The sequence below is a fragment of the Brachionichthys hirsutus genome, chromosome 10, assembly GCF_040956055.1.
Source record: "Brachionichthys hirsutus isolate HB-005 chromosome 10, CSIRO-AGI_Bhir_v1, whole genome shotgun sequence".
Taxonomy (NCBI): domain Eukaryota; kingdom Metazoa; phylum Chordata; class Actinopteri; order Lophiiformes; family Brachionichthyidae; genus Brachionichthys; species Brachionichthys hirsutus.
In genome coordinates, this window is record NC_090906.1 from 1,459,767 (window position 1) to 1,524,691 (window position 64,925).

Below are 64,925 nucleotides of genomic sequence, written 5' to 3' on the forward strand. Positions count from 1 at the left end.
TCATCCATCCATCCACCCATACATACCAGTCATTTAGGTGTTAAATCACTCAGTGAATGTGGTTGTGATTCCACCTATGTTGGGATGTTTGTTTGTTTTGAGGGACTGAACATCGGGCAGAAACCCCCCCGGAGAAATGTAGCGTTGGCAGAACTTGCGTACATTAAGTGTGACTCATTCATTGTGAAATCAGGTTTCAGTGTATTGATTTGCTCTAATTGTCAGGGGCGGGTGGGGGTGGGGCGTTTTAGGGTAGGTAGGTAGCAGGATTGTTCAGATCAGCGACAGTTTGTGGCATATCTAACATCTGAAATCGTCCCATTCCATTCTGCCTCATAAAGCAGACAGACATGATGATGTGTGCTGACCTAGATCTCCATCTAGTAAAGCAGAAATGCCATCAAAGAAAACCATTAATTCTCTATTCATCTCAAAGACATTGTTTTATTCGCCCTTGAGCTACAGGAACGGTTTATTGAGCTTGAGAGGACTGACTCGCCAACAGGCCTCTGAGCCAGGTAGCGGTGAACCCGGGCATTAATGAGCAGGAAGTGGCTTTCTCTGGACATCATTTTGGGCTCAGCTGATAAGAACATGTGACCCGGGACCCAGCAGCTGGAACCAGAGGTGGTGATTAGAGGTTCTGATTTTAGAAAAGAGGAAGTTTGAATACACATAAGATAACTAGAAAAGCAGTCAGAGAGCACAGACCTCCACCAAGCAGCTCATTCCCCACCTAATTAGATTTACACCGTCCACATGGTGATCTGGATCAGCACCAAAATATTCTAGATTGTTCTTGGTGTCTTTATACACCAACCATGAGAAGTAAAAGTGAATCGGAGTTGATGTGTATTTGCAAATGATTTTTGAATCAGTAAATAGGTTTAAATGTTAAAATGTAATATTTTTCCTTTTTCTCTCCGGGTTCTCTGGCTTCCTCCCACCAGAAACATGCAAATTAGGTGAGTTGGTGAAACTAAATTGTCCATAGGTGTGAGTGAATGTTTGTTTGTCTCTGTGTTGCCCTGCGATGGACTGCTATCGCAGGGCTATGCAGTGAGACTGTGTTGTTGGTTCTCTGTAAGTCGCTATTTACCATAGCTATATGAACTAAATTACTATGGTATAGCTGACGTACAGTATATTATGTAGTGTTTTTGGAAACAACTGTACATGTTTCTTGTGGTCAGTGATCATAAATCAGATGAAAAAGAGGCACTCAGTGAGGCACGAAGTGTTCCTGCCTCATGGTAGGAGGCGCTGTGATCCCAGGGATTCTATTTGTGATTTGTTGCTAGCTGTAAACAAGTTACCAATGATTTTGTTCAGAAAGAGCTCTGGAGTTTGTTTGTGTAAAGAATGCTGATATGGGTAACCCTTTAACTGCTGCCAATCAAATGCTGAATAAGCTATTCTGTAGGATTCGTGAATCTGATGGTGATGATGTCACCAGTAATGAACCTCACTGGTGTGTTCATTTTGATCTGATGAATGTTTGATTGTTTACTCCTCTGTATCCTGATCACCTGAAGCTTCTTCCAGCCTTAATATCAGTCTTAACGCTCAAGCGTGTTTTCCAGAAGTTGCTTCATTCTCCAAAAATACACCCTGACAACATTCGAAAGTTCGAAACTATTCAAACATGAATTATTATAATTTTTTTAAATGCTTCTGAAAATATTGTGTTTATCCTGATGGCTCTACAAAACCCGCATAAACAAACAGACAGGAAGCTGTACTTAGCACCTTTACCTTTATAAAACGTACAAGAGGTTTAGTTTATTTTTGGTCTCATATTTTATGGTTCTTGTAGAAACATTAAAAAGACATTTCAAACCCAGAATCCTTTGAGTTTTTCCACCGCTTCTTGTCTGAGATTTAATGAGCTAATATCATGACTGAATATCACCTGCAGGTGGCACCTCTGAAATATTCCTTATTATAGTGGCATCAGGTGAGTCATTGCATCAGGTACAGTGCATGTCCGTAATACAGGGCACACGCAGCCGGGGGGGCGGGGGGAGGGGGGAATGTTTTATTAATAGGTGACCTGTTGTGTGAACTTCCAAAGTAACCTCCTGTTTCAAAGGTGAATGCTGCTTGAGCTGCTCATGGATGGAAAGCAGAACGTTTTCACGGCGCCAGGAACAAAACATTTAGATTATATTTTCTATTTTCCCGTGACCCCCCGCCCCTCCCATCTAAAACACCATCAGCAGGTGAATATAGCCAATCAATAATCAGGAATATTATCAAAGAGAGCAGCTGCCGCCAGGATTCAAAGATAACATTTATTTATCTGTATTAAATATTTATGTCAAAAGCCAAAAGCGGGGGGGGGGGTAGATCAGCTGGTTGTCCAGGAGACCAATACACTGCAAAACTAGAAAATAAAGTAAAAGTGAATCGGAGTTGGTGTGCATTTCTAAATGATTTTTGAATCCTTAAATTGGGTTTTCAACGTTAAAATTTAAGATTTTTGCGTTCAGGTTTCTGAACTCCTCTTTAGAAAGCTAAAAGCAGCAGCCATGCTACTCAGTTATGATGTTCGATTCCGTCCACTGGAAGGGTTTCTTTGAAAAAGTGGTGCGGCTGTTGATAAATCGTTGCCTCTGATTGGTTGTTCCTGCTCGGGGCACACATATGATCAATCATGCAATGGCATGAGGGTTGAAGATGGCTCTCTTTATTCGCTGTCCTGCCATCAACACAGATCCATCCACCTGTTTTATCCGGTGTCTTCTCTGATCCTGGGTCAGATTCCGGCGCGTCTCTGCTGTGAAGTTTGTCGTATGTTATGTATTACTAAAAGCTCTTGTAGAGCGTTTTAATCAGTTTGTTCATCTTCTTCGGCTATTCGGCTAGTTGCTGGAGCCTATCCCAGTTTGCTATGGGCAGAGGCGGGGTGCACCCAGTACCTTCTTGCTGTGAGTTGACACAGCGCTAACCACTCTGCCACCGTGTCAGTTTAATTAAGCACAAATAATTGAGTTTTTGGAAAGAAATATTAACTATTTGTCTGATTCTCAGCCTGCAGGAAGGAAGGGTTGATGAACCTTTGCACTGCAGTGTTTGACCAGCAATATTTATGTTGAGTGCAGATTAATATTTGATGCTACTGCACACAGCGGGGAAGGTACCAAAGTACAGCTACTCAAGAACTATCCTTTACATTTCTAATGTACTGGTATTTTTAGCAGTAATGTTGTGTGATTAATGTTCCAAACTATCAGTTTTATTTTGAAATCCTTCAACGTTCTCCCTCTTATTTCCATTTAGTGACATTTGAAGGGGATTATTTGAAATTGTAATTAATGTGTTTACATTTTTCTTAAGCTAATTTAAATGAATGAATGCATAATTTCCCATATTGAAAATGACATAATAATTGATTTGGCATTATATCATGAATTAATCAATCATTATGTACAGCTGGAAATAATATAAATATCACGACTGTCATCTCTTCTATTCCTTATGTGGGTCGGATCGGCTGACAGGCAGGTCTGTAAATGGCAGTGACAGGTGAGACAGGTGGAGGATGGAGAGGTGGTGCAGGAGCCACAGAGTAAGCCTGCTTTAACACATCACACACACTCTACATGCAGATTTAAACATAATGAGGGAAGCGGTTGTTTAGATAATTTTATGCATAAATGTATTCCACGTGGGACTTGAAGGTAACAGAAGCAGCTTCAAGCGGCCGCCGGAGGTTTGAGATTCATGTCAAACACGGATCGGGCTCAAGGAACCCGGTCGCTTAATGAAAGGATGAAACGCGGTGAGATCGTTCCTGTAAATGCTGAATAAACAGGCAAACAACAGTTTCATTGCTTTTATTTTGTTATCATGACATTCTCAGAGTGTCTTCATGATGTGTTTTAAGCAGGTCCTTCCAGGCTAAATCAGAAGCTAATTGCTAACTACTGTGTTAGCAAGCTCCTCGTTCCCTAATACTCATCTTTATTTCATGCATTTATTTTGTACCTGCTTCCTCTCAGATGACTTTGTGCGAGTATGAAAGAAATTAAAGAATGCTAGTTTAATTAGATTAAAAGAGACCTTTCATTTGGTCCTTATGCTCCGCTGAGCGCCTTAATCCATTTCATTGATTTTATTTGGTGGCCTGTTCTTTTATTTTATTATCTTTATAATGAAGGAAAACTTTTAAATTAAACTATTAATGATGGCAGTAAATGAAGATATAGCAGGGGTGTCAAACTCATTTTCTCCGAGGGCCAGATCAGCATTATGGTTACCCTCGAAGGGCCAGTAACACAGTGTAAATGTAACTAAATGTAATGTAATGTAAAATAAATGTAGCAACTCATTAACATGCTTATTACTTATCACAACTAATTAAGTTAAAAACAGATAAATTCATTAGGCAAGGACGTGGATGAAAGAGGATGATCATTTTCCTCTCTCCCTTTGTTTTGTCTCAGTAAATTGGCTGCCGAGAAAATGAATGGAAAGGCATAATCAGCGTCGCCATTATTCATTGTGTGGGCAAACTATGTAGGAGGCCGGCCATCTTGTGATTACAGATTGTGGAGGCCGTTAGCACCAAGTCGTGTTTCTGTGAAGGACGACAGGTGTGTCATAATATAACTGTTTAGTTTATCCTCCAAATGAAATTCCTGCATCATGTCTGCCGTCTTTGACGCTGGTCTTTATTTTGAAAGGGTGCACCGCCAATGAGAACGTCTGGGGAAGTGGTCTAGCAGCCCGAGAGCATGATCCGACGAGAATCTCTCCTCATGGCTAATGGTCCCAAAATGGAGAGGTTGTCTTCGTTGACATTGAACTGAAAACAAACGTGACATCGATCTCGATCTCTGTGCATCTGACATTATGAGATTAATAAATGATTGGGTGATTAATAACCCAATCAGTTATTCATCAGCACAACAACAACAAGCATTACCAACAGAATAAAATCTGGAGTTAATTACTGTCAAAAATATGTGCATGGCAACGACCAAATCCTGCCACAAGCTCCGTCAGCTAAAATGATGTAATAATGTATGCAATAGCCCCAAGCAGCCTGGAAACGTAGAGAATAATAACACAGCCGCCAGTTTCCCACCCAATCAGGAGCCAGGGATGCAGCAGGTAATGTGTTCTATGATACTTTTGATTGGCCGAGCGTCAGTTCGAGGCTGATGGTAGCAAGAACCCTTGAGCAAACTGAACTTCACACATTAATTACCTGTGATGGTAAATTGTGTCTTTCAATATTCAGGAGAGGGAGGTTGGTGCTGGAGCTGTGTCCAAACGGAGTGGACCCAGCAGAACACCGAGAGAGAGAGAGGGAGAGAGAGAGAGAGCAAACACAGAGAGAGGGAGAGAGAGAGAGAGAGAGAGAGAGAGCAAACACAGAGAGAGATAGAGAGCAGACAAACAGAGAGGGAGAGGGAGGGAGAGAGAGAGAGAGAGAAAGAGAGAGAGAAAGAGGGAGAGGGAGGGAGAGAGAGAGAGAGAAAGAGGGAGAGGGAGAGAGAGCAGACAGACAGAGAGAGAGAGAGAGAGAGAGAGAGAGAGAGCGCACCTCAACGCGCTGCCGGTGGGTGGTGAGTCTGAGCCCCGGCTCCGGTGGATCTGTGCCCCCGCCGGTGTGAATGGGATTCCGCCGGTCGCTCCGCGTCTCCTGTCGGTGCTGCTGCTGGAGGAAACATGCTCCTCATGCTCCCCTCGTTCCTCCTCCTCCCGCTGCTCCTGCTGCCGCTCGGGCTCTGCAACGGCACAAGTTTCCCAAGTAACATCAACATAGGTGAGTGAACGGCGGGGGGAGCGCACCGGGGGCGCACCGGGGGGCGCACCGGGACCCGACCGGAGGACCATGCTGGATCTCCTTCATGCTGCATCTGAAAGCAGCAGCTGCGAGGCTGGAGCCCGGATTCTGCTCAGGACAGAAGGATCTCCAGGATCCTCTCAAAAACTGACATGAAAATGTTTTGATCTTTTGTCATCAAATACTTTCATTCCCTCATATTTTGGGCTACAGCGCTCCAATAGTACTCCTCTAAATTTGTGTTGTGACGTTTATATCGTTTTTATGAAGCCCTGCGATAATTCCCTCGATGGCTTGTAGGACATTCCTGCTTATTTTATTACCTCAACACAGAGTAGTAGAAAATAACATTATACTAGTCGATTAGAGCAACGTTGCTTCTCACCTCGATCGATTTCCAAACACAGGAGCCTAATATTACCGGATTCAGAACCATGGATGGAGACACACAGGAACCACGTCCACGGACGGGCAAATACTCAGGCATAGAGTATTTATAAGTACCACTACATAGTTCTTAAGTGGTGCCATTTAGTAAAAGACCAAAGCTGCTGTTTTTTTCTTCTTGATTATTTGTCTATCAACTAAAACTTTGCAATAAATTCAGTCTAGCATTAAAATACTCAAGTAGAGTACCGGTACAGGTATCTTGACACAGTAACATGAACATTTGCTATTCTAGGAATCAGCAACATGGACAGCGGTTGAGGTTCGTCTTATATCAGCTGTCAGACAACTATAGTGCAGCATGGACTATTCAAGTACTCAAGTACAGTACCTGAGTACATGCTCTTAGATTTATTCCACCACTGCTCAGACAGGGAACACTGTATCCTTCGTGTTATATAAATCACACGAACACATTCCCTTATAAGTCACGCCATTTTCACCATCGAGCGTGAAACATTTAACGAAGCGACTGATCGATTGTGTTTCCTGCCGTCGGTATCAATAATTTGCTCAGCGGGTGAATCCGCTCGCCGCTCTTTCATTCCCACCTGAGAGGCTCAGGCGGCTGCAGAGTGTGTGACTCTTTGGAGACCGTAACGCGATTCATCGGCCCACGGGTCCAGACTCGGGCTGCAGTTTCCTCTCGTTTGGTTTGGAGCTGATGTGGCATTAAATTCAACTGACCTGCATTACCGGGGCTGAAGCACTCCCGCAGTCTGCCCGCGTTTAGAGCCAGTTCCATTGGCTTTCTCTGCATGTATCTGTTGAATCAGAGCCCTTCTGTTGGAGCAGATGGACTGCCTCCAGTCTGCGTAGCTCTAATCAATAAATCACACACTCGTCCTATAATATTCACTTAAGCTTCTCTACATTGTGGCGTTAGCTGCGTTCACTGACAACTAAAATATGGGTGAGGAAGCGTGTTTCGTTTCTAACATGAATGTAAACACAGTCGTGTAATTGTGATGATGGTCTTAAACGCTGGGATACCAGGACTTGCTACTTGGAATATAAGGTCAGATGGAGTTAAAGGGGAATGTTTAGGATTGTTTATTAATTTCATGAGTATTTTAGGAGGTTGTGGTGTTGGGGTTAGGGTGGGATTAGATAAACGCTACCCCCCCACCTACAGCTTTCTATGAAACGTGTTAGGCGAATGAGTAAATCCCATTGTAATGGATAAAGGAGAGGATACAAATAGAAGTTTAGATTTGCAAGATTTTACATTTTGATTTTACAAACCTTAATTTTCTAATATTCAAAAACACGAGGGTTTGGTTTTTGGTGAGGATTAAAATTAGATTTTGTTTTCTCTTAGCTTGAATGTGTTTATTTTATTTCTCAGGTTTTAGTGAAAGTGTTATTGGTGGAGCCTCTGAGTGTTTTTTAATGTCATGTTATTGGCTGTGAGTTCAGAATCAAGATCTGCAGTAATGAGTCAAAGAGATAATGTTAGAAAGATGAGACAGTCTAGTCCCACTTCGTCAAGTGGAAGACAAGAAGTTCATTCAGTCCATGTTTAAGTGTTCAGATAATTTCCCTGTGACCCTAAAAACCATTATGTTGAGAGCATTTTAGCACCATAAAAATAGACCGAGAGCAAAGCTTCGAACAGCAATTACCTTAAACCAGACTTCCATTAGTGATAAGGTAGAGCAGCTGTGTTTTTTAGTAACGCATGTCCTCTGGTCCAAACCTAATATTTGGTCCATCTACAAATGTAGGGACTGCTACCATTTCAAAAACAACAACAACAACTACAACAACAACAACAACATTTAGACTAGCTCAAACTTCAACTGTTAGCAACCTAAACAAGCTAACAGCTAATGAACCGCACCCCCCAGCAAGCTAGGTAACACCTAGCTGAAGACCAACATGTTGAAGTCTTCACTGGTTACCTGGTAATTGTTAACTAGCCTCATCCAAGAAGTAATTCGATTCATAGGCTGCAAACTGAAGTGCCTGTAAATGAAGCAAATCTGATATAACATATTGATTAGTGAGCTTTAAATCAACCAGAAGAGCGAGTTCACTATCTTTGGACAACCTAGGGAACGTGTTTCCGCGATTTACAGTGATTACACCGAAGTTATGTTAGATTTGATTTGTTTTAAACTTATTTAAATACCTTTTTTTTAAATAAAAAAGGTATTTTAAAACAGCGGATGAATGCCCACTCAGTCCTCAGGATGTTTAATTCTCACAATGATGTCTTGTACTGCTTGTAAAGATTTAGACCCCAGCTTCATATTTAAGCAGAAAATAAACTCCTTCTGCATAACAATCGGACCTTTTCCATTTGAGTCAACGTGTGCTGCTTCTTTCTGTGTGCTTCGGGACCCACTCTGTGTCGTTCTATTTGTTAACCAGGAGGCCTTTTCCCCACCGGCTCCCATGAGTATGAGGTGTTTCGTTTTGCTCTGGCGCAGCACCAGGACGTCCCCAAACTGGTGCCGCAGGTGGACATGGTGGACACGGGGAGCAGCTTCGCCATGACTTATGCCTGTAAGTTCATCATCTATCTTTCTTTATATGTGACTTCATCAGTTCTTTTAAACGACAGAAACATTGTCTGATGATGATGATGATGATGATGATTCAATCAGCATTCAGCATTCATTCAGCAGACTTTGGGATCTAAGAAAAGAAAAACAAAAAAATAGATGAAGGCAGGCCTTAAAAGAGCAGACGGCAGCATTAAATGGACGTAGACTAATGGGAGCTCGGCACTAAATGGACTCCGGCTCCGGGGACCGGTCATCACAGTGCAGAAGGTTTGGAGAACAATGTGCTGACCGTATGCTCTTCTGCCCAAAACGCTGAATTTACCAGCAAAATTTAAAAGTGCACAGGGTTGATGGTTCAATTGTCCACCTCCTCCTTTGTCATGTCAAACTTCTGTAAGGCGGTGAACCGAGGTCGCTCCGCAGCCTGTCCAGATGCGAGCCGGTGCGTTCCTAATTGCCAGTCCTGAGCCAGTTTAAACGGGGAGGGTTGCATAAGGAAGAGCATCTGGCACAAAAAATGGCTATGACAGATTAAATATGCCGACTGATTTCATTGCCGGGTCAGACAGGGCTCCATTTGCCGGCGAGATGGACACAGATGATCTGCCGTAACGACCTCTAACGGGGAGCAGCCGAAAGAGGAAGACCAAATAATATCTCTCAGTGCAACAGGAGCAGCTGCCTCAGTGTGATGTGAGGGATCTGGTGGGGGGGGGGGGGGGGGCTAGCAGACTCTGTGGGGGTGCACCCTCTTCATCAGGGCTAAAGGCAACTTTTTTAGAAATAATGAGACCCCCCCCCCCTGCATATGAAACACTGCCTCTGAAATATATTTACTGCTGCATTTCTTCCTAGTTAGCAGGCCATTTAATTTAAATGTAAGTACATTCCTGTGGAAAATGAGCTAAAGCATGTTATTCATTACTGAGATTCTATAAGCAGTTAGTAATTATTTATGAGCTGAAACTCAGCTACAGTCCAGAGAACACATTTAGTAGAATTCTACACGTAATTAAATGGATTCAATAATAACATGTCAGATATATATATATATATATATTATAATGTGTCAAATCTGCTATTTCAAATACTAACAGATTTGACATGTCTGCCAATTCCTTGCTAATGATTGAAGCCATTAGATTTTTTTTTTCTGTTCTTCTCAGTTTGGTTATACATGATTTATAATCATTGTATTTTGTTATGCAGTTGTGTTTTGAGCCGCGCCGCTTCTCATGATGCATTCTAGTCGTTCCGTTGATCATACTTTGCATTGTCTGAAAGCACAATGTGATCGAATGTATGTGGTGCGGTAAAAAGTACAGCAATCCCTCTGAGATGTGGAAGAGTAGAAGTTACTGGTGGTAAGTAACGGCCGCGGCTACCAAAAGAAGACGCTCGATGATCCTTTTAACAGAAATGTGTCCTCATTCTGCTGCAGGTTATTTTTCTAACGCAGACGTGAACTGAGTAAGAATGATAGAGCTGCTGCACCTGAACTGATCCTGCCTGCCTTCTGGATACTACTGACAAAGCTCTCTCTCTTTCTCTCTCTCTCTCTCTCTCTCTCGCGTGTTTATTTTCTGTGTTTTGATTCACAATAACATCTAGTTATGATTTTGTAAATCATTTCTAAAATTGATGTCATACTCTATAAAATACACTTTGGGGTTTCCATTGGTTTGGCAGACGGTAATAATGGTGATTATGATTCAATGCAATTCAGTTTTATTTATATAGCGCCAGATCACAACAGAAAGTTGTCTCAAGATTAGCAGGGAAAGACCTGCAGGGGAAGGACAGAACACAACTTGACCCACAAGAGCAAGCACTTTGGCAACGGAGGCAAGGAAAAACTTCCCTTTAACAGGCAGAAACCTTGGAAGAGAGAGCGAGAGAGAGAGAGAGAGAATGACAGGTCGGAGGAGAGTCAAAAAGAAGGAGATGGATAGGGAAGTGATAGAGTGATGATGTCATGATTGTTATAAAATCACCAGATGATGATTATTTGAGCTGAAAGCAAATGTTTTGCATAACTGCTGGAATCAATGGTGGGTTAAAACCACCACGATGAAACAGAATCATCAGAATTTAATTGCTATTTCCCGTTTGATGTCAGGATGGCTCACGGTTAATCACACCATGCGATACAAGCGGAGCTTGGAAGTCGACCTTCGTAGCGTTTGATGAGCCTCTGTCTTGATCGCGAGGCAAGCAGGAGAACCTGAATAATTAATGTATATCCTGTTTACATCCATCTCAACCGGCTTGATTCTCAATGCCCACGTTCTGTCCGTGAGTCTTTACGCTGGCACCAAGAGGGCAAAACAGAATCCAACCGTTTCATTGACAACTAGAAAAGCACAGACCTCCGCCAAGCAGCTCATTCCCCTCCGAACTGGATCTACACCGTCCACATGGTGATCTGGATCAGCACCAAAAGGTTCTAGATTGTTCTTGGTATCTTTATACACCAACCATGAAAAGTGAAAGTGAATCAGAGTTGCTGTGTATTTTTTCCTGATTTAAATTTAATATTTCTTCCTGACCTCATTCTGGAGCAGATCCAGAAGACAGTTTTCATGAGAGTTCATGTCGGACCTCTTTATGACTGTGATTTTTGGTGAGTGAATTTTACAAGTTATGAAAAAGCCTCCATTATAAATAAATAGGAAAATCTGGATTTTTTTTTTCTTTCTATCCAGACAGGTATCCGGATCGCTCTCAAAATGTATTGGGGTCTAAGTTTTTCCAGCAGTTTTTCCGTAATCCTGCTAACAGACAGACGGACACTGTCAATAACAGAACCTCCTTGGGTGAGGTACCAAATCCATTGACATGCTCCCATGTGGAATTGACTCAGCTATAAAATGACGCTTGTTAGAAATCTCTAATATTAAACGCACAGTAGGCCGATACGCAACTGTACCCCATTTTTAGAAAGATCTTGATTCTTCTCGAATATCCGCAATCCGGATCCGAACCGGATAATAACGATTAAAGATAATGACGTTCCCCCCGCTCTGGGCTTGTGAGGCCTTTTAGGACACCATGACATGAAAGTTTTTCCACTTTTTTGGATTATTGTCTTGGTTTTTATCAATTACGGGTGCAGTTTGAGTAAAGAGGAAGTTATTTCTTTTATCTGTGTCACATGGGTTTTATCTCTTCCTCACCGTCAGGACACTCTGCTCCACTTCCCCAATGACCAAAAGTCAGCATGAGCGTGAATTATAACTATTACCCCCCCACACAGCTACCAAAGTAAAAATCTAAACCAAATATCTTCCAAATATTCCCCAGACCCACCAATCACAACCGTGCACCAACCTCTTTCTTCCCCTCTTCTTCTCCCTCTTTCTCTCTCTATTGCCCTGTCTTTCATTCTTTGCCTCTCACTATGATACTCTCTTCTTCTCTCTCGCTGTGTGGTGTTTTTTGCCCGGGTCTGTTCTTGTGTGAAATATAAAACAGACGGAGCTCTGCCTCCTGAGACACAGTGGCTACAGTCGTAGCATGGCAGCATCTGAGCTGGGAAAACCAATATTTCAGCGCCTTGGTCCTCAAAGCTGCTGCATCAGACACGTCAGAGTCTATACGAGTGGCTCAGACCGAGCTCAGAGTCACTTTAATCAGGAATCAGTCCCAATAACGGTGAGACGAGGTCCAGGACACGCCGGGCAGAAACACAACCCTGTGGATTTGTGTAGTGAGTGTATTTCTGGGAACACATTTTCTGCTTTCTTGCAGACTTATAAGCAACGATTATCTGGTGGTAAATACTGGAAGTGTGGAGCCTTGGCCTGGAGTCAGGGTGTGCGTGGTTTGGGACAACACAGCCGTTAGCTTATAGGTAAAGAGTCCTGGTGTAAAAGCTGTTTCTAAATCAAGCAGTCAGAGCTGACATATGTAATGCTTTCTTGTGTACTGCCCGAGGGGGGGCTTGCCCGAGTGGGGACGGCAGGAGGGCGGGAGGGCAGCCAATGACCACAAGGAAGTTTCGAACTCGCAAAATTGTTTTAATGAAGTGTGAAGCAGCTTCAACATCATCGTCGTCCATCTTCTTCAGGGAAAAACACATCCAGGAGGTGTTTAACACTCGGGTCGCTATGACACCGAAAAATGGGTTGAGTCGGGTACCGATTGATGCCGCGGCTGCATACATCCAATAATACAGGCAGCACTCGGTCCACTCGTACAGCCAGACAAGCAACGGCAGCAGTCAGTGCCATCTCCATCGTACAGAATGACACACACACATCCTGCAGAGCCAGCGTCCTGTGTCATCATCATCATCATCATCATCAGACAGACAGTCGGTCGGTCGGGGACTATCCTGTAACGTGTCAGAATTATCATTTCCTCTTTTTTCGTCCACCTTTATTATGTCATCACATTTATTCACGAGGACTTTCTCTTTATAAAACAGACGTTGTTTGTTCAGGTGCTTTAAACGGGGGACTTGATGTCATTTGTTTATTTGAGTTTTAGGGTTGTTGTTGTTGTTTGGCAGATTGTGTTACCATTATTCTGTGAAGAGCTTTGCAAACAAACACAGAATTTGTGACCGGGAATGATTTTGGTATCGGAAAGAGTTTGGCAGCCTGCAGGTGAAGCTAACTACTAGCTACCGCTAGCTGTTTTGTGCTAAGCTAAGCTATCTGACTTCTGGCCCCAGCATCGTGGCATCGGTCGTCTCGCGTAACTCTCGACAAAAATGCAGATAATTGACCAAACTGCCTACCGAGTCCTTTAATGAGCTCCCGAGGAGAAGGTTGTTCTTTGTCCATGTCGCTTTGGGTTAGGGTTAGGGGACAGGCAGGGGAGACGTCTGGATGCTAACGAACGTGTTCCTGCAACAATAAAGACATCTTGTTTTGAAGGAACCCGAATGGAGTCGGGCTCTTCAGCGCTGCGACGTGATGCTGCATTCATGCCAGCAAATCAGAATGAATTGAATGGAGGCGGACTGAATAGAAGAGAAGAGAATTGAATCAGGAGAGACGGGGAGGTAGAGCGAGGCTAATGGAGCATGTAAGAAGGATCTGAATGGTTCTCTAACCTGAGCGGCCTCCCGTCAGCACAGACTCGGCCACCGCTGATGGCTTCATGAAGTCAGACCCGTCCCAGTCTGATTCGGTTTTGGGCTGAGCGGAGATGGATGAAATGAAGGAGAACTCCTCAGAGGACAGGACGTTAACGTTTTTTGGGTTTTTTTATTGGTTCAGACCATTTTGTGAACTTTGTTTTCACCTGAATGAGTAGAATCGGCTCGGACAGGACGAAGGCGCTCATTATTTGGTTCTATTATCCTGCTCTGTGGATAACAGACAAGGTTTCAGAAACCACTCCTTCTCCTCCTCCTCCTCCTCGGCATCTCCATCCCTTTATTTACTTACCTTAAACTGGAAGCAGTGAGCGCCAGTTGCGTGAGAACGAGCTAACATTTTTAACTCACTGCCCTTGTCGGGGTTCAGATGAAGATGGGAGGAGGAGAATGGAGGGGAAATGAAATGGCGTTCTGCTGCCAGGACTTCCCTTATCAGGCTCCTGCACATTGCCATGACGGAATTGGACAAGGCCGCCCCACTCCCCGTACTTTGTGTATTTATTGTTTGTTGTGTACAAAAATAAAGAGCCAATAACGCATTGTGTTGAGACATTTAGGGAGAACGCTCCAGTGGAGGGGGGGGGGGGGGGGGGGGGGGGGGCGAGGGCGGAGGGAAGCAGAACTGATTTGGCTTGCTGGTGACACTTTGCCCTTGAGGACTCACTTGTAGTTGCATGCTCTGTTGAATGCCACGACGTGGAGAGGATACATAAAAAAGGACGGTGCCTGGGAACACGTTTAGCTCCGACAAAACACGTTCTGGCAAATGATGACAAAAATCCGATGTTCAGATCGGAGGGCCGGTAGCAGAGGAAAGGGGGTGGGGGGGGGGGGTGGGGATTATCTTTAATTAACCGTCCTAAACACGATGTCGGACACAGATCGGATGCCACAGTCCCTTTGGTTGGAGGGATTTTATTCACGGGGAAACTGAAGGCAATAAAAAAAAGAGGAAATTAACAGCCGGATTTGTTTCTTCTTGAAATTTATTTTGAGTTTAATGAGAAACAATTAGAGGCAGAAAATGTTTTCTTGTGTTAAAAAAAACACATTAAGGGAATCCTAACTGTTGGATTGCTCCTACTGTGTTGCGGGAATCGTTTTTAGTTGCTGTGTGATGAGCAGATATTTCAGCATCTTGCTCATGGACACATCAGCAGAGCAGATACAGACCTTTTAATTAGCTTTACTGTAGAACCTCAATCAACTCGCTCAACAAAAATCTAATGGTAGATTCTCATTCTGTAGCCGCTGATCTCACTGAATTATTGTAGGTAGGACTGTGTGAAGGTGTTTTTAGTGCGTGTGCGTGTCCGTGTTGGGGGTTTGATGCGCAGCAGGTTTGAGAAAATGCTCTAGGTTGATTTCTATCGAGTGTTTTATAATTGACATTTTTTAACAATTGATTTTAAGTGTGATCTGCCAAGGGACTGGCAGATGAAAATTAGCTTTAAGCTAACTCTGGTCCAATGCATCAAATGTGACAACTGTGTGTGACACTCGCTAGCCGTATAGCTAAGTGGCTAAATGATGCGTAATAGCTCACTGATGTGATTACTGTTCGGATATTTTACAACCTGATCCATGAGTTTGAGTGATTGATTAAGGGATGTGTGTGCCCTGGGATGGTCACGCCATTCTATTGGACGTCATGTTTCTGGTGTCCAGCCCAACAAGACGAAACCAGCTTGTCTGCAGAAAGTTGCCGAAGCTTCAGCTGAATTTCTTCTCCTACTGCTGAAGGTTCAGCAGTTTGCTGAGTTGAAGTCATGGCTGGGATGGAGAATGGTTTGTGTATCTCTTCCACGCGGGGGATTGGTCGCCTCTGGAGTGAATTATGGGGAAATCTCTGTGGACTGAATTGTAAATGTAGACATGGGAGCAGCGGAGAGGAGGTTCAGAGTCTGAGCAGACAGATGAGGACTCAAACCTGTGACTGCAGAGAGAGAAAACACTTGTTAGGAGCCGTGCATGTGCGTGTGCGTGTGTGGGTGTGTGTGTGTGTGTGTGTGTGTGTGTGCGCGCCAGGGAGAGCTGCCTGCTCAGCAGGAGATTATTACATTGATGCCCGTCAGGCAGCAGCTGCCTAAATGACTGTACGTATTTATTTTTATGATTCAGCATGTGTGTGTGTGTGTGTGTGTGTGTGTGTGTGTGGACTGTGTAACACGTGGCCGTTTAATCTATTATTCAGCATCTCTACTAAACACCATTTATTAGAGCCTCAGGTTGAGACAGTGCTCAGCGGTTTCAATATAAATCTAAAATCTTCTCTTCTTGTTTGAACTGAAGGTCTGTTGTCGACCCCGCTGACCTTTAAATCTGGAGGTCGTCTCTGGACATCTTGAAGTCAACTAGAAGGATATAGAAAACTCAACAGCTGGCTTGTGAGCTCACAAACGGATTGATCCTGTCCCGTTTCTAATCTGTTGCCCGTTGTCATCACTATTTCCACGTTGCTTTCCACCATTTGATGTTTAATACCTTCATCTGCTCGCTCTTATTCTGCCATGAGTGGAGAATTACGCCGGCCTTTTGAGCCACCGACTGTTTATCTCTGGAGGCACTTAACTTTTCGATGAGCATCTTATTGACGTAAACATCATGGATCATTTAGTGGCAAAGCCAAACAGCACATCGCCGCTGTGGGCACATTATGGTTTGAAGCCAAATGGAACAAAGGAGAGTCGGCTCACTTTGAGGAGGCGATTTCTGGAATTCGCAGTTGCAGTTAAAACTTCTCATACCACCAGACGCTTACTGAAGCTTTATGACAAACGCATAGATATAAACACGATGGTGCCATTACGCAACATTCATTTAGGAGACCCTAAAGCGGGACGCGACCAGCAGCTACAAGAAGAGAACCATCAGCCTCATACAACAGCTGGAGAGAGAGAAAGTCATTAACAGAACTCTTTACGATCAACTACACCCTGTGGAAGACACTCCATGCATCTGTGGACTTCCCAGAATCCACAAGGATGGTACCCCCCCCCCCCCCCCCAAGACCCATCGTCAGCAGCATCAACGCGGTCACCTACAACATTGCCTAACATTTGGCAATACCATCTTCACCGGCACTCCGACCACAGAAGCAGTTTAGAGCAGGGTGCAAGACCAAACTCTACCGAACAGAACACACCTCAGCCCAGACTACATCTGCACACTGCTGGATTGCTGTTTGACCACCAGCTACTAGAAAACTGGATCTCTGTCTGACCACCAGCTACTCCCACTACAGAGAAAACTGGATCTCTGTCTGACCACCAGCTCCTCCCAGTACAGAGAAAACTGGATGTCTGTCTGACCACCAGCTCCTCCCAGTACAGAGAAAACTGGATCTCTGTCTGACCACCAGCTACTAGAAAACTGGATCTCTGTCTGACCACCAGCTACTAGAAAACTGGATCTCTGTCTGACCACCAGCTACTAGAAAACTGGATCTCTGTCTGACCACCAGCTACTAGAAAACTGGATCTCTGTTTGACCACCAGCTACTAGAAAACTGGATCTCTGTCTGACCACCAGCTACTCCCAGTACAGAGAAAACTGGATGTCTGTCTGACCACCAGCTACTCCCAGTACAGAGAAAACTGGATGTCTGTCCGACCACCAGCTCCTCCCAGTACAGAGAAAACTGGATGTCTGTCTGACCACCAGCTCCTCCCAGTACAGAGAAAACTGGATGTCTGTCTGACCACCAGCTACTCCCAGTACAGAGAAAACTACTACAGGCAGAAACACGGTTGTGCCCTCGGTTCACCGGTATCTCCGATAGTAGCCAACTTGTACATGGAAGAGGTGGAAAGCAAGACCCTGACTTCTTATTGCCTTGGTGGTTTCGGTCCTTTCTTTGTTTTCTGCTCCAACAGGAGTATCCAAGTATCTGGACTCTTATTTAGAACTGAAGAAGCCTCTTGGGTGAGAGGTGAAACGTCTTCACTCAAACTTGAACAAGTCCAGTTGGTGCTTCTTTTCTTTGCTACACAGACAGTATTCATTTCGTTATTTTGGTGAGGGGATTGCATTAAAAATCAAATTTGTTGGCGTCGGATGTCATATTGAATTGTGACTTGTCTTCTCAATAGAGCATCGGTAGATGCTTTGCGGTTCACAGATGTCCTCACAGTCACATGCCAAATGTCTCTTTCCTCATTCGACAGACGGATAGAGGGACTGATGTGCTACAGCTCTGTGGGTAGACTCAGCCTCAGCTGTGGGCCCCGTGGCGCTCGGTGTTGTCTATTGGCTGTGTTTAAATAAAGCTCTATCTCAAGGCCTCGGTTGGCAAGGATTGAGACGTTTGACTGGAGGACCCTCGGTGGGACGAGGAGAGGTCGACTGAGTCTGTGCTTCTTAAGATGGATGCCCTTCTTGGGCGGAAACCGTTTTAGGGGATCAGAAGAGTTGGTTATTTTCTACTGACTTCAAGCATGTTTCACATTTGAGCCATTTGATTAAACAACATTTTGTGTGTGTGTGCATGCGTGCTACGTTATCAATAGAATAGGAGTTCTTATTATTATTCTAAAATTAAGATTTAAAAACACATTCATGCACCTGACCTCTTACCACAAGGTGCACTCAGCTTCTTCCTCAACCAATAAAGTTTCCCAGCCGTAACAGAATCGTCAGCAGGAACGGAGAGTTTGACGATGCACAGAGATCGTTGATCATGTATGAACGATGTGTGTCGGATGTCCCATCATTGCTTCGTCCCTGGGCCTGCACATCTGGACAGCCATCAGATTCCCAAAGCTCACAACAGCTTCTTCTCCACTGCCCGACCCCCCCATTTGGTGAGCGAGTCTGTTTGTTCCAGTGGGACAGCAGCGCTAATGCTAAGAGACAGATACCTCGTTAGCATGATTGCGTCGGCCCGCAGGCAAACGACTATTGTTAGCATGATAGCATGGTCCCAGAGGGAATAGTTATTTCCAGCTTTAGCCTGCTCTGAGGGACCAGGCTTGTTGTTAGCATGTTGCCGCTGGCCGACGGGCATCTGAGGCTGCAGCAAGGACACACAACGGATCAGGATGTTTGTGAACACACACACAGTGTGTGCGTGTGTGTGTTTACTTGACATTTAAACAGTTTAGCGTCACTAAATTAACACTTTTGTTCTGGATGTGTGCATTTCTGTTGATGAACCTTCGAAATGAACGTTCATTTTACATACAGAGCTGAAGTTTTGTGTATTAACTGTATACCTGTTAGTTACTTGCAAATGGCTAAGCTTCCACTTCTGACTCTTCACTGGTGAACTGAAAACGTTCAGTGAGTTAAAACATAATTATAAAGATGTTTTTCTAAATAATCTTAATTTATATGTTATGTAAAATATAATGTGATTATTTATTACATTTTATACAGTCAGTTAAAAATAATCAACTTCATTAGAAAATAAATATAAATATACTGTATGTGTGTACCCTGCCTCTATAAACAAACAGACAAATATTACCCCCTCTAATATGCGGAGCTGACCTACGACTGATTGTTAGAGAAACTGATGAAGAGCACCCGCCTTGCCAGCTTCCTCTTCCTCTGCTCTGCGGTCTCATTTAATTATTTGGAAGCTGTTCATGAGAGATCATAATAACACCTTGTCCTTATTTATAGCGCCACCTTCAGGATGACTGAAGAACCATACCCTCATGAATTAAAATTTTGACTGGAATTTCTGGCTTATGATCAAGTTTTTTTTATTTTTTATTCAGGAGTCCATAAAATAAGAGAGTGAATGTGCTGCTTCAGCAGTGAGTATTATCTTAATCCCTGGATGTGAAGGAGCCCGGCATGAGGAGTAATTTGATTACAGCCATTGTGTGTGTCTGGGGGGGGGGTGTAAGTGTCCGTCTATGACGCATGACGTGTCACGTGACTGGGGCGACGCTGCAAGCCCCGGAACATGTATGGAACCGCGTATAAAGCCGGAAGAGTTCCGCCGGCGGGGGCGTGACGAACAGCTGGTCTCTGCAAACGCCGAGACAGGGACATGGTGCGCTAATAACCTGACGCCAAAGACGAGCGCCGAACGATATTTTACGAGTTTGCGCCCTTGGTATGCAGAGCGAGGTATGTCCAATACAATATGCTGTACCCTGCAATCTGACCGTTATGTTGAAACGAAGTATGCACTGACGAGTGGTTATGTTTTTGTTTGATTATTTAGTTTCACGGTGTTTGAAGGTGCTTGAAGGTGCTTGAATAAAGTACGCAAAGCAACTACACCCGTTGGTGACTCTCTGCACTTATTTCGACGCCGGGGGCTGCAACAGTGAAACTCGTTGCAACAGCTGAGCCATCCACGACGCGGGTCCTGCGCCGTTCATCAAACACCTGGAAACCTGAGGCGCGCTACACGCTGTTCGGACGCCACGCCTGACTCAAAGGACTGTTGTCGCCTGGAGGCTAAAACGTGAAGCAAGCCGCATATCTACAATGAAGAATGGGGTGGTAAGAGGAATAAACGTGATTCTCTGCTAATCCACCTCATATTGGACAATCGGTTTATATTTTCAATAAGGGTTTTGAATATTACTGATTGATTGTGTGAAGATATGGATTTATAGAGGCTGATGTGTGTTGTTAGAGCCTATTGTTTGTTAGAATACCTCCAGTTCAAAACCGTATGACGTTTGAAAGAGATGACTGTCTGAAACATAAGAATATATTATTCCCAGCGTTTTGTCCAAATATTATTATCGTATGTGCTCGCTCAGTGTTGTGTTCTGAAGGTGTAAATGTCTGAGGTTAGTGGTAACCGTATTGTTTAGAAGTAATAGTCACTACAGCTACTACCCGCTAAAACTCGACGCCAGATAGGACGAGATAGCAGCAATAGTTGTGAAAGAACCAAGATGCTATCATTAGCGGAAGAAACAGACAAACCCCTAGAGCCACAACAGGAGAGGTCCAGCTCTCGTGAGCGCCAGCTAACAGAAAAGGGCCTAGAATTGCATAAACAGAAGGCGCAGAAGTTTGAAAAGGCTTTCTACAAGGCCTATGAGTTCTGGAAGAAAACTGCCAAGGAAATTAGAAGAGGATTGAAGTCCTTCTGTTCAGCTGAAGACCTGGAAGAAAGCGAGAGGAGCATAAAATCCAGGCATGATACAGTATCCCAGCATTATGAGGCAATCCGCCGCAACCATACCTCCAACCCAGATGTTGTTAAGCGAATGGATGCATGTGGCACCCTGACCGCAGAGATTTGCGACCTCACCAGTAGGCGACTAGGGAGCGGAGCTGGAGAATTTAATGACCGACTGGAGAAGGAAAGGGTGCGGATGGTATTAAGTAAAGAGGAATACGGGTCTGTATTTGGGACAACAGACACAGAAACCGTGCTTTCACGAGAGAATGGCAGCTCCAGACGTTCCAGCAGAGATGCAGATGCTAAAGCAGACCTTGTCGACAAACAAAAGCATGCAGAGGCAGTGAAAAGAGTGCATGCACAACAAGCGAAGGTTCATGAACTGGAGTGTGAATGGAAGCTCAAGGAAGCACAAATGAAGGCAGAAATCAAACAGGAAGAGGATGAGATTAAAGCGAGGCTGGCACAAGAAAAAACAATTTTACATCAGCTTGGAGTACACGAAGAGGGGTCCGATGGCGTTTTGAGTTATCCTGACCGCCATAAACCACAAGCAACGCCATTCCAGCCTCGCCCTGCACCTCCTGAAACGCCAATTGTGCAGGATGCCAGCCTGGCACAAGCAATCGCAAGCGCATTAATATTGAGCCGCTTGCCTGTCCCAGAACCAGCAATATTTTCTGGTGACCCTTTAAAATTCATAGATTGGAAGGTATCCTTCAACGCCCTTATTGACCAGAAACCCCTCCCACTTGGTGAGAAAATGTTTTATTTAAAGAATTATCTTGCAGGCGAGGCACGGAAATCTGTGGAGGGATTTTTCTACCGCAACTCCAGTGCTGCATATCAGGGCGCCTGGGCAGTTCTAGAAGACAGGTATGGAAGTCCTTTTGTTGTCCAAAGGGCCTTCAGAGAGAAGCTCACGAAGTGGCCGAAGATACCGGCTAGTGAACCGAGAGCAATCAGAGAGTTTGCTGATTTTCTTCAAGGGTGTGCTGAAGCCATTCCCCATGTTAAAGGACTGTCCATCCTGAACGACTGTGAGGAGAACCATAAACTCCTTAAGAAACTGCCTGAGTGGATGGTGCGCAGATGGAGCCGTAGCGTTGTAGACGAGCTAGATAGATTCGGTGAATACCCCAGCTTTATACAGTTCACAGAGTTCATGCAGAAGGAAGCTCGAATAGCCTGTAATCCCATTTCCTCCCCCCTCTTACTGAACATCAAACTAACAGATGAAAGGTTTCAGAGGAGAGCTAAAGCATTCAACACAGGGACTCAATTGAATAATCCTCCCCCAGAATCATTAGAATATTCACATCCTCGACCACCCTGTATAGTCTGTAGAGATAGAACGCATGGGGTTGCTAGGTGTCCAACCTTCGCAGCAAAGAACGCAGACGAGAAGAAAACCTTCATCTTTGAAAACCGTCTTTGCTTTGGCTGTTTGAGGAAGGGACACAGCAGTAAAGACTGCAAAAGGCGGCATACTTGCAGCATATGTGGTCGACGTCATCCAACCGTCTTGCATATAGAGAAGCCATCGAGTAGAGATTCTGTAGCCACAAGTGATTCAGCCAGGAAAGCAATTCATAAGGTTATAGCCCATACAATGACACATAACGCATCTGTCACCTCTAGCATTGTTCCGGTCTTTGTATCATCGGTAACAGAGCCCCAAAGAGAAATTCTCACATACGCTCTTCTTGACACGCAGAGCGACTCCACCTTTATTCTGGGGAATTTAGTATCAGAACTTGACGTAGCCTTTCAACCAGTACAACTCAGACTCAGTACCATGACAGCTGTCAACACAGTAATATCAAGCAACAGCACCAGTGGTCTACAGGTTCGGGGTCTTGGCTCTGAAACCTACGTTAAAGTACACCAGGCCTATACGAGGGACTGTATACCGGTTGACAGGTCTCATATTCCCACTAGAGGTACTGCGTCTAGGTGGCGTCATCTGCAACACCTCGCAGGAAAGCTACCACCGCTCCAAGACTGCGAGGTGGGGCTGTTGATTGGTTGTAATTGCCCATCAGCACTGGCTCCCTTAGAGGTGATCATGGGTGAGGGAAACGAACCGTTTGCTCAAAGAACGGTGCTCGGCTGGAGCATTGTAGGATCAACCAATCCCCATTTAGATAGGCAGGGTAATCAGAGTTTTGTGCATCGAGTCTCTGTAAAGGAAATACCAGTACCACATACCAACGACGTGCTCAAAATTCTAGAGTCAGATTTCCAGGAAAGAAACTATGAAGAAAAGTTTGTGTCCCAGGATGATGTCTATTTCATTCACTTGCTTAGTAATTCCATCAAGCAGAGGAAAGACGGGCATTACGAGATGCCCCTTCCCTTCAAAGGCAGTGGTCCACCTTTCCTCCCAAACAACAGGAAGCTGGCTACTATTCGTTTACAACACCTAAAAAGGAAGTTAAAGACCAACAAACAGTATTTCGACCGTTACAGAGCCTTCGTGCGAGACATGGTTGACAAAGGTGATGCAGAGCAAGTTCCTCCACCTTCTGAAGAAGAAATTGTGTGGTACATCCCACATCATGGAGTGTACCATCCCAGGAAGCCAGACAAGTTAAGAGTTGTATTTGACTGCTCAGCAAAATTTCGTGGCATTTCTTTGAATGACACTTTATTGACAGGCCCTGATTTGATTAACTCCCTAGTGGGGGTTCTCTGTCGGTTTAGGAAGGAAACAGTAGCTGTCATTTGTGACATCGAAAGGATGTTCCATCAGTTCTATGTTTCACCAGAAGTCCGCAACTACCTGAGATTCCTTTGGTGGGTGGATGGGCAGTTGGAAACAGAACCTAAGGAGTATAGGATGAGAGTACATCTCTTCGGTGCTGCCTCATCTCCTGGTTGTGCCAACTTTGGCCTCAAGTATTTAGCACAGCAGCATAAGGCCAGTCACCCTTTAGCTTCAGCCTTTGTGGAGAAGAATTTCTACGTGGATGATGGGTTAATTAGTGTTCCAACGGTGAAAGAGGCGCAGCAACTGATCATTGAGGCACAACAGCTTTGCAGGGTTGCGGGCCTGCGTCTACATAGATTCGACTCAAATAGGAAGGAAGTGCTCTCTTGTGTGGCGCCTTCCGAAAGAGCAGTGACAAGAGGTCCCCTTCACCTTAAGCCAACTCCTGATAGTCGCACACTTGGCATCCAGTGGTCTCTAGAGAAAGACACCTTCACTTTCAACATTGAGGCGAAAGACCACCCCCCTACACGCCGTGGCCTTCTGTCAGTTGTAGCTTCTCTGTATGATCCACTGGGGTTTGTAGCTCCCTTTACCCTGAGTGGTAAACGCATTCTGCAGGGATTGTGTCGAAGAGGTATTGGATGGGATGATCCAATTCCTGACGACTTGCGCTTACGGTGGGAGAAGTGGAAGGAGGGTCTCAAACAGTTAAAAGGTATCACAATACCCAGATGTTACCATCCTCAACATTTTGGTAACATAGTCAGGGTGGAACTGCACCACTTCGCAGATGCCAGCACTGCAGGATATGGCACATGCTCCTACCTAAGATATATGAATGATAAGAACAAAGCCCACTGCACTCTGGTGATGGCAAAAGCGAGGGTTGCACCCTCAAAGATCACAAGCGTCCCAAGATTGGAACTAGCAGCTGCAGTTACCTTAGCCAGAATGAGTGCCATGCTAAAGGTAGAACTCGAGATGAAGATTGACCAAGAATTCTTCTGGATTGACTCACGAGTAGTGCTAGCCTACATCAACAATGAGGCACGCAGGTTTCATGTTTTCGTTTCACACCGTGTTCAACTGATAAGGGAATGTACAGACCTGAATCAGTGGCACTATGTTGATACAAAGCAAAACCCAGCTGACCATGCTTCCAGAGGTCTTCATGCAGAAGACATCTCCTCAACAACCTGGCTGTCTGGACCCAAGTTCATATGGGAACAAGAGGTGCTCACACCACCTCAGTCCTCGACCGAGCTGCTCGTTGGGGATCCCGAGGTTAAAACCATCCAAGTACTAGCAACCCAGGTTGATGAGACGAACGATATGCTGAACCGTTTGAGCCGGTTCTCAACCTGGAAAACGCTTGTTAGAGTAGTTGCCAGAATCAAGAGACTAGGATCTAAGATGGACCCTCAGGGTGACGTTGTAACTGTTGATGAGCGTAGGAGTGCTACGGCGGTGTTGCTTAAGCTCGCCCAAAAACGAGCCTTTTCCCAAGAACTGCGGTAACTTCAAGACAGTCGTAAAGACGTAGCTCTTACAAGATCTAGTCCCCTCTTCCGTCTTGATCCAATTCTGGTTGGTGGACTTCTTTGTGTTGGTGGAAGACTGAAAGATTCAACCCTCAGTCAGGAAGTAAAGCATCCCATTATTCTTCCTAAGGCCAGCCATATCACCAAATTGATTATGTCTCACTACCATGCTCAGACCTGCCATCAGGGCCGGGGCCAGACGCTGATGGAACTTCGGGCAAATGGTTATTGGGCCATTGGAGGAAGCAAGACAGTTGCCAGATTAATACACACATGTGTTAAGTGTAGGAAGCTCAGACGACCAGCTGAGGAACAAAAAATGTCCGAGCTACCCAGAGAACGTTGTGACGCCTCAGCTCCCTTCACGTTCTGCGGCATGGACTGTTTTGGCCCGTTTCTCGTCAAGCGGGGCCGTAAGGAATGCAAAAGATACGGACTAATTTTCACATGCTTGTACTCTCGAGCGGTCCATATCGAAATGTTAGAGGATCTGTCCACAGATGCATTCATCAATGCGTTGAGGTGTTTTATTAGCCTTAGAGGAGCTGTTTACCAACTACGTTGCGACCAAGGCACGAACTTTGTAGGAGCCAAGAATGAGTTCAGGGAAGCCCTCAAGCAATGTGACACACAAGCGCTGGAAGCCTTTCTAGCAGATAATCAGTGCGAATTCGTCCTTAACGCTCCATCGGCAAGTCATGCTGGCGGTGTCTGGGAGCGACAGATCCGGACAATTCGGAATGTGTTGAATGTGTCCATCGCCCAATGCCCTGGTAGGCTGGATGATGCCTCGCTTAGAACACTGTTTTATGAAGCTATGGCCATTGTAAACAGTCGTCCACTGAATGTCGATGGAATCAACGATCCTAGATCACTGGAACCCTTGACCCCAAACCACCTAATTTTAATGAAATCTAAAGCTGCACTACCACCCCCGGGAAAGTTTGGGAAGGAGGAACTGTACGCTGCAAAAAGGTGGCGCAGGGTCCAGTATCTGGTTGAACAGTTCTGGAGCCGATGGAAAAGGGAGTACCTCCTAAACATCTCCTTAAGGCAGAAGTGGCATCTACCCCGGCGCAACCTGAAAGTTGATGACATAGTCATCATCAAGGAAGATGCACTACCTAGGAACGAGTGGCACCTTGGACGTGTAGTGGAAACCACAAAGGGAACCGATGGCTTAGTCCGTCGGGTCAAGGTACGAGTAGGGGAACGGAAATTAACAGGGAAAAGAGACCGTCCCTCTAAATGTTCGATCATTGAACGGCCTGTCCAAAAACTGGTACTTCTCCTCGAAAATTAATTTATTTTGCTGTCGTTTTGACGAAACGCTGACCTCAGACATGTTGTTTATTTGTATGCATTGGTGTGATTTTTCTTTATCGTTTTGCAAATCATGCATGATTCCTTCTTGTTTAACTGACGTTTACCTGAGTTCATTCATCATAGCATGATTTGGTGGGAGTGTAAGTGTCCGTCTATGACGCATGACGTGTCACGTGACTGGGGCGACGCTGCAAGCCCCGGAACATGTATGGAACCGCGTATAAAGCCGGAAGAGTTCCGCCGGCGGGGGCGTGACGAACAGCTGGTCTCTGCAAACGCCGAGACAGGGACATGGTGCGCTAATAACCTGACGCCAAAGACGAGCGCCGAACGATATTTTACGAGTTTGCGCCCTTGGTATGCAGAGCGAGGTATGTCCAATACAATATGCTGTACCCTGCAATCTGACCGTTATGTTGAAACGAAGTATGCACTGACGAGTGGTTATGTTTTTGTTTGATTATTTAGTTTCACGGTGTTTGAAGGTGCTTGAAGGTGCTTGAATAAAGTACGCAAAGCAACTACACCCGTTGGTGACTCTCTGCACTTATTTCGACGCCGGGGGCTGCAACAGGGGGATTTATCACGCAGAGGCCTTTTGTGTGAAACAGGAAACTCTATCAGCGACACAGCAGCAGATAAGTGAGCAGCAGAAATGAGGTCTGTCTCCTATGACGATAAGACTGTCTGTTAGCTGATTACCAAGTGGAGATTCTGCGTTGCTGCAGATTAAAACACAGACAAGGGCAGATAAAACAATAAACCGGCATGGAAGAAGAGCCCTGTTGTCTTAGAGGCAGCCGGAGAGGCGTTCATTAAATTGTATTTGGAGTAAATATAAGTTAAATATCACCTTCTGGCCCAGAAGGAAGTATTCGCATGGAATAACAGAAGAATAACTGAGCTGGGCTTTACTGTACTTTGTTTGGTGACCTTGGTTTTAGGGCAAAAAAGGGAACTGGAGCTTGAAAACAAGACAGACAATAAAGCCAAATGGTATTATTGTAAAGGGGGAGCTACACAAGAAGAGGACAGAAGGTGAAAGAGAGGGCGGCGGATGGAGGGATGCATTCTGACAGAGAGGGAGCAGGGGGAGGTTAAATAAAGGTATGGGATGTATGGAGTTGTGTTTTACCCTGTGGACGTTCGGCTGAATGCAACAACCACGTGACATCACACTTCAGCTTCAGCCCGAGGGACTTTAGATTCAGGTCAGACTGTGAGCTGTTGTTCTTCCTTTACTTTTTACATCCGATTACTTTTAGCAGGACTAGTCAAAAACCGCTGGACTGGAATCATGAACGTCTGTCGATGGGCGGCAGGAAAGAAGCTGTTAGAATCCGGAGAGGATCTGGATGAAAGACTGAATGCCAAGGAGGTTATGTTTCTGCCGGCGTTTGTTTGTCTGTCTGTTAGGGTTAGTCGTTTACAGTCAATGGAGCTTCAAAATCTATTCCTAAATATCTCCGTTGATTATTGATTGACGTTTATGAAATTTGACATCGTCATGTAGGGTGGGAGCTTCTACCTCACCACCGAATTTCACCCAGATTGGATCCGGATCGCGGATTCGGTCGCGATTTTGCGATCACGGAAATCAAATTTTGAGAGCAATCCAGTTAGTTACCTGTCTCGATACGAACAAACAAAAATTAGGGTTTTCAAAAAAAATCATATCTTGCAAAATATTAATTCAATTAATTCACCAAAAATCTGGATCTGATACAGAAAAAATATTACATTTTAACATTTAAAACCCATTTACGGATTCAAAAATCAGTTGCAAATACACATCAACTCCGAATCACTTTCACTTTTCATGGTTGGTGTATAAAGATACCAAGAACAATCTAAGGAGGGGAATGAGCTGCTCGGCGGAGGTTTGTGCTCTCTGAGTGCTTTTCTAGTTCTTCCTTTGTGAACCTTGTGAGATGAAAATGTTTTCAGCTTTGTTTTTGTTGAACACAACAGCTTAACATCAATTTCAGGTAAATCACGGCCTTTTATACGTTAAATTGATCGCTAACTCTCCGTCTGTCCCAGTCTGCTCCCAGTTCTCCAAGGGCGTCTACGCCATCATGGGGATGTACGACAGGCGGACCGTCAACATGCTGATGTCTTTCTGCGGCTCGCTGCACGTCTGCTTCGTCACGCCGTCCTTCCCCATCCAGACCAACAACCAGTTTGTCCTGCAGCTGAGGCCCCAGCTTCAGGAGCCCCTCATGGCCCTGCTTGAGCACTTCTTCTGGAGCAGGTTCGTCTACATGTACAGCTCCGACTCAGGTGAGGACACAGGATAAATGTTTAATGCTCAGCCAGTTACAGGTGGAAGTAAATAAGACGCAACACTTCCATCGCGTTTTCGCGTTCAAACCGCTGCGGCGCTTCACCCTAATATCGGTGGTTAATGTGTGACCACCGTGCACACAGAAATCACAAGCGCTCATCTCGGGAGCGTCTCTTCCCCCGGCAGGCGGTTAGAGCGAGGATTTAAACTGTCAGTAACATTGCGATCTCAGGGCAACTGGAGGTATTTGTGGCATCAAACATCAGAACGCTGACGCCAAACCGTTTAAGAAACCATCGGTCGACACAAACCTCCAGCGCTTTTGAGTCAGACGAACAAACTCGGGGCAACAGTAGAAAAGAAGTGTGTTCTGTGGTTCCCTCGCCGGGTCCAGTGTCTCCCCACAGCCTCGGAGCCGATGTTATGGCCCATTTGACAGCTGGTGGCCGACTGTCTAACCGTATTGCTTTTTACATCTGGCCAGGAATCATCGGTGGAAGTCTATCCGGCGTAATCGTGCGTAACTGCCCGTCTCGGCGGTGCAGTCTGTCTGATGTTATTGCGCCTCGACATCTGCCGAGGAGACGCCAGATATTTGTTGGAGGGTGAAGGGGCTTTCCTGAGGCTGGGACTGTAACGGAACCCTGGATGACAACTGCTGCCTTACGCATGCACACCCCCCCCCGTTGGTGATTAAACAGGATAATCAATAAGCAGAAACCAAGGGCGAAGATGAGGCGCCGTAAGAAGTTCGTTTCGCCTCCAAACTTTAATGCTCAGTCAGCTACAGAGAAGTACTCGAGTAGCTGCAGTATAATATTCGTTCAACACATGAACACGTACAGATAAGGAATGATTGTCCTGCTGTAGTTATCCTTCCGCCTGGTTGCCATGGATACAGCCTTGCAGTAATGCCCGCTCGGTGTGCGCTGACTGATTGCTGGGAATATGCAGTCGTTCCAGAGATTGTTTCGCGTACGAGAAGGTTTGATTTCACGCAAACTGTTAGCGGAAGCTGATTTAGTTTCTTATTGGAAGACTTTTAAATCCCCCAAAATGATGACACAGAATTTACTATTTTTTTCCTTCATGGACTCAGTTGCCACCAGGGAAACATGGAACGCGAGGAGCTTCCGGTACAATAGTCTTTTTGTCTCGTTGTGGCTGAACACTTGTCCTCCTCTGACCTCCTCTTCCTCCTCTCCTGTCCCGGGGCCTGAGAGAGCTTTTACTTGTTCCTCCTTCCACTCCTGCAGTCTTTCATTTTGCTCTATTTCTTGCCATCCTGCCATTGAGGTTCCCGTAAATGGGGTGTTTAATCCTCAGTGGTTCATGTGTGCTCAGTGAACCCCTGTATTGATGAGACATGAAACAGCGGGCGGAGACATCTGGGGTCTGTTCGGAGCAGACCGTGCGAGATCACCGCCGGTCGAACTCCTCAAATACACCAGTTTGCCTTTTATCTTTCTTTTAATGAGTACTTATTGAGAATCAACATCAATGTTTCGACGAGGAGCTGAGCGCGCTCCTGCAGGAGCACAGGGCATCTAAAATGTGAGGTGCAACAAAGGATGCCCCCCCCCCCCCAAAGAAAAGGTTACTCTGAGCATTCCCCCTGATCCGCGGGCCAAGGGTGGGGGGTGGGGGGCATGCCAGATAGATATAAATAGCCTGTCGTCTTTATGTTGCGGGGGGGTCAATGAGTTGCCCTCATGTTGGCCTTCTTTTGGCCCTGAGTTGAATCAGAGTCAATGAGCATCTGAGGACAGATGGAGCTGATGCTGAAAGACTCTGAAACAGAACAGCTCTGCTGGGAGGAGAGTAATAGCCCAGGAAACACTCAGGTACACCGATGAGGAGTCCCCTCCTCCTCCTCTCCTCTCCTTTCCTCTCCTCTCCGTGGCGCATTCGTCGCCGTTGCATGCGGGAGGTTTATGTAAATGAGATGCAGAATGGAGCACAGAAGAATGTCTGTAAATCTCCTCTTTTTGTCTGTCTCTCCTCCACCTCCTCTATTTATAACGTTAATCTCATCACTTCTGTTTGTCTCCCTGTCGGTGTGTGTTGCTCTGCCGTATGTCGAATTGAAGGTTATACATTACTTTCAGTCCACACTTAACTCGTCTTGCTCGTTTTGTGTGTGTGTGTGTGTGTGTGTGTGCGTGTGTGTGTGTGCGTGCGAGGCTTCTTGGTGGCTGTAAAGCCTGTCACTGTGTGGATGCTAATGAGCAGCTTCCTTTCAGAGGTCATCACATAATGTCACATTGCTGCCACCACAAATCAAGTTATGCAGTTAACTCTACACTGGGTGGCCAGAAGTATGTGGACAGCCCGACTTACTGTTTTTCTCAGTTGCCAACACACAAAAATCCAAACTTGAAACGCAATCACTGAAACCTCTGCCTCGTGTACCAACTCCATAAAGCAATTCTGCTGAAACACAAGCACAATTCCTGCTTTTCATCAATCCTCAATTGCAAAAGACACGTTTTTCAGATCACGACACACAAGTGTCTCTATTTTGCACAATCTTCATGGATAAACCCTCTTTGTGTCCACGTGGAACACGCAGCCATTCAAATGGCTCAACTCTTATTTCCAAGCCTGCAGTATAGAATCTGGAATCAGAGCTTCAGCAACAAAATGGCCAGCGATGGACGCCTGGTTTGGAGAACAATGGACGGCAACATTGAAGAGAGAGGCGATCGGAGGGGCAGAGGAGTGAGAGTTAGAGGAGGAGGACGAAGAGGGGGACGTGGGAGAGGAGGAGGACGGAGAGCCATCATCTCTGATGAGATCCGGGCCACTTCGGTACCATGTGGTCGACCACGGTTTGACCATGAGGGAGGCCGCAGAGACCGAAGACAACAAGCACACGTTTATAGAGTCGTTTACTGTACAGGCCTGTTCTGTGCTCTTTCTACGCATCAGTGTTTGCTAATAGGCAAAACTATTCTGGAGAATATAGGCGTACTTTTGTCACTGCATATTTGTGTGTTTTATATCCGAGTTTGTTGGACTTGTGTTTCGGGTTCTGGGAACATCAGAAAATGTGTGTCGGCAACTGAGAAAAGCTGTAACATGCTCAACTATATTTCAACTGTAGTTAGCAGCACGTCTAATGTTTTCATCACTGCTGCCGGTTGAACCTGGAGGCCCGGATCAGGTCTAATTATCTCTCAGATTTATTCCGGCCAGTTGCCTTTTGAACTATAGTAGAAACAAGAATAATATTTGATTCATTTTGAATGTCTCCAGTTCGGGTTCAGTGCCGGCCCATCAGGGTCATCCTCATTAAAGTAGGAGAACATTTCCTTCATGGACCTGCTGGAGCGCGTCGCACCAGCTGGTCCAAGTCTTCCCAAAGTGAGGAGTTACCCGTCACCGCAGATCTTTCAAACACGAGGCCGAATGAACGATCGACAGAAACCTTCATCTGGATTCATGTGTGCTCGAAGTCAACCAAACTAGAGGTCTAAAAACATTCAACACGTCCTGCGTCCAGTCGAGTGAAATGCTGCCGTTTGATTGTAATATTTGTGATGAGCTATTATTATCAGAGCACCGATTAGGAGAAAGAAAATATAGTTTCTGAGAACCCAGGCTGCTGCTGGAGCTTTTTTAGTTTTTCCTTCCCTGGCTGGTTCATTATTTCTGATGATGGCGTCCATCAGTTCTACAGTCAGGAATAATGAGGCGTTCATCTGCCGCCTGAGTCGCAGAAAGTGTTGTTATTTGTCTCTTTGTTTCAGGGTAAACAGTACAGTTGCAGCTAGTGTGTTGTATAATTGGATTCTAAAGGGCTGAGCATGGGAAGAAGACACACACACACACACACGCGTCCCGAGACACACTGAGGTAATAACCCTGGAGGGTGTGTGTGTCAGACGGTATCTCTGAAGTTCTGTTTTACTGTGTCTCTCTGTTCATCTCTCTAATCTTTGAAGACTGTCTGAATTTTGCTGACTTGTCTTTTGAACCCATAGTGTGTGTGTGTGTGTGTGTGTGTGTGTGTGTGTGTGTGCGTGCGTGTTAAAATTCTGTGCTTGAATCGTAAGGATTTGAAACAACACAGATGACATTCAGAGGTAAATTAAATATTACTTCTTGCCACTAGGGGGCAGAGATGATCATTTAGGTTAACATATACTGTATAAAAGCTGGGCTTTTATTATCTTATATCTTATATCTAGATTATGGATATAAAAAGGTTAGCATTTAGCTCACAGCACCGCAGAACCAAAGTCTAGCCCAACTGCTAGCATTGCTGCAGAGTACTGTTTTTCCCTTCGTCAGGTCTTCCAGGTTTGATCATGACACCAAGCAGGTCATCGTGTTTCCGCTGAACGGTCAGATTTTCTGCTGCAGTAGATGATCTTAGCTCAGGACAGGAGATAAAAGACTCAAGCCTGTCCTGAAAAGCTTCTAGAAGAACTCGTCTGAAATAAATCATCATCCGCTTTTTTTTTTTTTAAAATCTAGATCAGTCCGCTTCAACAAAAATAAAAACATTGCGCGTCGGGGGGGTGTCTCCGAGTGGAACAGCTTTTTGATGTTAAACCCGGGCCAAATTCAGCCTGAGGCAAACAGCAAACATCACAAGAGTTTGATTCCAGTAGAAAATAAACCAGCTTGACATTCGGTTTGAGGAGCCAGAGCTTCTCCACATCACATGAAAATCATCCCAGCGTGGCTGCGTGCTCGCCAGCTGCAGCAACAGGACCGGGATCTCTCAAAATGCAGAAAGACTGTGCCGTTTTTTACTGAACATAAATAGACTTTGCGTTTTTAGCCAGGGTTAGCATTTGGCTTTAACGTTGTCCTCTTTACAAGATTGTCACATTTGAGCTTTGAACCGAGCTGACGATGCTTGTTTGTTTGCACCTGTGCTGCTTTTGCAGCGCGTTAGCCCGTAGCCTAGCGATCCGCTTCAGTGAAAGATCGCCACTTTGATTTGCTGCTTTCTGCACGTTCTTCTTCGGGTCATGGTGCCATTTCCATCGGCACGTGAGTGGATGTCGCTCCCGATGAACAGGTGGCGCCTCGCATGCTAGCCTCTGCCACCGGAGCGGCTGGGCGGAGGCTGAATTGGTTGCAAAGCACTCAGTGGTGACTCAGACTAGAAACGGGCTCTATAATTACAGTCCATTTACCATCTGTAAAGGCACCATTACTGCTGAACACAGGTTGTGGAGTGACATGCGCTTCCATCTGGATTACGCTCGCTTGCATTTTATTGCAATAGAAGGCAATTAAACTCCAGCAGTCGTCCGAGATGAGTGACATCCTGGGTTTGATTCCCGTAGCAGATCACGTGGAAAGAGATTCAAATTTGCATCATGAAAAGATGAGAACAATTTATGTTTTCGTGTCATCTGGCAAAAACACAGAATTAGATGAGACACTTTCTTTAGCATCATTTCATCTTGTTAGATAACAAGAACGAAGCTTTCGTGATTGAACTTCACTAGAAACCCAGATCTTGACTTCGTGACTGTTTCGATTTGACCGCCGCCGCTTCTCGCAGGTCTGTCTGTTCTGCAGAGGATCCTGGACACGGCGGCAGAGAGGACCTGGCAGGTCACCTCCGTTAACCTGGACACGCTGACGGAAGCGGCCTTCGTCAAGCTGCTGGCGGATCTGGATCATAAGAAGGACTTTCAGATCGTCATCAACTGCGAGCTGGAACGACTCAACTCCATCCTCAACTTGGTAAAACATCCACCGATGCCAATAAATCACGTCAGTCTGAGCTGGACGAGAGACGAGACGCAAGCATGATAATCTCAGCGGATTACGCTGACGCAGACGTTTATTTGTTGTGTTGCTGTCTTCTGTTTGTTTGTTTCTCCGGAGCCCGGAGCCGACTTTCCAAACTTTAGTTGTTATCTTTGTCTTTGTCTTTGGTCTTTTCCGTCCTCGGAGCAGCAGGATGTTCTGCAGTATGCCCCCCCCCCCCCCTCGCAGCTTTTTCACTGACTTTTTATTTTCGTACCAAACTCTTCGATTAATTGGCTGCTCAGAGAGAGAGAACAGCGAGAGTTGGAGAGAAATGTATTTGGGAATAAAATGGCGTCGTTTTTGTCAGAGCAGGTCCAATCAAACAGCTCGACAGTCCAGCTGGACGGGATGAACTTGTCACATCGTGTCCCGCAGGTCAGCCGCCGGGGTTTGACTCCCACCAACATGTAAATGGTGACTTTCCTAAACAATGCAATACAACAAGTCCATGGGTTTTTAATATTTGCTGTATAATAATATAACATTTATGCTCATCATTGACTGGATGGAAAGCCTTCATTGATGTGGCCTCTAAGCATTCTGATAGCACACCAGGGCGTTGGACCTTTGTTATGCCCCTTCCAAAGGGGCATTTAGGGTTGCATTTGTCCATCTGAATGCGACAGGCTGGATGGGGGGGGGGGGGGGGGTGTTTTAGCCACACTGGACTTCAACCAACTCGGCCTCAGACGCTGGAGACGGCGCTGCTTCCACCCCAGGTTGGGCATTGCTGCAGTACTATTGCACGTTTGCCACAGAATCTCGCAGCACACCTGGACTTGCGTCACGCTGCTGTTTTGTTGTATCTGGCTCCGAGCCGCAAGCTGTAAACACAAGTTCTCCTGGTGCAGCTTGACTGGATGGAGCAGGACGGCTGGAGAGGAGCTGTCAGTCCCGGCCAGGCTGCAGAATGACTCGGCTCGGCGTAGGAAGGAGGCGCCGCAGAGAAAGGAAGAGACCAGCCATCACTCGGGGAGGGTTTTTATCGGAGCACGGTTCTCCTCCCCGTTCTATAAGTAGCGTTAAACTCCGCAGTCCGGATGTTCTAGTTGAGGTTCATCAACTGATGTTCATTAAGGAGACCTGAGAGGGAGTCAGGACCGGCTTCCTCCTCTTTCTCCTCCTCCTTCCCTCTCTACATCTGTTTTTCCATCCACCTCCTCTTCATCTTCTTCCATACAATTTCTCTTTTTTCTCTCTCTCCCTCTCCCTCTTTGCCTTTTCCTCTCCTTCTCTTCCTTTCCTGTCCTCTGCCGTCAATCCGAGAAGACTTTCTCTCACTCCCCCCCCCCCCCCCCCCCGATCTCTGCCTGATAGTGAAGACGGGCAATTAGCTCCTCAAAGAGGAGTTTGAGTCCTCCGATTAGCAGCTGTTTAAGGGGACACACGCATGCAGGAGGCTGTGATGAATGAGTAATGGAGGCTTTTTATCAACATCAGAAGAAGTCATTTGCATATCGTTTATGCTATCTTGTATGGTCCTCAGATTGCTGCTCAGAATAGACACTTGAAGAACTACCATTACATCCTGGCCAATCTGGTGAGTCGCTCCATCCAACGTAACCCGGCAGGATTACAGGATCTACAGCCGCAGTTCCGTTTGTCAAATGGTGTGTGTGTGTGTGTGTGTGCGTGTGTGTGTGCGTGTCAGGGCTTCTTGGACTTGAACATCACAGAGTTCCAGAAGCTGGGGCCAAACGTGACGGGTTTCCAGCTGGTCAACCAGTCGAATCCGGCTGTGGTGAAGATCAACCAGGACTGGATGGAATTTGACAACAAAGATGTCAAACTGGCCCGAAGGAGGCTGAAGGTACACGCAGTATTCAGAATATCCATCAGCGTACACCTCACTTTAATTCACCGGCAAAATCCAGCGTGAATTTTGAAGGCTTTTTATCTTGAAGAAGATAATTGGCTTTTTTTACTTCCTCTTTTTTCTTTCTCTTCACAATAAACGTGTTGTCATGTGAAGCCGCAGGATGCTTTGATAGCGCTAGCGCTAGCTCCGTCCAGCTGCGACACAACTGCAGAATATCAGATACAATTATAGAACCCCATCCACAATCGATCCGCCGTTAACGACAGTAAACACAAACAGAGAACTGTTTACTGGATGTGAATGCGTTAAACAGCTGCTTATGATTAACCAGTTTAACAACCTTCTGAATCTCCTCATCATCCTCAGTACACGGGGGCCCTGACGTACGATGGCGTCAGTGTCATGGCGATGGCTTTCCAAAACCTGCGGCGGCAACGCATTGACATCTCTCGCCGTGGCAACGCAGGGGAGTGTCTGGCCAACCCGCCCGCCCCGTGGGGACAGGGCATTGACATCCAGAGAGCGCTGCAACAGGTACACAGACACACACACACACACACACACACACACACACAGAGGAGCACAGCGTCCTCACGTGCATGGACGCATGGACACCCAGTTAGCACGGCATTGCCTGCTTCCAGGTGCGTCTGGACGGGCTGACGGGTCAGCTCCAGTTCGATGAGCGAGGACACCGGACCAACTACACCCTGACGGTGATGGAGCTCAGCCACGTGGGGCCCAGAAAGGTGCGGCACCATTCGTTTCACTTTTCTCAGGCGAGCCGCACGTTTTCAGCGCATCAGCTCCTTTCGGTAATTAGCTCCCTCTCCGCTGATTAAAGGTGTGATCATCAGTGAAATCGGCTGCTGCAGCGTTTGTTGTTGTGAAAAGCTGCAGCTCAGCTAAACGCCATCCCCACACAAAATTACAGCCTCTCCTTTCTATGCAATAAGATGAAAATCATGCTTGCTTTGTAGTTTAGCCGACGACTCACAGAGGCTTCATTGGTGACAATTTAAAGCCTGGAATTGAGCTTCGCTTCCTGCCGTCGTCAGTCGGATTAGGTCCGTTGGATGCCAGACACAGGAAGTACATCAGCTATCACCTCCCAGCTCTCTGCTCAAGATGCATGCTGGCTGGTGATTCCGTTCATGTCAGCAGAGATATGGAATTATAAAAACGGATGGTTGCATTCCCTTTCAGATCGCCAGAGCCACTTCTGTTTGTGTTTTATTTTGGAGAACTGGTTTGGTTCTGGTTGCATTTACTCTTTATTGGAGGCGTGTATAATGTGGCCTATCCCACCTTCTTAGTTGTTTCCTGATCAAGCCTGATGACTTGTTGTGTAACGCTGTCACTACCCTGTGCTCAGATTGGCTACTGGAATGGAAGGAGGGGCTACGTGAACACGGCCGTCTACAGGCCGGACATTGAACAGTTCTACGGTCTGCAGAACAGGACATACGTCGTCACCACCATACTGGTAAGACCAGGAAAATCTGATGACGTTCCTGGCAAATGCAAAGTGTTTAAACAGAAACCAAATGTGGAAGACACGGAGTTCGCCCTCCGTCTACAGGAAGCTCCCTACATGATGCTGAAGAAGAACCACGAACAGTTCGAAGGAAACGACAAGTTTGAAGGGTACTGTGCGGAACTGGCCTCAGAGATCGCCAAACACGTCGGCTTCGTCTACCGGCTGGAGCTGGTGGGCGACGGGAAGTACGGCTCCAGAGACATTGACACCAAGATGTGGAACGGCATGGTGGGAGAACTGGTGTACGGGGTGAGTCCACTCAGCCGGGACGCCTGCCCAGTCAGCGTTTTGTCAGGAGCGACAGGGATCAGTTAAAAACTTGCTTAAACCATTAGAATGGAATTATTGTATAATTCAGTTCCAACTTTTCCTGGTTCCAACATTTTTAATACATTTAGAATTTCAGTTGTAACCAATCAGCAGGAAATAAATTGGGCGGATTAAGATAAAAATGTCGCTAGAAATCACTATAAACCTTTCTTCCTTCTCATGTTTTTTTTGTTTTATTTAGGAATTTCTTGATCATTTTGCGATCCAGGCTTTTAAACTTTTTCAAAATGAACCAAGAAGGAAGAGATATAGAGAGTCGAGACAATAAAAAAAGGACTCGTGCTTGTATAATGGCGATGAACCGCCAGCTACAGAATAAATCAAACCACAACTAAACCCCAAAAAAGTGAAAAAGAAAAGTGTATTTCTGTATTTTTCTGGCATCAACTGAGGTATTTGATTTACAAGAGGATTAAAAACACACAGCTTTGTTTATTTATTTTTTACTTTGGTATTTTGTTTCTTTTTAACCATTATAAATGATCTCAATTTAATTTAATAACAAAAACAGCACCAAATTCAAAACCATAATAACATTTGTCAGTTAACGCTAGAGTGAGTAATCTGTGTCTCTCGTCAGTACTGAGAACAGCAGGTATCCTCCTGGACTGGTCACCTTCCAGATGATGTCCTCCTGTGGGAGCTCTTTACCCATAGCTTTTTCTATCTTGTAATAGAAGTGGGATGACATTTAAATCCCCTGCAAGTACATGTTTGAGAGGTTCTATAAAGATTTATCTGATCCATCTGCTGTAGTTTAGTTTTAGAGATAAAGAGTCGACATAAACATTAAATCCAAGAAATGCAAAAATTAAAACTGACATCTGGGATGTCTTTTGTGATGTAAATGTGGTGAGAATTGAAACAAGAAGAAAATAAAACCAGGACAGTATGGAAATTAATTAGAACAGCATAACTTTATGGTTCCGGTACACGGTATGGTTCCCGTACGCAAGTATGGTTCCAGTACGCCGGTGTGGCTCCGGTACACCGGTATGGTTCCGGTACACCGGTATGGTTCCGGTACACCGGTATGGCTCCGGTACACCGTTATGGTTCCGGTACACCGGTATGGCTCCGGTACACCGGTGTGGCTCCGGTACACCGGTATGGTTCCGGTACACCGGTATGGCTCAGGTACGCCGGTATGGTTTAGGTACACCGTTATGGTTCCAGTACACCGGTATGGCTCCGGTACACCGGTATGGCTCCGGTACACCGTTATGGTTCCGGTACACCGGTATGGCTCCGGTACACCGGTATGGTTCCGGTACACCAGCTTCTCTCTCTCTGCAGAAGGCGGACGTGGCGGTCGCCCCTCTGACCATCACTCTGGTGCGGGAGCAGGTGATCGACTTCAGCAAACCCTTCATGTCTCTGGGAATCTCTATCATGATCAAGAAACCCACCAAATCCAAACCCGGCGTGTTCTCCTTCCTCGACCCGCTAGCCTATGAGATCTGGATGTGCATCGTCTTCGCCTACATCGGCGTCAGCGTGGTGCTCTTCCTGGTGAGGGGGTGTAATGGACGTTTGAAGGGAACCTGACAGTATTCCTGATGCTGATGATCCTGCTCTGCGTCTCAGGTCAGTCGCTTCAGCCCCTATGAATGGCAGGGGGAAGACTCCGACGATGAAGAGGAAACTCTGCCCTCCTCTACCTCTAGACGAGCTTTGCCAATGTCGTCCTCTGAGGTCACCCATTCTCCAGGTATGTCATCATCATCATCATCATCATCACCTCTGTGTAGGTCCTCAGTCCAGGTCGAGGTAAATCAAGAAGAACAAAATAAGAATCAACTGGATTTGTTTAAGTTTGGTTGAAGACGTTTCACCTCTCACCCAAGAGGTTTCTTCAGCTCTGAAGAATCACCATCATCCTTATCCTCTTCATCATCCAGACCTCATATTTTGGTTCATGCATCAAGTGTTTGTTATTGTTGTTGTTTCTAGGTTACTCCCAGAACCAGAACCAGCAGAAGGACAAAGAGACTCCAGAACACACCAATGACTTTGGGATCTTTAATTCTCTCTGGTTCTCTCTGGGGGCCTTCATGCAGCAGGGCTGCGACATCTCCCCCAGGTAAGAAAAAAAACACTTGTGTGTCAGAGTGCTTTTATTCAAGTATTCTAACGTGGTGCATCATTCCATTTTTGTTACTTTCTACCGAACTGAGTTTTTACACTGATTTTGATTTAAGGTTCAGATTCTGTATGTTCTGTATATCAGAGTGAGGCATAGCCAGGCTAGTTCGTTCTCTCTTTATCTAAATTTTATGCTAAGTTAAATTAGCCAGGCTAGCTTGTTCCGAGGGCCGGCACCACCCCCCAAACTTCTCCAGGTGTGCCAATTATGGCGGCGCCTTCACCCTATGACCTCTCCGGATACTTTTTTGCATGTGTGTGATCGTTTATGTAAATAAAGCATTTACATTTATGCTAAGCTAAATTGATCTAGACTTTGTGCCACGCTAAATTAGTCAGGCTGGTTGCTACCCTTCTTTGTCAAGACTTCATGCTACGCTACATTAACCAGGCTAGCCGTTTCGCTCTTTATCCAGAATTTGTGCTCAGCTGAATTAGCCAGGCTAGCTGTTACCCTCTTTCTTTATTCATTATCTGATTTATTTATTTACCATGAACTAAAAATAAAATTGCCGATCTACAGAAAAACCTTTGAAGAAGAAAGAACTGAATAAAATGTCCTCACAGTAACACATTTCACTAACCTAGATGCACAAAGGCCGACAGACACACAAACACAACAGTGATGCACAGCACACACACACACACACACACACTATCATGAAACACGTACGATCCTGTCTGACATGCTGCTTGGAGAGTGGCGCTGTGGGAAGGCCTGAGGCTGATTCTGTTCTGGATGTTCTGGTATGTGTGTGTGTGTGTGTGTGTTATTGTGACTTCTCACAGTTGTAACCATAGATTCGACTCCAGACCTCCTGGACTACACACCTCCTGTTAGGCTGAACACGCCTGTTTAACTGTCCTGACCCGTGACGCACACCTGCACAAAGTTTTGTAGAAGTCGGTTTGAGCTGGTTTATTCTATGTGGTGGGAGGGGCTTTTACTGAAGAGCAGGGTTACCTGTGTTAATGCTGTGCATCCTGACACAAGGTCCTGAGGAGGAGCAGAGTTTAGCACTAAAAAGCTTCCTTATGTTCACCTGCATGCAGAACAAAATTATTTATTGTTATTTATTGCTGCCTCCGCCAAGGAGGTTGTGTTTCTGTCTCTCTGTTGATCCGTTAGCAACATAACTCAAGAGGTTATGGACTGAGCTTGATGAAATCTTCAGGAAATGTTGGGAATGTTACCGGGAACAGAATATAACATTTTAGTGATGATCCAGAAGAGATCCTGGATTCTGGATCACTTTGAAATTTGTGTTAACATTGCAGTCAATGGAGTTTCAAAATGTGTTCCTCAATACCTCGGTTGATTATTGACTGATGTTTGTGGAGTTTGGAATATCTCACCACTGAATGTCATACGGACCGGATCCGGATTGTGGACATTATCGAGATGTTTCTAGAAATGGGGGTACACTTCAGCCGACTGTGCATTTAATATCAGAGGTATAGATTTCTAACAAGCATTATAACCGTTTGGGCAAAAAATAAAAATAAAATACGGATTTATACATTTAATTATAATGGAGGATTAAAAAAACCAAAAATCTCTCTCCTTGTCTCCAGGTCGCTTTCTGGTCGAATCGTGGGAGGAGTTTGGTGGTTTTTTACCCTCATCATCATCTCCTCCTATACAGCCAACCTGGCGGCCTTCCTCACAGTGGAGAGGATGGTCTCCCCCATCGAGAGCGCAGAAGACCTGGCCAAGCAGACGGAAATCGCATACGGCACCCTGGAAGGAGGCTCCACCAAAGAGTTCTTCAGGGTGAGTCCAGTACAGGACAGGAACCAGCAGCGATGGCTCCTGTGCTCTTCATCATCTCACCTTCGGCTGGGATGCTTTTAAACTGAAGAAAGTTGATTCTTCGCTCTTTGCTCTTCGTGATTTTAATGAATCGTTTTCTTGTACGACGGTTTGACGGCACCGACTGGAGAATTACACAAACGTCAGTTTAATTTTCCTTTTCATCATCTCCTAGAGAGAAATGTCTCCACATTAAGACGGGAGCATGGCTGCCATGTTTTTGTTACTGTTAACTCCTTAACTCCCAGTGAAAGGTGGCTTTGAATTAAAATGTAATCCTACATATTCAGTAGCAACTTAATAATCCCTTCCCCCTCTCCATTTGACTCCAACTCTAGCGGTCAAAAATAGCAGTTTTCGAGAAAATGTGGTCTTACATGCGGAGTGCAGATCCTTCGGTGTTTGTCAAGAGCACCAATGAGGGCGTGCATAGAGTCAGAAAGTCCAAGGGCAAGTACGCCTACTTGCTGGAGTCCTCCATGAACGAGTACATCGAACAGAGGAAGCCCTGCGACACCATGAAAGTAGGCGGGAACCTGGACTCTAAAGGCTATGGCGTGGCCACGCCCAAAGGATCGCCCCTCAGGTACACTCCAGACAGGGGAATGTCAGTGTTTGGTGTTCTGTCATCTGTGTTTGCTGGAAGGTGAGACAATCTGGAATCCGTTGCACCCACCGGTGTCCCACGTCATCAACACCCTCTAGATACGGGGTGTTCTTTCATTGTTTCAAATCCAACGCCAACGATTGGATCAAAAGGGGATTTTAATTGAACAGAGCGACAGACGAACCAAAATAAATTCTTCATCTTAAAGCTGCGGTAGACAATCTGTGCATTCCTCTCCCTCATATTGCATTGCTAAGCCCCTCCCACTAAATACACGACCCTCGGGTTAATGGAAGCAGGAGCCATTTCCGCCTCTGATTCGCTCTCTGGTCTCAGCACCAAGTCCACTTTCTCAGGCTTTATAATCCGAGCATCGAGCCTGGAGCTCCCTGCCGGTTTTACAGGTGTAGGAAGACTTGGAAAATGTATCTCACAGCACAACTTACGAGTCGATCACACAGGACGGGAGTAACCAAGACTCAAAGTCCCAGACTGCCTCCCGCCCCCTCTCTTCGTTTACCTCCCTCGCGGAGAATTAAGTGCCCTCCCAAACCAGTAAATAACCGTCTGCTGGAAGCAGGTTGTAAGAGCCTCCCACGGCGAGGGTCTGACGCTGCTGCAGCATCATGTCTGCAACATGTAAGAGACAAGGGCCAGCAGCTTTAGGCTGCCCGGAACGCAATGGCGGGCGACTGGGTGTGGGGGGGGGGGGGGGGGTTCTAGGCTGCTGCTATTAGCTCAACCAGTCTGGCTGTTTGATTCACACTAATGACAAAAGGACAGAGCGATGAAGAAGCAGCTCCAGTGACCAATGAGTTCTGTTGACCATGGCGTGCTATTTCCTGCTGCAGCTTTAACACATTTAGAACTTAAAATCCCCCCCCCCCACCCCCAGTTAACATCACAACAATCAACGGCCACCAAATAAATTCAAACTATCCTCTACAGATCCTGAAAACCCGGTTCAAACACACACATCTAACAAATGCCGTGTTTTTAATCTGAAAATCAAGAGTTTTAACTGCGTCTGTGTGTCAGTCTGTCTGTCTGTCAGTCTCTTAATCTGTCTCTGTCTGTCTTGTCTCTCTCTCTCTCTCTTTTGTTTGTGTTTGTCAAATATGTGTGTGTTTTCCTGTCTGTTTGTCTCAGTGTTTCAGTCTGTCTGTCCTGGATCTGGATGCCTGTTTCCCGTCTGTTCTCACCTCTTGTGCCTGACAGCAAACCTGCTTGTTGCGCTGTCTTTGCTGCCGCTGACGTAGATCTATTGATCTATCTCGCATCTCGTTGCTGTCAGATGCTGCTATCAGATGCTAATGTCCATCTAGTAGCCGCATAGCCGACGCTTGACAACCGTCCCGATACCTACGGTAGCAACAGCATAGCAGCCACTTCAAAAATGTCCGACAGACGATTCAGAAAAAATTGAATCAGGACCCAATGATTCCTGTTGGGCGGGGGGGGGGACACTTATTACCTGACAGCAGCATCTGAAAGTCAAGCTTTTCTCTCTCCGTGTTCCAGACATCAGTGTCCATGTTCTTATCAGATGCTCTAAGAGAGAACATCTTGTTCTCATTCTTTCTGCTTGGCATCAGCGTTTTACAGCCAACCCAGACTCCGATCACGGAAATGACTCCAACCATGAATGTGTGATTTGCATTTTCCTCTATGCGGTGAAATTAATCAGTGGGAATGTGTGTTTGTCGGCTACAACAATACGAATCAGCGTCGCACAGTGGAACGGGCTGAACCTAGGAATTCATAATATGTAATTCATAGTCATTTTAAAAGCAGACGTTATTCACCCGCCGTTTCCTTTATTCATGTGCATGAAGCAGATGCAGGAAGCACAAACCATACAAATCACAAGTTGTTCTGATCAGTTGCCTAGCAACACCGTTGAGTCAAACCACTTGAGTGCTGTCCGTGTAAGATTGATCACCTTTGCAGTTGAACAGCTGTAGCTGGCTCGCTGTCTCCCCGCTAGCAGGTACGATGCTGATCGTTTCACGTTCCCTCTGATCAACTCCATCAACCAGCATCTGGTTCGAAGTGAACAAAATAGCGTCAGGTTAACTCTGATTGGTTGACTCTAAGAAATAACGAGCAGGATTGGTCGAGGCGAGATAGACCAGAAGCAAAGGTGAACCTATCTCTGTTGCCACTGATCAACTTCCCTGATGCTGAAGAGATCTGAGTGGAAAGCTTCAAAGAGCAACGCGCTTTTATAGAATTTAATGTCAACTCCAAGAAGAGATTTTAATTCATGATGACATCTTCTTTGCATAATTTCCCTGAGGGAGTCTTCCAAAGTTCTCTGAATCTAAATTTATTTACTTAAACTGTTTACAGATATTTCTTGAATCGTCTCATATTTAGGTTTAGGACTTTAGGTTTTGCATTGAATTGTTGATCAAAATTTGTATATACACATTCTGCACTTTAGATCAAAACGTCCTTCTTGCCGGGTCTCACATTACTTTGTTGTTGTTGTTTTCACACTCACTTCAAACTGAAGCACGTCTGGTTTGGCTCGTCACCGATCATCGATTGTTGATGAATGATCATTGCTACGTGTCATGTTGCCATCGCCATAGAAACATCTCCGCTTTGTTCTGGCAGTCTATGTATTTGATGATAACTGGAATGTAAGGGGGGGGGGGCAGACTGAGCTGGTTGGGCAACATGTTATTTTACATTCCACATGATGCTTGTGTCCAAATGTTTGATTGTTGTCTCTCCTTATTTATCAAGTGATGAATGGAACTTAATGCAAGTTTTGCTGCACAGACGTCAGTATAGGAGACTTTTGCTGTGCTTCAACCCAGACCAGATCGAAATGTTTTCCCAGACTAGAATAAACACAGAAATTTGTGTTTCCATCCATCAATCTGCTTTCATGCGACAGCCTGCATAAGTACCCAGAGATTTCTTCCCGTCAGTAATCTAATACTTGAGTTTCCTAAGTGGCCCTTGGTCAGTTGGGCAATGAAGGCCAAGTTTTACCCGTGGGTGTCCTTCCAGTCTATCGTGCACCAAAGGAAGACATCAATGAGAATGCTGTCAAATGAAATGGCTTATCTGAGTGTCAAATAACAGCGTATAAACAAAGTGTCCAGACAACGTCTCTTCAGAACAAAGGCTGATGCGGCCTTTCAGAATCAGAATCAGAATCAGAAGAATCAGAAGTAGTTTATTGCCTCACAAAACAGCAGCATCGGGAGTGGATACACAGATGTATTCGGCTAAGAACTTATAAATGTAGTAAAGGTCTCGGTCGAATCACAGTGAACTGTCCTTTGAAGAAGCATTGATGTTATGATTCTCTTGATAATGACATGCCTGTCGTTAGCAGATGTAAACGATGTTGCTCTCCTCACTGGTGGTCGTCTGCTCATTAACACCGAGCTCCCTTCTATCCCTGATTGCTGTTATTCCCGTAGAAACCCTGTAAACTTGGCAGTATTAAAACTGAACGAGCAGGGCCTGTTGGACAAATTGAAAAACAGATGGTGGTATGACAAGGGAGAGTGCGGCATCGGGGGAGGGGACTCCAAGGTCAGATCATCGAGACCCCCAACGGGTAACAACAGGCAATGGTACACGGGGTAACCGGCAACAACCCACAATTAAAGATCGATCGTAACACATTCTGCACGGCACCTCCTGAACGGTGGCATCTACTGTTCGGTGTCTTTCCCAGCAGTGATGTCTCCTGTTCCACCTCTGGAGTAGGAGCTGAATTGATCCATCAACAATTTGCGCTCTCCCTGACTCCGCACCATCTGACCCCGGGGGGGTATTTTACAAAGTATGCTGAGAGATTTTCCAAAATAGGACTTTTTGAGGACTGACCCATTTTTGAAAGAGGCAACGGTCTCAATGTTTGTTGCAGAATACCTTTCCGACAGCTTGGCTGCTGATTGTTATTGGATGAGGTCAGAGACAAGTGGCGGTAGTTGAGCGCCAGTCGTCATTCCCAGAGTTTCGTCTCTGGGGTTGGTGAAATCAGCTTCTGAATATGACCCCTACAAAATCCTAGGTGCCAGCCAGAGTTTAAGTCAAACAGAAATGAAAAGGGCATACAAGAATACTCCACACCAAGGAGTGGCATCCAGAACAATGTGCTAATGCTAAGGTCAAACAATTACACTTTCACCATTGGGCACAACACTAAACCTGTTTTATAATTAAATGATGCTTGTTGGGATCCAGAGACACAGGATGTGATGCTCCATCTTCAACCGATCGTAACAAACTCCATACCTGTCCATGACATATGAGAGACCTGCAGGACAGATAGACAATCATTTGTCTGACGTAACACAACATCATCCCAACATCACAGAAATCTGTTCGCCCACTTTGCCCAATTTGTTTGTGCCAGGGCTTGGCTAGACAAACGGTACATGCTTTCTGCCACTAGCGGGTCTAAATAGTGTAACTCAAATGATGTGATAGCATGAGCTTAAAGACAAGTCATTCGAGTTCAGCCAAGCTAACGGTCAGTCAGCCAGTTCTATCCGGGTGAACTGCCCTTCTGCTCGTCTGATCTCGGTGCTTCGTCAAGGAGAGCGTTGAATTCATCAAAACGTGTAACTGCAGTAATGTTCCAACAGCTTTCCACCACAAACGAGTTTCTGGTTCTTGACAGTAGACTGTTGAGCCCCCGTAAACCCAAAGATCCCAGATGCTTTTAACCCTTGCCGGTTACCCAAAGTGATATAGTAATACACATCTCGCGCGTAGGGAGTCAGGCCAAACCAAGCTAGATGGAGTATTAACGCATATCACTTTGACGCTGACATTTTTAATTGTGATTGTGACTTTTTTTTCTCTGTTTGCGGTTTCTTTACGTCGTTGTTACGGTGTTTTCTTTAGCATACCAAGGCATCTATACCGCAAATGCCACTTTTGTTAAAACCATTGCTGCTGCTGCTGTAGCCACCCGCAGCGCCGTTGCTGTGCAGCTGAACAATAACATAAGATAACATGGAGGTGTATAATGTTATTTATGTTATTCCCAACCCCCCCTCCCTTCCTGTCATGGTTCTTTGAAGAATCCCAGTAAACCTAGCAGTACTGAAGCTCAATGAACAAGCCATCTTAGACAAGTTGAAAAACAAGTGGTGGTATGACAAGGGGGAGTGTGGACACAAGGATTCCGGCAGAAAGGTCAGTTCTTAAGGCCGCTCGGCCTGGTCCCGAGGTAATTTGTTGGTTTACCCCACCCCCTTACCCCCATCAAACACACGCACACCAAATCACCAAACGTCAGAAGGTACACTCTGAAAAGAAATAGTATATTGTATGTATCCTACTAAATAAGGTTTTAAAAAGTTAGTTTTTTAATTGACTTAATGCTAAATGGAAATTTTCCAGGTGACGGTATTTTCTGCAGTAGGATATGTAGTTACCTGGATGTAAGTTCTATGATGACGGCCGTCAGCCGTCCATGATACAGTAGTAGTTGTTTTTTTATTCAAATAATTAAATACATTCCAATTATTCCTCCATCTGGACATCTTACTACTGATCTTTAATTTGGTTTATAATTAAGATTAGGAAGCTGAGAAAGCAGATCTACTGACTTCCGGAGGTTCCATTCATTTGCGGTATCAGTTTTAGAGCTGATGAAAGGTGGACTTTGTAACCGTTACCTTGTTACCTGGTCTTAATAAAGATATGCTAACTGTCTGCTATTAGCATTGCATTTGCAACACAGTTATGAAAGGGGTCTCAATCAGTAGGAGGATTCATCTTTTAACGCCCACTACTCGTAAAGTTTAACATTAACATTAAAAGTAATTTCCTGCTGGCACTAAACTGTGTTTTTTTTGTTTTTGTTTTTTACATCACAGTGAGTTAAAATATTTCTCAGGACAATATCTTTTTGTTTTTAGAGTGTACCACTGTTGCTCAGTTTCGTATTCTGAGGAGCTGGAGGAAAAAACCAACACATTCGGTCAGCACCTGAAAACCTCATGACTCCAAATACAGAGCCCGTCCTGAGAGGATGTCGTTCCACCTTAAGTGCTGAGGACATCATACAAGCTTAGTCACCAGAAAACTTTTACAAACTCCAGTGAATTTATGCAAATGGCTGAGAAAACGAGCTGAGCTTCAGCTGATTCTGACAAAGTGGACTTTTTTTTGGAGATAAGGGGTTTTCATGTCTCCTGATGAGTGGATTTCTTCAGAGGCTTTTCTTTGCTCAGCTTTCCTTCTGTTCTGCAGAATATTCTGTGGTCAGCAAAGTTCATGGGAAGCAGCCACAGACAGACAGACAGACGAGAGAAAAATGTGACTTCTTACATCACTTTTAATGGAAAAGCTCCACTACCCTTCCTGCTTTCCATCTTGAGGATGTATCTTTCTAAAGACAGTTAGTTAACCCACAAGCGAGGCTGACGTTTAAAGCCAGACTTCTTTACACGTAAATCACACGTAAAAAGTCACGTTTTCCTCTTCCTTGCTCTCTCTCTCTGTTTATGGCTGCTGCCTTAGAGTTGATGAAGCTGAAGCTACTGACCACAACTTTACCACTCCTCCTCTTCCTCTCCACACACACACACACACACGCTCTGATGTTTTGTCTGCAATCTGTCATGTCCCTCCTGTTTCCTCTGAACTCACTGTGTAACAGACCATGACTAATAAATGGCAGAAGATGCTCTTCATCAGTGTGGCAGCGAGGAGGAGAGACTTAAGGTCAGACTGAAGATGCAGTCGTGAGACAGACGATAAAGAATAACGATGCTCAGACCTAAGCCAGCGGCCAAAATAATGCAGCGGAATTTTTAAAACCTTCTTTGTCTCCTCATTTGGTCCAATCAGCCTTTATTCAATGATCAATCAGATTTACTGACTTTATCTTTAGTGGAAGTCCCAAAGCTTTCCTGGTCAGAAGCCAAACATAGATGACAGTGACAGTGACACAAATTCCACCAGACGAGACGAGATTTAAAAATAGATTATAATAATATTACATGAAAAGTATTCAAGTTATATTTTCTTTTATAGAGCAGACCGCTACATTAACAATCTAAAAAGTTTTAAAGTGCAAAACATGAACAGGAGAGTAACTTTTGTTACGGGCTAATTTTTTTAATTCTGCTGCAATAACAGCGGAGATGTTTTCTTGAACGGAATAATTTAACTAAATAAAATGCTTTCTTTTTAAAGTTAAAAACAAATTACGCACACATTTGTGGATAGATCCTGACAAATATTCTGAGTGCAATCTAATCTTTACACAGGGGATTTAAAATGCCCATGCGTCTGTTCCGTACGCAATCATGCAGATAAGGGGGGCACGGCAGCGCGCTGTTGCCACTTAGTGGTGGTGGTCTTGGGGGGGGGTTATTGCACAACTCAACTGTATACTATATACTGAATGCGACCAAGTAATAAAAGAAAAAGTAAACTAAATTCGTTTTCTTGTCCCATCCCTTATCATCAACCATTAAAAAAATTTATTCACATAAAAAAGATAAACAATTTGAAAGAAACATTTACATTTTCCAGCATATTTATATTTTTTCATATTATTTGTCACTATTTTTGTAACATTTTAATATCATTACAGCTTTCCACACATCCACTTAGAATTGTTTATTTGACCCAAAATAAACCCCCAAAGCAAGAATTTATTAAAATGCATTGATATATTTTTGTGGTATCTAGCTGAGTGATCACATGACCTCCAACTCTCCTCTGCAAAGATGATAAATACCTCAATCAGTTTAATTCAATTTAAGTCATTGGATGTGAAAATATTTTTCAGGGTTTTCACTCGTTTTATAAATAGGACTCTATAATATTTATATTTACTTAATCTCAGATAAAAATTAATTTCTTATTTTTTTAAATAATTACTTCGATTGATTTCAGTCTGACTTTAAATGTCTTTGAGCTTCTTTTCTCAGAGGCTATTGGCTGATTTTAACCATGACAGTTTGTAGAGGAAAGCTTTCTGATAGGCTCTCGCCACTTGACACTGCTTTCTTTTGAAGAGAGGCCCCACCCACATTGAGTGTTGTTTCCTCATGTTGTTTTAATTGGATGCATGCTATTGGATGAGAACTTGAAACCACCCACCAAAAGACAAGTGATGCATGTGACAGTAAAGACACACAAGCAAACAAACCAAAATAAAATTATTTTTGAGGATTTAAAAGTCAATTTCATTTTGAAAGAGTTTAACAGACGGAATTATTTAACAGCACAGCTTATTTCTGAACGTAACTGAGAAGCAGTCAAACAGAAAATATCCTATTTAAAGGGTTTATTGAATTCGGCTAGTTGTCAAAGGCTGTGATAAATCACCTTCAGTCAATGAAAATTAATCCCCTAAAAATATTTTTGATTTTGTCCAAGTGGAAAAAATAGACTGATTTGCCAAATCAAACGAGTCTCGACTTTATCGCAGCCTTTGAAAGTTAAAATGTGTCTGGTTAGTCAGAAAGATAAGCTTTGGTTTTCTAGCTTTAATGATGATCTAGTTCATCCTGTAGAACTCAATCTGTGGCGATGTCATGATATTCTGCGCCTGACTCCGCCCCTCTCCGTTGACAGGACAAGACGAGTGCACTCAGTCTGAGCAACGTGGCGGGCGTGTTTTACATCCTGATCGGCGGACTGGGGCTAGCCATGCTCGTGGCTCTGGTCGAGTTCTGCTACAAGTCGCGGATCGAGTCCAGAAGGATGAAGGTGAGTCACGAACAAACTGCAGCTTCATGATGGTCCTCTGTAGAGTTCTCCCAGTACTCCCAGTACTCTCAAAGTACTCCAGCTGAACTCTGACGCTCCAGCTCCTCTTCATCATCGCCATCTGTGTGACGAAGCCTCGCCGCGTTACCCGGGATGAACAAACGAGTCATTGGAGCGTTTCTCTGTCCCCGTCTTCAGCGCTCGTCTCTGCTGGACTCGTCTTCTTCGCTTCAGATGTGCGTCTGTCCACAAAGACTCAACGTCCTCTCTGAGGACAAACCTGACAGTGAAACAGGAATAAAACAGGCGGCATATCGAGCTATTTGGTTCACTTCAGTCGGTACAAAAGGAGATCCATCCATGCCTCCATTTTTATTTTTGCTTATCTGGGGCATTCCCAGGTCAGATGAGACATGTAATCCCTCCGCCGAGTTCTGGGTCTACCAGGGGTTTCCTCCTCAAGCCTCCAAAAGGAGGTGCCCTGGAGCTCCTGTTTTTGTATGGCATCATTAAAGGCTCCCATCTTTTCTATACCCTCTTATTTTTAAGTGTTAAATGTACAGCAACATCGAATTCAGGCGCTTCAAGGGGAAAGACATAAAGAAATTGGCTGCTCTTCCATCCGACCAAGAGATTAGTTTTTTTTATTGAGGATGCTAAATCTGCAGTCTGACACCATTCCAGGCGGTCGTTCTGCCGCTAGGCGACAACATCAACGGACGTTGATATGGCAACGAGTTGCCGATGACGATAAAACCCTGGAGCTCCCACAGTTTGAGGTGAATTTGAAACCGTCGACCTCGAGGCGAAGCGGGGAGGAGAAACTGTCTGGATCAGAACGCTGCCTGGGTTTTGTTTGTACCAATCTGTGTGACGCCTGCTGATACCGGCTAACGGCGAGGGCGTGTGGGAGCCTCAGAGGCCGGATCCAGGGTAGGAACTCCGGATCCACATCATTAGTTTCACTCACAGGAGGCGCAACCTTTCAGAGACGATGATTTGATGCACACAGGTATTCATACCGCTTCAAACAATCCCAGGTCCGTGTTCCAAAAAAAGAGGAATGACCCATTTTTATCTTTTCATGATATGAAGCAAAGATAACGGGTTTAGGATGAACGCTGAAAACAAATTTATTACTGGAGTGCAGAAATAGTGACGCGTCAGGATGCTTCACAATCAATGGTTCAAATCAGGACTAAAAGACGTGATTTCAGAATCGGTGCGACCCGCCCTCTCTGCAACCCTTCAGCGAATTCTGTTGAACTTTTAGAAATGTTCTTTTAGCTCCTGAGTGAGTGAATTGAATGCATATTTTGCAAGATACGATTGTTTTTTTTTTTTTTTAAAAGCCTCCATTATAAGTAAATGGGAAAGTCCAGATCTTTTTTTCTGCAATCCGGTTCCGATCCCGACTGTCAAATTCCACAAACATCGGTCAATAGTCAACCGAGATATTGAGGAACAAATGTTGAAGCTCCATTGACTGTAAATATGAACGAAAATGCCAAAGTGATCCAGAATCCAGGATCTCTTCTGGATCATCACCAAATCATCATCATCGTCATCAAATTTTATCATCTGTTCCTGGTAACATTCCCAATATTTCTGAAAAATGTTATCGAGATCTGTCCAGAACGTTTTGAGTTATGTTGCTAAGAGACAGACAAACAAACAAACAAATCAATGTCGGTGATTACATGACCCCCTCCCCCAGACTCATGATGAAATAGCATGAAGTTAATGCAACATTCTTCTCTGACCTGATTTCTGCTCTGGGCTCGTCACAGCGCCCCCTGATGGACTGTCTGAACATCACTGTATGCTGATGAATGCAGCTTGAAATTTCTTCATCTCTCTCCATTAGGAGCTCATTGATGCGGCCATAATGAGCACCAGCCTCGGCGGGATGATGGCAGGAGGAGGCGGAGGAGGCGGAGGAGGCATGGCGGCTGGCGGTTTCGGTGGAGGAGGAGCATCGGTGCTGGGAGGCGAAAACGGCCGAGTGGTGGCGCATGATTTCCCTAAAGTCGGAGCTCAAGTTTTACCCTGCATGAGCAAAGCTGCTGGCCTGGGACTGTCCTCCACAGGCATGTGATCAAATCCAAGGCTCCTGATTGGAAGGAAGGCTCCTGTCTGTCTGTCTGTCTATCTGTCTGTTGGTGGAGAAAGAAAGGAGAGAGAAGGAGAAGAAGAGGTGGGATGCTAGATAGAGGAAGGAAGAGACCAGATGAGTGGGGTCTGAGCAAAGGTGAAGGAGGAGGATAATGGAAGGATGGAGGATGAAGGGAGGAAAAAAAAAGGGCAAAAGTGTGAGATGTGGAAAAGAGAGGTGAAGAAATAAAGGAGAGAAAAACACACTCAATGGAAATGTCAGGCAGGCGGATGGAGGAGCGTCCATTTTCACATGACAAGCTCTGATGAACAGACTGCACCTGAACACAACACCAGAGCCGAACACCGCCTGCAAGACAAACATCTGGGCTCAACAAACAATAACAATGTAAAAGTACTTTTTCTATGAACGCCGCCGTCTTCAGCTCAACCTTTCCTCTCCTGCAACGACGGCCCCAGGAGGAAACGGAGGTCTTGTTTTCTAAATGTCTGAATTATTCTCTCGTTCTTTTCCTCATCCCACCCTTCACGTCTCTCCTCCTCCTCCCGTCGAGCAGCAACAGGGAACGCCTCATCGCATCCGAGCTGAATGCCACTTTTTTTTCTGACTTTTGAGAGTCAGAATTTGAGCATGTTTAACACAAAACACTTTAGTTGCTGATAATGTTCAGGAAAAGGCTCGTCAGTCAGCTGCCTTCATCAAAATGCAGGTTTGTGTGAAAACAGGTGAGATTTCTGCACAAAATGCCACTTTTTTTGTTTTTTGTTCATTTTGTGGCCGCATTCATTTTTTTATTGTTTGAGGTCTTTGTGATGTGAATGGAGCCCAAACAAAGACAGAAATAATCAGACCGTCAAACCAAACAGCGAGAACACAACAACAACAACAACAACAACAACAACAACAACAACAACAACGACAACAACATGATGTCCAAAGAAACAGAACCTTCCGGCTAGAACGAACTAATGACTCCGACACTCGTCCCGCATCCCATCCCTACGTCAGTTGTTATTCAAATCCGTTAATATTTGTCAAAAATATCAAGAAGTGCTATAAATATCTAGTCATTCCAAGGAAAGTGGACGTAAAACTTCACCCGTGCGTCCCTTCATTCGGATCTAGACAAAGTGGACGCGTCCTTTAAGCTTCACAGACATCCTATCAGTACATTTAGTTATTTGTTTTCTGCTATGAACGTTAATGTATTAATTTATTTATTCTGTTTTCACCTCTTACAACAAAAAAACAAACGAAACAGTCAAGTGGGTGATAAACAGAAAAATCTATTTAATGACAAATCCCACAGGCCGCAGGTTCCAGAATGAGTTTTCTCCCGCAGGAGTCATTGATGAGGGAAAAAGTAATTAGTTACATTATTCACACATTACTTTTGATATTCAGCTCAGCCGGATCAAAGGTGCCTTTAACCTAGTTTAGCTTAGCGTGATCACGAAGCTCCAGGTTCAGAGAGCAGCTAGCAGCAGCTAGCAGCCGGGGTGAACATCGCACCTGTCAGGTGGAAACAACCAGGTGACGGCCGAACCTCTGAGACTGACACGCCCAAATTATCTTCATTTGTAAAAAAGAAAAAATATTTTACCGTTTACAAATGACTTTTTTTTGCATGTTGCACTTTTTTTTGAGGTTCTTCCCTAAATCCTGATCAGTTCTTTGTTTGCATTTGTCTTTTTGCAGAGTGAAAGGCAGACCTTTATTTCTAATCCCTTTGTTTAGATATTCAGCCACTTTAGATCGTCTAAAACAGGGTTAAAAAATGACACGTTGAGATTTGGAATCAGGTCAACATCGTGATGTTTTGTGTTAAATCTAAACCACACTCTTGATTTGAATGGTTTTATCTTATTCCCACTGTTGCTCTGCATTCTGGTGACGTCGGCCATTTTTCTTTCTCTTTGGTATTTTTTTGGGACTGATCACATTTGCAGCGTTGCAAACCTTTTATACCGGTCAAACATCAGGAAAGAAACGTTCACACGAGAGACGCACAGAGGTACACGTGTTTTTATTGTTTTATTGATCAATTTCTAATCAGTTGGTTGCTTGTTGATTTCATTCATATCAGCGACTATTTAATAAAAAATCTCAACATGAACTCGACTCGACTATCACCCCCCCCCCCCGTGTTTGATTTATTTACTGTCTTGTAAATTCTGACCTTAAAGTTTGCTGCGTTGTCATGGAAACAAGGCCAAAACACTGAAGATGTCGTATTAAAATCTTTAATTCCTTTTTATTTGATCGCGGTCTATAAAGGTTTTTTGCTGCTTGTAAACTTCTGCTGACAAAGCATTAACTGTCATTATTTAATTAGCATATTGCCGAGCGACTTTGCTCCTGGAATCATCTCATCTGAAGGTTAATTAAAAGACCCTCTTTTTGACCCAAACAACAAACACAATGAACAGTTTGCTGCGCCTGTTTTAGCCGACAGGAAAACACGAATTCAACTTCGAAAGGCAGGTTTGTCTTTTAATTAGGTGTTTCAAGGTCTCAGTGCCGGATTCACAGGAAGAAGAAGAAGAAAGTGTGGGTTGTTCACACCTGATGAAAACATTCATTCATCTTCTGAACCGCTTTGTCCGTTACCGGGTCCGTGCTGGAGCACATCCCAGCAGTCAATGGGCGAGAGGCGGGGCACACCCTGGACAAGCCGCCAGTTCATCGCAGGGCAACACACACTCACACCAGAGAACCCACACAGGCACAGGGAGAACATGCAAAAGTCAGATTTTAACCTGTGCTGTGAGGGAACAGCACTAACCCCTGCGCCACCCAGCTGTCTGGATTTAGTTCTCGGGTTTTGGTGCTGTCGGGTCAGGGTGTGTTCAAAGAACTCGGTGAACACATTCTGACAGTTAGATGGGAAGCTGAATCAGATCTGATCGCCGAGCTCCAGCTCAACAGAACTTTACTTCCAGTCTAAACCCAGTAAAGAGCAGCTCAGAATGGGGGGGGGGGGGGGGGGGGGGGTTCTCCCCCAGTTTAATTATCTGCCTTCATCTGTAAGGCAGAAACGAATCTGAGACTGCTTCTGATCAGTGCATCACAGGAAGTGTTTTCTGATGGGCGGAGCAAATCACAGAGAAAAAGGGGGCGGGGTGTTTGTTTTCTGGTCGAGATCAGGTTCGGTGTAAATGAAGTCTCCATCATGTGGGACCTCTTAATGATGCATTTAAAAGCATATTCAGACGTAGACTCAGCTGTGAAAAAGTTGTTTTCTGCTGATTGCGGGAAAACGCTTCCTGGTTTCTCCTCTGGAGTTTCCCTCCTGCTCCGTCCCTCGCGGCTCCTTCACTTTTTATATTTATTTGCTCATCGATCCTCCTCTTGCTCCGTTTCTTCGTTTACTCTGCAGCTTTTCCCTTCATCTGCTGTATCCTCCCACCTTCTTTCTCTCACAGCGCTCCTTCCCTCCTTCCCTCCTCGTTTCCCTCCATTAGTTTCTGCTCCTCTGCTCCCAGGACCTCTCATTGAACAGTTTGTTGTCCTGAGGCGGACGTCACATCACAGAACGCCTCATTACTCCCCCAGAAGGGAGGGAGACGGGGCCGAATCACAGCTGACAAGTAGCTCCAGAAAGGCCCTCATCAGGAGTCTGTGGCCCATTACCTTCCACAGGAGGAGGAGGAGGAGGAGAGCCCTGCGGAGACACTAACTATTATAAACTGTAAAGAAATAAAGAGACATTGTTGTTGTAGTTATGAAAATCAAAAAGTTTCCAGTCATTGTGTTTTAACCCCTTTTTGTCCAGGATCCATCTGATGCTAACATGCTAACAGGTCATATTCTGGGCTGATGCTAACATGCTAACAGGTTGTATATTGGGCTGACGCTAACATGCTAACAGCCCCCAGGTCGTATTCTGGGCTGATGCTAACATGCTAACACGATCTGCATTCCTTCATTAACTCTTAATGAGTTTAGCTTCTTAATTTACTCTCAAGCTTCGCTATAAGATTCTAGACATGAGATTTAACCCTTTGAGACTCACATTAATCCAACTGGAACGCTTGTTTTTATTATAGAGACTATTATTAGACCGTGGCATTAATAGAAAGACAACGAATGCATTTCAGTCTTAAAGTCAGACTTGATGCTGAATATGAATCCCATCTTGGCAGGCTCCGCCCACCTGGACTGAAACTCTGTGGAGAATCAAATGTGGGTTAATCTGCTGCTTAAAATACTCCTGAAAAATGTCTTTTTTTTTCCTGTTCTCTGAACGTTTGTTGGGAATAAATCCGCTTGGGGCCTCAGATATTCCCTTAAAGCAGAACGAGTTTCATCTGAATGTGTGTTTTGTTCTAAAATTCTTGGTTCCACTGATCTGCAGCACAGAGAACATAAATCAGTGTGATCATGGATTTCTTTAATCATTTTCTTTCCGTCTCCTCCGCAGCAAACCACCGGGGGTGAGAGGAGGAGATCTAAAGGAATGTGATTAACGTGAGGTGGATTTCCTATTAAAATTAACAGCACCCCCCCCCCCCCCCCCTCCCCGCCCATAAAGGAGTCTGAAAGACGCTTCATCAAGAACTTCGTCAGGTTGGAGTCGCCTCCGTCACAACCTGCTGCTGGGAAATAACGGCTGCTCAAATCAAAACAGCTGCCCCCCCGCCCCCCCCGGCAGAGCTGCTCCTTCGTTCGGCACCGACTGGCCCCCTCCTCGTTTACTCCCCCCGCTGGCCCGCTGGCGTGAAGTCAAAGCGGATCGTTGTGATGACGAGACGGGATATCTATTTTAGGCTTTTTTGTGAGTCAAACGTGATTAAAAAAACATTCATTCATTCATCGTCTGAACCGCTTTGTCCGTTATCGCAGCAGTCAACGGGCGAGCGGCGGGGCACACCCCGGACAAGTCGCCAGTTCATCGCAGAGCCACACAAATACAGACAATCATTTACACACACACACACACCTGTGGATAATTTACTGTAACCAATTAGCCGACCGGTAATTAGTATGTTTTTAGTGGTGGGAGGAAGCCGGAGAACCCGGAGAGAACCCGGAGAGAACCCGGAGAGAACCGGCGCGGTCACGGGGAGAACATGCAAACTCCTCACAGAAAGGCCGCAAGTCGGATTCCAACCTGTGGCTTTGTTGTTGTGCGACATCATCATCCTGAGTGCTTCAGAGGCCGACCTCATCTGACCCCTGACCCCTGTTTTGAGGAAAGATTGCACTTGATTCTGACCCACTCTGGAGTTTTACGGTCCTTAACCGTCCACTGAGTGTCACGACAATGATCCCGACGACAAACCGACCAGAACCTCGGATTCTGTTGGTGCTGATTCAGTTTGTGTTCATCTCTGTGTGGATTTATCATCACTGAACACACACGCTTATAACGCACACACACACACTGATGCAGTTCTTGATGGAGGGATTAGAAGAATCAGACATGGCAACGTAATGACAGCTGGTGGAAGATTTATGGAGGAATTAAGGAGGAACATCTGTTGAAAGCTGTCAGAGAAGAAGAAGAAAAGTGCATCAGGAAGGAGAGAAGAAATCAGCTTTTTGTGTTTATGTCCGCGGGGGGGGTGGTTCAACCCCCCCAGGAGGATTACAAGGGTTTAAAATGACCGTCAAACATGGAGGCGAGAAAGAGGAGCCGGTTGATTGGCTGTCAGGGAATTAAGGGAAGCCAATCAAAGCATACAAAATGTGACTTGCCATTATCAGCAGGGGCAGATTGAGCTGTGATTATTACACTGAGTGGCAGAGAAAGAGGCGGGAGCTGATTGGTTCCTCTCGTCATGGTGTAAAACCTCCGTCAGACTTTAGAGGATGAGTCTGATGTTAATCCGGAATGCTTGTTGGAATTAGAAATCTAAAAACAACAATGTGATGATGTCATGTGGTCGAACGGTGGGAAGGTTCTGGCTTTTCTGTATGCGGTTTCATTTTTATTTTGGTTTCAGCGTCTTTATTTACACATATTTTTTATTCATGATTTATTTATGTATTAAGATTCCATGTGTATGCGTATTTCTATTTTGATTTATTCTTATTTTGCTGTATATTCTATCTTCTCTACTTCAATACTCCTGATTCTCAACCTAAATTTCCCTGAAGGAGCCTTCCCAAGGGATTAGTAAAGTTCTCTCTCTCTCTCTCTCTATTGTGATTTGTGCAACCGAATGCTCAGCAACTTTTAGGCATTTCTGTTGAACTTTAGTGAGAACATTACTCAACTGGAAGAGGTTAGCTAATCGCCGGCGTTTGTTTGTACGTCCGACTGTTAGCAAGATAACTCAAAATGTTTTGGACGGATGTTGTCCAGAATGTCTCCAGGAGCAGATGATTCCATTTTGGGGATGATGCAGAAGAAATCCTGGATTAAGGAGTAATTTGAAATATTCTGTAACATTGCAGTCAATGGAGCTTCAGAATTTGTTCCTCAATATCTCGGTTGATTATTGACTGATGTTTATGGAATTTGAAACAATCATGTAGGGTTGGGGTCTCTATCTCACCACTGAATGTCCAGAATTACCGGTACATAAAAAAAAAAATACTTTTCGAACATTGAAAACTCAATTTACGTATTCAAAAATCTGTTAAAAATACACATCACTTGTACTTTTCATGGTTGGTGTATAAAGATACCAAGAACACTTTAGAACCTTTTGATGATGATCAACATCACCATGTGGACGGTGTAAATCTAATTAGGCGGATGTCTGCGCTCTGCTTTTCTAGTTTACAAAAGTATTGTTTACAATAAATTAAGTACTGTTTTACCAATCAAAGCAAATATTTCAGTATCAAATTTGAGATCCAAAGATTTAAATTCTACATTTGTTAGAGACAATTTTTTAATCTGGGTAGTAATAGAAGAGCGGAGCCATTTTTATTTTATTTTGTTTTAGACGAATATCCTTCCCCTTCGCCTCAGAGAAAACTTGGAAGGGAAGTGGGTGGTTCTGGTTAGGGAGATTTCTCCGAATATTTTACCTGTTTTTCAGGTTAAACAGGGTAAAAATCACAAAGCAAGTGTAAAAAAAAACTACATTTAATCAGGCGACAGGTGGAGAATTTATTTAAGGTGTTCTCAACACGACTACGTCTACCTGCAGTATGATCGGGCCGTTAGCGACTGATGTGTTGGACCACAGCGACACCATGTGGACGGGAAAGGAACCGACCATCAGAACCCTAAAACGAATAACGGACACTTTCAATTTAGCTGGAGCTACAAGAGCCATCAGTGACGTCTGCATATTCAACCGATCCACCCTTTGAACCAGTTTCCAGGGCCCAGTTTTTGAAACATTTTAATCTAGACCAAATTGATCCGGATTTGGAAATCCCATGTTTTGCTATCCAGGATCACCTGATCCATCTTATCTCGATGCCAGTTTTTTAAAGGAACATTAGATTGGATCACTGTGATCCAAATACCACATTTCAAGATTACCAAATCCTGTTTACAGGAGCCTTAAATGGAACCAACAGTGTAGCCTACTGGCTTAACCAGAACAACAGGTAGGCAAAATATCAGTGGCCACAAATAGCAATTGTTTGTTTTAATTTTAGGAAACAGAAACAGTGTAATAAACAGAAACATTTTACAGTCCTTACAATAAATTCTATCCAATACAGTACTCAAAAATACCCGTGGAGGGACAGTGCTTAATCACTCTGCATGTGGGACTTTCCACCAAGTAATTGGTGACAATATGGGAGTGAGGAAATCAACTGTGAGTAAGGTGGCGAAGGATGTCAGTAGCACTGGGCAGTCTGATCAATCAATTTGTTTCCTTTTCCAAGGATGACCACACAGCTCAGTCTAAGTCTAAGTGAATGAATGAATGAATATGAATATATTTATTAGATAGAATGTTAGAGTACAAGTACAGGTAAGTACAAGTAAGTGCCGTAGAAACCTTGAGGCCGCATTAATGTTAAACTTTCATATTGTCCTGCGGGCTGCAAATGGCTCACGGGTCGCGAGTTTAAAAAAGAAAAAGAAGTGGAAGTGGAAGAACATTTCTGAATGTTTTTATCAGAATGGAATAAAAAACAAACAATCACGTGAAAACGTAACCTTTATATTTAAGAAACACAAGAAGTCTTACAAAACCTTCAGTGTTGGGCAAGTTACTCAACATCAGTAATATATTACTTATTACTAGTTACTTGCTGGAAAAGTAATTACATTACTTTACTTATTACTCCCTGCCAAAAGTAACTAGTTACTTTTTTTTTCTCGCCCTCAATAATTGCATCCTTTCTCCCCTAAAGTCTTACTTTGCATGTTCAACATCAGCGGATGTTTCTTCTCCTCTTTTCTACAGCCGACATAGTAGCTTCTCATTGTTGGTTTAACTCCAAACAGGTTCCTGAACACACGACATGATGATTCTGTCTGAGTCCCTCTGGACCCTCATTTGAATTAAATGAACACAAAGACTTTTACTTTGTAGGAATTCATAAATTCACTCAATGAAACTACACCTGGACTCAAACTGATAACGAAACACACTTTTTGAACAACTTCAGTTGTTTATTAAAGCAGACAACAAGCCCAAAGTGCTGCTGGGCCATTTCAATGCAAACTATGTGCACATTAGTGTAATAAGAATAACTAGAAAAACAGAAGTTGTGCAGAAGGTGCATCAGAACATTCTGAATGTTGCCAATACTACGAACAATTACTGCAATTTAAATACATCTCCAATATTCATGTAAATATTAATCGACATTTTGTATTCTAAAATTGAATGTGAAATGTCTAAATTGTAAAAGTAAATCCTGATACAGAATAAATATATTTTTCTGCATAAATTATACCCATATTCTGTGGATAAAATGCACTAATTGTGTCTTTTAGATTTTATTTCTCACTAGTTTAATCTTTGCCCTGCTACGGAAGCTTATTGCATTCACTGAAGAAAAAAAAGTTTCGGTTTTCCTGAATTTATGAATTAATGAGATAAATCCTTTTTTTCCTGTTTTTAGAGGTATTTTTTTCCGTTTTTCTGAAATAATGAGATAAATTAATGCTAAATATATTTTTTTATGTTATTAGAGGTAATTTTTTCTGTTTTTAGAGGTAATATTTTTCTGTTTTTAGAGGTAATTTTTTTTCCAGTTTTTAGTGGTAATTATTTTTCGGTTTTTAGAGCAAATATTTTCTTTTCTGTTTTTAGTGGTAATATTTTTCTGTTTTTAGAGGTAATCATTTTTCGGTTTTTAGAGCAAATATTTTCTTTTCTGTTTTTAGTGGTAATATTTTTCGGTTTTTAGAGGTAATCATTTTTCGGTTTTTAGAGCAAATTTTTTCTTTTCTGTTTTTAGTGGTAATTTTTTCCGGTTTTTAGAGGTAATCTTTTTCGGTTTTTAGAGGTAATCTTTTTCGGTTTTTCTGAAATGTTGAAATAATTCTGTAGGCCTATTTATTTTAGGTCTAGTAATGGCTGCCGTAGATCTTGCTTGTTCTTTTCGCTTTTATTTTCATCTTGGTTTAAGACACTGGGAAATACTCTGCTGTCTGAGTAACCTTGAAGGGATTGTTTTCAGTTTATCGACTTTGCGTAGGCACCTCAAGTCTATGCGGTTGTTCAGAAGAAAGTGCCATTCTGATTTGCTGGATACTGCGGTGTTTCTTCAGGAACAGATGGATCAACATGGCATGCTTCGGAAAATAGGGCTTGAAGTTATCTCATAAATTCAGGAAAACCGAAACTTTTTTTTTTTCTTTAAGTTATCTCATAAATTCAGGAAAACCAAAACTTTTTTTTTTTTCTTTAAGTTATTTCATAAATTCAGGAAAACCGAAACTTTTTTTTTTCTTTAAGTTATCTCATAAATTCAGGAAAACCAAAACTTTTTTTTTTTTCTTTAAGTTATCTCATAAATTCAGGAAAACCGAAACTTTTTTTTTTTCTTTAAGTTATCTCATAAATTCAGGAAAACCGAAACTTTTTTTTTTTCTTTAAGTTATCTCATAAATTCAGGAAAACCGAAACTTTTTTTTTTCTTCAGTGAATGCAATAAGCTTCCGTACCCTGCTGACTGTCTAACTCTCCTTGCCGTAGAACAAACATTTGGTAAAACTTAAACTCAGCGACCAGTTTATGCCTTTTGTGCCCCTTTTTATTCCAGGTTGTGATTTCAGTGCCAAATTAATACGGTACCGATTTAAACGTTGTGGTTTCCTGGTTTATTCACGTCCCTCGTCCAGGACACGTGATTCAAAGGTTTTCTAGTCTTCTTCTGTATTACGTTGAACCTTGGACAATGACTGTCTTTGTAAGTATTTGTGTAAAAACATTGAATTATAGATGTAAGATATAAGATGTTCGTATGTTTCTTAAATAAGTTATAAACTAATTGGTGTTTTCGTTAGCTGTAGTGTTGTATTAGCCTGCCGTGTAAGTTTAGCATCAGATGTACGTTTTTATAAATAGTGATTGTATTTTCTTTGTTCAATTGTCAGTTACCGCATGTCAGAAGAGCTTCATAAAGCAAGAGAAGAAAGCCTCGTGCACGGAGTCTTCTTGTGGGTTAGCTGGCTGTATAGCAACACACAGACACGTGTTGTGAGGACAGCACACTCTGCAAACTGAGTCATCAGAACCCGAGACCACCGGTTTAAGAGTGCCCCATCAAAGGCCAGAGGAGCGTACCCCGTGGCGGGTCTTCATCGGGTCAGCAGAGAGGGTTTCTTCTCAAGGAGAACACACTGAATGTTGGTCACAACCCGTGTGAGTCATGCGCCGCTTCATAGACGCCAGTCGTCAGCAGAGACGAGTTCACAACGGAATCGGACACAAACATCCACAAAACGACAGGAAGTGCTGAGTTTTACTGAACCTAATGAACGCTGTAGCCGTTTATCCCGACGGAAATCATTTCATGTGGGCGTCGCATCTTGTGAATCCGCCGCCCAGGAAAAGATTTTTAAAAATCACATCTGGCCTCCAGAACTAGTTTCCTGCCAGTCAGATTAGATCAGATATCGGGTTCAGAGTTCTCCACATGGAAACAAAAATGTGATCCGGATAAGGATGACAAAGGAAGAATGTGCTCTGATACCTTCATGACCTGATGAAACTACGACTGACGTGATTTTATCCTGAGATTGTTGGTAGCTTTCATTGGATCGTGTCTCCCTCCGCTACAGAACTACAGACTATTCCTAGATGGTGAATGGACTGGACTTATCGAACGGTTTCTACACCGTTGCGGGGC

General features: G+C 44.4%; 1 protein-coding gene across 2 annotated transcripts; it reads left to right on the forward strand.

The window, feature by feature from the left end:
• The first annotated feature begins 5,688 nt into the window (after nt 1–5,688).
• LOC137900512 (glutamate receptor 1-like) lies at nt 5,689–53,681 on the forward strand. Of its 2 annotated transcripts, none has more exons than XM_068744611.1 (19): nt 5,689–5,776; nt 8,621–8,755; nt 28,593–28,832; nt 34,364–34,548; nt 36,104–36,157; nt 36,269–36,427; nt 36,803–36,970; nt 37,081–37,185; nt 37,812–37,922; nt 38,019–38,225; nt 39,603–39,818; nt 39,894–40,017; nt 40,260–40,389; nt 42,027–42,225; nt 42,603–42,850; nt 46,315–46,429; nt 51,449–51,583; nt 53,451–53,517; nt 53,575–53,681. In XM_068744611.1, the coding sequence occupies exons 1-19, from the start codon at nt 5,689–5,691 to the stop codon at nt 53,679–53,681; spliced, it is 2,793 nt and encodes a 930-aa protein (XP_068600712.1). The 2 variants fall into 2 exon arrangements, with proteins under 2 accessions (XP_068600712.1, XP_068600713.1); XM_068744612.1 differs by having other exon boundaries at nt 39,894–40,001; nt 40,271–40,389.
• Nucleotides 53,682–64,925: the final 11,244 nt, after the last annotated feature.

What these genes read in the sequence shown, in the direction of transcription:
- LOC137900512 (XM_068744611.1), top strand. Translation starts at nt 5,689, where the DNA reads ATGCTCCCCTCGTTCCTCCTCCTCCCGCTGCTCCTGCTGCCGCTCGGG. An exon ending in ATTACATCCTGGCCAATCTG is followed by an intron (nt 36,158 to 36,268) that starts GTGAGTCGCTCC and finishes TGTGCGTGTCAG; the next exon opens with GGCTTCTTGGACTTGAACAT. An exon ending in TCGGGGGAGGGGACTCCAAG is followed by an intron (nt 46,430 to 51,448) that starts GTCAGATCATCG and finishes CTCCGTTGACAG; the next exon opens with GACAAGACGAGTGCACTCAG.